The following is a 66,366-nucleotide window of genomic DNA, read 5'->3' on the forward strand; positions in this document are numbered from 1 at the left end:
GGCTTGTTGGTATAGAGGACGAAACAACTAGACATATTCGAGTAGGAGCATGTGCGTTGTTATGGGCAATTTGGAACTGCAAAAATGATTTGGCTTTTAACAGAACAACAACTATTCATTTTTTGCAGGTTATATTCCGGGCTACTGCGCTAATCCGTATGTGGTCCTTACTCACTCCGACGGAGGCCAGGGAGTGTTTGGTTACTGGATCTATCCGGTGGGAGATGGTAGCGCGGGATATCTTCAACCGCTTTGGATGGCGGTCATGTAATAGGATAGGCGATTAGTTTACCTATCTATCTATCTTATGCCAGCCGGTTGTGGGTTTTGGGCCTTTTTTGTTTTTCTAGCTCTTTGTGAGCCAGCCTACTTTTTTGCAGCAGATTGCAAGACCTTGTTGAACTACTTTATTTATTTATAAATATGGCCGTATGCATCACTTTGATGCACAGGCCGGGGAGTCCCCCCTTTTTGAAAAAAGGCAGTAAGTATTTACGGGTACGCTGATATCCCTTTCCAGCCAAAGTTCACTACGGGACCTTGTTGTCTACTGGACTTGTTACATGGGACGGCGGAATCGCTCCTCACCCTTACCAATCTGTTCATTTTGTTGGGTCTGAGGGGAGCCTTGAGGAACTTGGACAAAGCAAAAGAAAAGCAGTCCTGAAGCTCCTCGGGACATCAAGGAGAAGAGTTCAGTATAGGTATGCAATGGGCAAATCTGGTCCCCGAAATGCCCGCAGACACGCCCGGGTGCATCCGCGGCACTGACTGATCACGCCTCAAATAATGCAATCCACATCCGGATACCTTAAATTAAAAACCTCAAATGCAACGGAGCTCGTCCGGTAGCCGTGGCCATGTCCGGCGGCCGGCTACGCTCCCCATAGTGTTGGTTCGATCGCCGTCAAGGTAGAGTAGCGCATGGGACACGAGCCGGCTCACGGGACTCAAGGCGTCACCGTCTCCCATGCCCTACTCTTCCTCGTCAGAGTCCGGAACCCATTGGGTGCCGGTGGACGTCAAATCTGAAAGGATCGATATGGTTGACTAGAGGGGGGGTGAATATGCAACTAACAATTTTTAAGCTTTTCTTTACCAAATTAAACTTTGCAACAAAATAGGTTGTCTAGATGTGCAACTAGGTGAGCAACCTATATGATGCAATAACAACTAGCACACAAGCAAGCAAGGATGTAACAACAAGTAGGCTTGCAAAAGTGGAGCCGGTGGAGACGAGGATGTGTTACCGAAGTTCCTTCCTTTCAAGGGGAAGTACGTCTCCGTTGGAGCGGTGTGGAGGCACAATGCTCCCCAAGAAGCCACTAGGGCCACTGTAATCTCCTCACGCCCTCACACAATGCGAGATGCCGTGATTCCACTATTGGAGCCCTTGAAGGCGGCAACCGGACCTTTACAAACAAGGTTGGGGCAATCTCCACAACAATTGGAGGCTCCCAACGAAACCACGAAGCTTCACCACAATGGAATATGGCCTCGAGGTGACCTCAACCGTCTAGGGTGCTCAAGCACCAAGAGTAACAAAATCCACACTAGAAAGTATGGGGGAAGTAAATATCCTTTGGTGGAAGTGTAGATCTAGGTCTCCTCCTTCAAACCCTAGCACATCAACAAGTTTGAGTGGCTAGAGAGAGAGATCGGGCAAGAGAGCTTGAGAGCATCAATGGTGGAGTGAGAGAGGTAAGAGATAGGCGTGGTAGGTGGAGGAACCACCTTATATAGCAACCCACTAAAATCCAACCGTTACTGTGTTTTCAGTACTGCAGCGGTACAACCGCTCCTTGTCCCTGTACAACCGGGACTCACGATGCAACTGCAGAACCCTACCAGGCGGTACAACTGGACCATCGGGCGGTAGTACCGGTCATTAGCAAATAACCGGACCAACCGCCCAGCTACCGCACAACTACCGCACCTAAACAGAACGGAGTCACCCTTGAGGGCGGTAGTTGGGCGGTGCAGGGCCGGTGCAACCGCCTGGTCTTGATCGCTTGAGCGGCTAAGGAACGAGCGGAAGAACCGCTCGAACCTCCGGTTGTACCGGTTGAAAAGGATCAACCGGACCAACCGGGCCACCACCGCCCAGCCACCGCATCAGGACAGAAGCCTGACCGGTACATCGGCGGTACATGGCCGGAACAACCGCTGCTGGACTATGCAGAGTCAGATGGCGGTACCACCGCCCGGAGGCAGCGGTACCACCGCTCGACAGCAGCAGAGTAGCGTCAAGATCCAGCGGTACAACCGCTCGGACGAGCGGTACAACCGCTGGGAACACACAGCAAGGATTAGATGAGGAGGGAGGCACTCTCTCGACTAGAAAAGGAGGAAAGTGTTGGAAATATGCCCTAGAGGCAATAATAAATTGATTATTATTATATTTCCTTGTTCATGATAATCGTTTATTATCCATGCTAGAATTGTATTGATAGGAAACTCAGATACATGTGTGGATACATAGACAACACCATGTCCCTAGTAAGCCTCTAGTTGACTAGCTCGTTAATCAATAGATGGTTACGGTTTCCTGACCATGGACATTGGATGTTGTTGATAACGGGATCACATCATTAGGAGAATGATGTGATGGACAAGACCCAATCCTAAGCCTAGCACAAGATCATGTAGTTCGTATGCTAAAGCTTTTCTAATGTCAAGTATCATTTCCTTAGACCATGAGATTGTGCAACTCCCGGATACCGTAGGAGTGCTTTGGGTGTGCCAAACGTCACAACGTAACTGGGTGGTTATAAAGGTACACTACGGGTATCTCTGAAAGTGTCTGTTGGGTTGGCACGAATCGAGATTGGGATTTTGTCACTCCGTGTAAACGGAGAGGTATCTCTGGGCCCACTCGGTAGGACATCATCATAATGTGCACAATGTGACCAAGGGGTTGATCACGGGATGATGTGTTACGGAACGAGTAAAGAGACTTGCCGGTAACGAGATTGAACAAGGTATCGGTATACTGACGATCGAATCTCGGGCAAGTACCATACCGCTAGACAAAGGGAATTGTATACGGGATTGATTGAGTCCTTGACATCGTGGTTCATCCGATGAGATCATCGTGGAACATGTGGGAGCCAACATGGGTATCCAGATCCCGCTGTTGGTTATTGACCGGAGAACATCTCGGTCATGTCTGCATGTCTCCCGAACCCGTAGGGTCTACACACTTAAGGTTCGATGACGCTAGGGTTATAAAGGAAGCTTGTATGTGGTTACCGAATGTTGTTCGGAGTCCCGGATGAGATCCCGGACGTCACGAGGAGTTCCGGAATGGTCCGGAGGTAAAGATTTATATATAGGAAGTCCTGTTTCGGCCATCGGGACAAGTTTGGGGGTCATCGGTATTGTACCGGGACCACCGGAAGGGTCCCGGGGGCCCACCGGGTGGGGCCACCTGCCCCGGGGGCCACATGGGCTGTAGGGGGTGCGCCTTGGCCTACATGGGCCAAGGGCACCAGCCCCTAGAGGCCCATGCGCCAAGATATAGGAAAAAGGGGAGAGTCCTAAAGGGGGAAGGCACCTCCGAGGTGCCTTGGGGAGGATGGACTCCTCCCCCCCTCTTAGCCGCACCCCTTCCTTGGAGGAGGGGGCAAGGCTGCGCCTCCCCTCTCTCCCCTGCCCCTATATATAGTGGAGGGGAGGGAGGGCATCTAGACCTGAGCCCTTGGCGCCTCCCTCCCTCCCGTGACACCTCCTCCTCTCCCGTAGGTGCTTGGCGAAGCCCTGCAGGATTGCCACGCTCCTCCATCACCACCACGCCGTTGTGCTGCTGCTGGATGGAGTCTTCCTCAACCTCTCCCTCTCTCCTTGCTGGATCAAGGCGTGGGAGACATCGTCGAGCTGTACGTGTGTTGAACGCGGAGGTGCCGTCCGTTCGGCACTAGGATCATCAGTGATCTGAATCATGACGAGTACGACTCCATCAACCCCGTTCACTTGAACGCTTCCGCTTAGCGATCTACAAGGGTATGTAGATGCACTCTCCTTTCTACTCGTTGCTGGTCTCTCCATAGATAGATCTTGGTGATACGTAGGAAAATTTTTGAATTTCTGCTACGTTCCCCAACAGTGGCATCATGAGCTAGGTCTATTGCGTAGATTCTTTGCACGAGTAGAACACAAAGTAGTTGTGGGCGTCGATATTGTTCAATATGCTTGCCGTTACTAGTCTTATCTTGATTCGGCGGCATCGTGGGATGAAGCGGCCCGGACCAACCTTACACGTACGCTTACGTGAGACCGGTTCCACCGACAAACATGCACTAGTTGCATAAGGTGGCTGGCGGGTGTCTGTCTCTCCCACTTTAGTCGGATCGGATTCGATGAAAAGGGTCCTTATGAAGGGTAAATAGCAATTGGCATATCACGTTGTGGTTCATGCGTAGGTAAGAAATGTTCTTGCTAGAAACCCATAGCAGCCACGTAAAACATGCAAACAACAATTAGAGGACGTCTAACTTGTTTTTGCAGGGTATGCTATGTGATGTGATATGGCGAAAAAAAAGGATGTGATGAATGATATATGTGATGTATGAGATTGATCATGTTCTTGTACGACTTGCATGTCGATGAGTATGACAACCGGCAGGAGCCATAGGAGTTGTCTTTATTTATTTGTGACCTGCGTGTCAACTTAAACGTCATGTAATTACTTTACTTTATTGCTAACCGTTAGCCATAGTAGTAGAAGTAATAGTTGGCGAGGCAACTTCATGAAGACACGATGATGGAGATCATGATGATGGAGATCATGGTGTCATGCCGGTGACGATGATGATCATGGAGCCCCGAAGATGGAGATCAAAAGGAGCAAAGTGATGATGGCCATATCATGTCACTATTTGATTACATGTGATGTTTATCATGTTTATACATCTTATTTGCTTAGAACGACGGTAGTAAATAAGATGATCCCTTACAACAATTTCAAGAAGTGTTCTCCCCTAACTGTGCACCGTTGCGACAGTTCGCTGTTTCAAAACATCACGTGATGATCGGGTGTTTTATTCAGACGTTCAAATACAACGGGTGTTGACGAGCCTAGCATGTACAGACATGGCCTCGGAACACACGCGAAACACTTAGGGTTAACTTGACGAGCCTAGCATGTACAGACATGGCCTCGGAACACGGAGACCGAAAGGTCGAACATGAGTCGTATAGAAGATACGATCAACATGAAGATGTTCACCGATGATGACTAGTCCATCTCACGTGATGATCGGACACGGCCTAGTTTGACTCGGATCATGTAATCACTTAGATGACTAGAGGGATGTCTATCTGAGTGGGAGTTCATAAGATGAACTTAATTATCCTGAACATAGTCAAAAGGTTTTTGCAAATTATGTCGTAGCTCACGCTATAGTTCTACTGTTTAGATATGTTCCTAGAGAAAAATTAGTTGAAAGTTGATAGTAGCAATTATGCGGACTAGGTCCGTAAACTGAGGATTGTCCTCATTGCTTCATAGAAGGCTTATGTCCTTAATGCACCGCTCAGTGTGCTGAACCTCGAACGTTGTCTGTGTTGTTGCGAACATCTGACATACATGTTTTGATAACTACGTGATAGTTCAGTTAAACGGTTTAGAGTTGAGGCACCAAAGACGTTTTTGAAACATCGCGAAACATATGAGATGTTTTGAGGGCTGAAATTGGGATTTCAGGCTCGTGCCCATGTCAAGAGGTATAAGACCTCCGATGACTTTCTTAACCTGCGAACTAAGGAGAAAAGCTCAATTGTTGTGCTTGTGCTCAGATTGTCTGAGTACAACAATCGCTTGAATCGAGTGGGAGTTGATCTTCCAGATAAGACAATGATGGTTCTCCGAAGTCATTACCACCAAGCTGTTAGAGCTTCGTGATGAACTATAACATATCAGGGATAGATATGATGATCCTTGAGGTATTCGCGATGTTTGACACCGCGAAAGTAGAAATCAAGAAGGAGCATCAATTGTTGATGGTTGGTGAAACCACTAGTTTCAAGAAGGGCAAGGGCAAGAAGGGATACTTCATGAAACGGCAAATCAGCTGCTGCTCTAGTGAAGAAACCCAAGGTAAAACCCAAACCCGAGACTAAGTGCTTCTGTAATAAGGGGAACAACCACTAGAGCAGAATTACCCTAGATACTTGGTAGATAAGAAGGCTGGCAAGGTGGATAGAAGTATATTGCATATACATTGTGTTAATGTGTACTTTGCTAGTACTCCTAGTAGCACCAGGGTATTAGATACCGGTTCGGTTGCTAAGTGTTAGCAACTCGAAACAAAAGGCTACGGAATAAACGGAGACTAGCTAAAGGTGAGCTGACGATATGTGTTGGAAGTTTTTCCAAGCTTGATATGATCAAGCATCGCACGCTCCCTCTACCAAAGAGATTGGTGTTAAACCTAAATAATTGTTATTTGGTGTTTGCGTTGAGCATAGACATGATTGGATTACGTCTATCGCAATACGGTTATTCATTTAAGGAGAATAATGGTTACTCTGTTTATTTGAATAATACCTTCAATGGTCTTACACCTAAAATGAATGGTTTATTAAATCTCGATCGTAGTGATACACATGTTCATGCCAAAAGATAGTAATGATAGTACCACCTACTTATGGCACTGCCACGTAAGTCATATCGGTATAAAACGCATGAAGAAGCTCCATATTGATGGATCTTTGGGCTCACTCGTTTTTGAAAAGTTTGAGACATGCGAACCATGTCTATTGGTGTATATGCATGAAGAAACTCCATGCAAATGGACCGTTTTGACTCACTTGATTTTGAATCACTTGGGACATGCAAATCATACCACATGGGCAAGATGACTGAAAAGCCTCGTTTTCAGTAAGATGGAACAAGATAGCAACTTGTTGGAAGTAATATATTTTGATGTGTACATTCCAATGAGTGCTGAGGCATGTAGTGGATATTGTTATGTTCTTACTTCACAGATAATTTGAGTGGATGTTGAGTATATTTACTTGATGAATCACGAGTCTGAATTATTGAAAGGTTCAAGTAATTTCAGTGTGAAGTTGAAAGATCGTCGTGACAAGAGGATAAAAGATCTATGATATGATCATAGAGATGAATATCTGAATCACGAGTTTGGCATAGAATTAAGACATTGTGGAAATTGTTTCACAACTGATACAGCCTGGAACACCATAGTGGGATGGTGTGTCCGAACATCATAGTTGCACCCTATTGGATATGGTGCGTACCTTGATGTCTCTTATCAAATTACCACTATCGATCATGGGTTAGGCATTAGAGACAACCACATTCACTTTAAATAGGGCACCACGTAATTCCGATGAGATGAGTTATGGTTTAGAGAAACCTAAGTAGTCGTTTCTTAAAGGTTTGGGGCTGCGACGCTTATGTGAAAAAGTTTCAGGATTAAGCTCGAACCCAAAGCGGATAAAATGCATCTTCATAGGACACCCAAAACAGTTGGGTATACCTCCTAATTCAGATCCGAAAGCAATAGGGATTGTTTCTTGAATCGGATCCTTTTTCGAGGAAAGGTTTCTCTCGAAAAGTTGAGTGGGAAGATGGTGGAGACTTGATGAGGTTATTGAACCGTCACTTCAACAAGTGTGTAGCAGGGCACAGGAAGTTGTTCCTGTGGTGCGTACACCAACTGAAGTGGAAGCTTATGATAGTGATCATGAAACTTCGGATCGAGTCACTACCAAACCTCGTGGGATGACAAGAATGCGTACTACTTCAGAGTGGTACGTAATCCTGTCTTGGAAGTCATGTTGCTAGACAACAATGAACCTACAAGCTATGGAGAAGCGATGGTGGGCCCGGATTCCGATAAATGGCTCAAGGCCATAAAACCCGAGAGAGGATCCATGTATGAAAGCAAAGTGTAGACTTTGGAAGAACTACTTGATGGTCGTAAGGCTGTTAGGTACATATGGATTTTGAAAGGAAGACAGACAATGATGGTAAGTGTCACCATTGAGAAAGCTCGACTTGTCGTTAAGATGTTTTTCGACAAGTTCAAGGAGTTGACTACGATGAGACTTTCTCACTCGTAGAAGTGCTAAGAGTCTGTTGGAATTATATTAGCAATTACTGCATTATTTATGAAATCTTGCAGATAGGATGTCAAAACATTGTTTCCTCGACGATTCTTGAGGAAAGGTTGTATGTGATACAACCGGAAGGTTTTGTCCATCCTGAAATATGCTAATAAGTATGCAAAGCTCCAGCAATCCTTCTGAGGACTGGAGTGAGCATCTCGGAGTTGGAATGTATGCTTTGATGATGATCAAAGATTTTGGGTGTATACAAAGTTTATGAGAAACTTGTATTTCCAAAGAAGTGAGTGGGAGCACTATAGAATTTCTGATGAGTATATGTTGTTGACATATTAATGATCAGAAATGACGTAGAATTTCTGGAAAGCATATAGGGTTATTTTGAAAGTGTTTTCAATGGAAAGCCTGGATTAAGCTACTTGAACATTGAGCATCAAGATCTATAAGGATAGATCAAAATGCTTAATAATACTTTCAAATGAGCACATACCTTGACATGATCTTGAAGGTGTTCAAGATGGACCAGTCAAAGAAGGAGTTCTTGCCTGATTTGTAAGGTACGAAGTTAAGACTTAAAGCTCGACCACGGCAGAATAGAGAGAAAGGACGAAGGTCGTCCCCTATGCTTAAGACGTAGGCTCTTCAGTATGCTATGCTGTGTACCGCACCTGAAGTGTGCCTTGCCATGAGTCAGTCAAGGGGTACAAGAGTGATCCAAGAATGGCTCACAGGACAGCGGTCAAAGTTATCCTTAGTAACTAGTGGACTAAGGAATTTTCTCGATTATGGAGGTGGTAAAAGAGTTCGTCGTAAAGGTTACGACGATGCAAGCTTGACACCTATCCGGATAGCTCTGAGTAGAGAGACCGGATACATATAATGGAGCAATAATTTAGAATAGCTCCAAGTAGAACAGTTGTTTGGAATAGCTCCAAATAGAGCGTGGTAGCTGCATCTAGGAGATGACATAGAGATTTGTAAAGCACACACGGATCTGAAAGGTTCAGACCCGTTGACTAAAACCTCTCTCACAAGCAACATGATCAAACATAAAACTCATTGAGTGTTAATCACATAGTGATGTGAACTAGACTACTGACTCTAGTAAACTCTTGGGTATTAGTCACATGGCGATGTGACCTGTGAGTATTAATCACATGGCGATGTGAACTAGATTATTGACTCTAGTGCAAGTGGGAGACTGTTGGAAATATGCCCTAGAGGCAATAATAAATTGATTATTATTATATTTCCTTGTTCATGATAATCGTTTATTATCCATGCTAGAATTGTATTGATAGGAAACTCAGATACATGTGTGGATACATAGACAACACCATGTCCCTAGTAAGCCTCTAGTTGACTAGCTCGTTAATCAATAGATGGTTACGGTTTCCTGACCATGGACATTGGATGTCGTTGATAACGGGATCACATCATTAGGAGAATGATGTGATGGACAAGACCCAATCCTAAGCCTAGCACAAGATCATGTAGTTCGGATGCTAAAGCTTTTCTAATGTCAAGTATCATTTCCTTAGACCATGAGATTGTGCAACTCCCGGATACCGTAGGAGTGCTTTGGGTGTGCCAAACGTCACAACGTAACTGGGTGGCTATAAAGGTACACTACGGGTATCTCTGAAAGTGTCTGTTGGGTTGGCACGAATCGAGATTGGGATTTTGTCACTCCGTGTAAACGTAGAGGTATCTCTGGGCCCACTCGGTAGGACATCATCATAATGTGCACAATGTGACCAAGGGGTTGATCACGGGATGATGTGTTACGGAACGAGTAAAGAGACTTGCCGGTAACGAGATTGAACAAGGTATCGGTATACCGACGATCGAATCTCGGGCAAGTACCATACCGCTAGACAAAGGGAATTGTATACGGGATTGATTGAGTCCTTGACATTGTGGTTCATCCGATGAGATCATCGTGGAACATGTGGGAGCCAACATGGGTATCCAGATCCTGCTGTTGGTTATTGACCGGAGAACATCTCGGTCATGTCTGCATGTCTCCCGAACCCGTAGGGTCTACACACTTAAGGTTCGATGACGCTAGGGTTATAAAGGAAGCTTGTATGTGGTTACTGAATGTTGTTCGGAGTCCCGGATGAGATCCCGGACGTCACGAGGAGTTCCGGAATGGTCCGGAGGTAAAGATTTATATATAGGAAGTCCTGTTTCGGCCATCGGGACAAGTTTCGGGGTCATCGGTATTGTACCGGGACCACCGGAAGGGTCCCGGGGGCCCACCGGGTGGGGCCACCTGCCCCGGGGGGCCACATGGGCTGTAGGGGGTGCGCCTTGGCCTACATGGGCCAAGGGCACCAGCCCCTAGAGGCCCATGCGCCAAGATATAGGAAAAAGGGGAGAGTCCTAAAGGGGGAAGGCACCTCCGAGGTGCCTTGGGGAGGATGGACTCCTCCCCCCCTCTTAGCCCCACCCCTTCCTTGGAGGAGGGGGCAAGGCTGCGCCTCCCCTCTCTCCCCTGCCCCTATATATAGTGGAGGGGAGGGAGGGCATCCAGACCTGAGCCCTTGGCGCCTCCCTCCCTCCCGTGACACCTCCTCCTCTCCCGTAGGTGCTTGGCGAAGCCCTGCAGGATTGCCACGCTCCTCCATCACCACCACGCCGTTGTGCTGCTGCTGGATGGAGTCTTCCTCAACCTCTCCCTCTCTCCTTGCTGGATCAAGGCGTGGGAGACATCGTCGAGCTGTACGTGTGTTGAACGTAGAGGTGCCATCCGTTCGGCACTAGGATCATCGGTGATCTGAATCATGACGAGTACGACTCCATCAACCCCGTTCACTTGAACGCTTCCGCTTAGCGATCTACAAGGGTATGTAGATGCACTCTCCTTTCTACTCGTTGCTGGTCTCTCCATAGATAGATCTTGGTGATACGTAGGAAAATTTTTGAATTTCTGCTACGTTCCCCAACAGAAAGGATGTGAACGAGAATGGACTCCCCTATTCTATCCACAGAGGATTCCCTCTAGAGTGTAGGGGATCCCTACGACCAAAGAGATAAAAGCGTAGAGGATCCCGTCTTCAAATGATTCCTTCGAGAGAGAACCACTAACCGATGAAAGCCTAATCATTGAGAACCTGAAATAATTAGCATAGGATTAGACCAACAAATGGTTGTCATCATCATCCAAAACATAAGATAGGGAAATGCCCTTACAATCTCCCCCTTTTTGGTGGATGATGACAACGACACGATATAAGATAGAAGACTATAGAATCTAGACGGAGCTCTCCCTCGATGTGAGCCCAGGACGAGACTCCCCCTAGATTCTATAGGCTCGTCATATAAAGCATATAACATGAAGGTAGCCAACACAAAGAAACAAGAGCAATACTACCAATTAAGACCAACAAGCATAACGAAGAGATGGCAGAAGTGGCACAAAAACCACACAAAACAAACGATAACGACCAAAGTTCAACTGGAGACAACAGACAAGTTCAAAACGAGACACACACTACGCAACCACCCATGCAACTCCCGAGTCCTATCACACTCTCTCCCCCTTTGGCATCAGGACACCAAAAAGGAAGAGAGCGAAGCTATCGCCCCAGGCTCAGTCGTCCTCCTCTGACTCCTCGGTAGCATCAAGGTCTTCATCATTGTCAGAATCTTCACCATCATCAGAAACTTCATCATCGTCCTGATCTGAGTCCTCCATGATATCATCAGTAGCAGTAACGATGGTGGAGGGCTGAGGAGGGGCTTCATCATCAGTCCAGGTGCTGTGGGAGGATATCCAACGCTCCTCCGGTGTGATGCACTTCTCAGAGCCACTCTGAACTGACATGCTTAGGTGCCTCATCAAAGCAATTTGGCGACGTCGCGCAAGCTTCTCATTGACATGTGCCTCATACATCCTCTTCTGGATGTCAGACTGAAGGCAGAAGGTCTTCTTTACTTTGGCAGCGAGCTTGTCCACCCACGAGGGCTTGGCCCCTGGTTCCAACTCAAAATCCTCATCATCAGAAGTGGCATAGACATCCTCAGGAGCATTAGCCGGGAAACGTGGCTCGGCGTGCTTCTTCTTCTTAAGGAGCTTGACTTCATGATTGGTAAGATTGTCAGGAGAGGTGAGGAGCTCTCCAGGACGGCGAACTCCCCACACTGAGTTCAGAAAGCACATGACAAATGGAGCATAAATGGGGACCTTCCTGTAGATGACCATGTTGTACATCTCGTGCCACTGCCAGTTGGACACATCAAACGTCTCCCCAGATCTAACCTTGGTCTTCATAGCAACCATCAAGTCAACAAGATAGCCATGGATTTCATCTTGATTCCCCACTTTGGGCAGAAGCACATTGCGAAAAACATGATGCATGATGTCATAGACCTTCACCAAATCCTTAGATTCACCAATAATACCACGGCCCCGAATGTACAGAGGGGCAAGCTTCTCCTTGGGCATGGGGTCAGGATGATCATGGGGGCGAATGCCACCCCTTCCTTCCAGACCGGTATCATCGTACCCAATAGCATTGCAGAAGGTCCTCCAGGGAACTTGAAAGAGCTCATCATGACACATGAAAGTGAGGGTGCGCGCGTCATCTTCTCCAAAGTGAACGGTGGCATAGAACTGATGGATGAGTTGAACATCAAAGTCACAGTTGACGGACATGAGCTTGACAAGATCAAACTCCTCACAAAGAGCCAAAGCCTCACCAAAATACTCCAGGTTGTTCCGCCAATGATCAAGATCGATGGTCCACTGCTTGGCATATCTGTTCTTGTTGTGCTCAAAGAGTTCATGAACAATTCGTACTTGCATCTCATTCCGAAACTGAACAGTGGTCCAACGAGGAGCTACGGGAACCACATAAGGATTCTTTGAGCGGAAGGCTTCCCAATCCTTGGCTTTCCAACGGTGGAGTGGCATTATCACACGTTGTTTGACAGCGGCAGACTTTTCACGGCGAGTGGGCTTGGTGGGGATCACAACTTCCTCTTCAGAGTCAGCCGGGCGCGGAGCCCGTCGAACCCTCTTCTTGGTCTTGCGAGGAGCAGGGCGAGAACTGGAGCCACCTGAACACAAACACGAAGGGGACACACGAAACCAACAGGAATGAGAGGAAAGCACACGAAAAATGCAACACAAAGAAACCAGAACGGTGTTGTGGTTCATATCTACCGGTTGAACCGGATCCCCCACCGGTAGAACTGCCCCACCGGTTGTACCGCCCGTCTGGGCGGTAGAACCGCTGACAATGGCACTACCAGGGTAGTTAGATCTGTTCAAGACGTGCAAATCACTCAAGCAATATTCGGAGTTCTATGTACTGCACAGACACAAGAAGAACGACGGTCTCTCCCACCCAAAGAACAACCACAACACTAGGAGGATAAGGTAATGCCCTAGAACAAGAAGAAAACCTAGAACAAAGAACGAAGAACAAGGACATTACCACCATCCATGGGAGAAGACCGGAAGGCTTCCACGGAGAGAATCCGCGGAGAACCCTCGGGACCGAAGCGCGGGGCGCACTCCAGGACGAGGCAGAGGTGACCGGCGGCTAGGGAAAGGAGGAGGAGACTGGGGACAAAGGAAAAAAAATAAAACCCTTCGCCCCATCGGATATAAATAGGCCCGTAGCCGCGCGGCGGTAGAACCGCTCCTAGGACCGGTTGTACCGCAAGTCAGGTGACCGGAAGTACCGCCCGGAGACAACCGGTAGAACCGGACGGAGAAGCCCCAGAGAAAAATGGGCGGTACAACCGCCCAAGCACCGAAGGCAACCCAACTGGGGCAGCACAACCAGGTATCAGCGGTAGAACCGCCCGTGACACCGGTTGTACCGCCCGACCACCAAAGCCCAGACCAAAAAAAAAATACAAACGGGACAACACAAAAGAAAAGGAAACACGAAGGGAAAACAAAAGCAACCACACACAAGCTGAGCGAGCTCAGTCCTCTCTCTTAAGAGAGGGCGATGGCCGAAGCCACCTATGTTTGAGTCAAGTGGTATGGCACCGCGAAGAATTATCCTTGGGCCCATGACCAACACTCGTCTTTAAAGCACAAATGCCATCAAAAATGGCTAATGTGAAAGAGGTGATCAATTTATGCATGATGGGGGGAGGGAGAGTTCATTGATAGAACAACACTCCCCCTATGTCTATGCCTACACCTAAACTAGACGACACGTTGAATGTGGTGGGGGTGTACGGGTTCAAGTCACATTGCTCAAATCAATGATATTTAGCTCATGCCTTAACTCGCGAAATCTTGCTTCATCCAAGGGCTTCGTGAAAATATCTGCAAGGTTATCATGAGTGTTGACATACTTGAGCTCGATCTCTCCTCGCCTAATGTGATCCTGGATGAAGTGATACCGAATCTCAATGTGCTTCGTCTTGAAGTGTTGTACCGGGTTGAGAGAAATCTTGATGGCACTTTCATTATCACACCAAAGAGGCACTTTGTCACAAATGACACCATACTCCTTTAAAGTTTGCCTCATCCATAGGAGTTGAGCACAGCAACTACCAGCCGCCACATACTCCGCTTCGGTGGACGAGAGGGACACACAACTTTGCTTCTTGGAAGACCAACTTACCAAAGAGCAACCAAGAAATTGGCACCCTCCGGAAGTGGACTTCCTATCCACTTTGTCCCCCGCCCAATCGGAATCTGTGAAACATTCAAGCTTGAAATTTGCTCCTCTTGGGTACCATAAGCCAAAGTTTGGGATATGAGCTAAATATCGAAAGATTCGCTTGACCGCCACATAGTGACTTTCCTTTGGTGCGGCTTGAAACCGTGCACACATCCCCACACTCAACATGATATCCGGTCTAGATGCACAAAGGTAAAGCAAGGAGCCAATCATGGAGCGATATACCTTTTGATCCACCGCTTTACCATTGGGATCGATGTCAAGTTGGCACTTGGTAGGCATTGGAGTAGAAGCCGGTTTGACATCACTTAGCTTGAATCTTTTAAGCATGTCTTGAGTGTATTTGGCTTGGTTGATGAAGGTTCCTTCTCTTCGTTGTTTGATGTCAAAACCAAGGAAGAACTTCAACTCTCCCATCGAAGACATCTTGAACTTGGAGGTCATGAGAGCGGCAAATTCCTCATTGAAAGCTTTGTTAGGAGAACCAAAGATAATATCATCAACATATAGTTGGCATACAAACAACTCCCCTTTGACCTTCTTAGTAAAAAGAGTGGGATCGATTTGTCCTACTTCAAATCCACGATCTTGTAGCAACTCGGTAAGGTGGTCATACCACGCACGTGGGGCTTGTTTAAGGCCATAGAGTGCCTTATCGAGTTGATACACATGATCCGGGAAGTAGGGGTCCTCGAACTCGGGGGGTTGCTTGACATAGACCAACTCATTAATGGGACCATTAAGAAAAGCACTTTTCACATCCATTTGTTGCAACTTAAAGTTGTGATGGGAAGCATATGCAATCAACAAACGAATGGATTCAAGACGAGCAACGGGAGCAAAGGTTTCACCGTAGTCGATACCCTCGACTTGGGAGTAGCCTTGTGCTACCAATCTTGCCTTGTTGCGAATGATGTTCCCATGAGCATCTTGCTTGTTCTTGAAGATCCACTTTGTTCCAATGACGTTGTGGTTCCCCGATGGCCTTGGCACCAATCTCCAAACTTTGTTGTACTCGAAGTTGCTGAGTTCTTCATGTTGGGGAACGTAGTAATTTCCAAAAAATTCCTACGTACATGCAAGATCATGGTGATGGCATAGCAACGAGAGGGGAGAGTGTCCGTCCATGTACCCTCGTAGACCGTAAGCGGAAGCGTTATGACAACGCGGTTGATGTAGTCGTACGTCTTCACGATCCGACCGATCCAAGCACCGAACGTACGGCACCTCCGAGTTCAGCACGTTCAGCTCGATGACGATCCCCGGGCTCCGATCCAGCAAAGCTTCGGGGATGAGTTCCGTCAGCACGACGGCGTGGTGACGATGATGATGCAATACCGGCACAGGGCTTCGCCTAAACTCCGCGACAATATGGCCGAGGTGGAATATGGTGGAGGGGGGCACCGCACACGGCTAAGGAACGATCCGTAGATCAACTTGTGTGTCATGGGGTGCCCCCCTGCCCCCGTATATAAAGGAGGGAGGGGGAGGTGCGGCCGGCCCCCTTGGGGTGCGCCTGGAGGAGTCCTCCTCCCACCGGGAGTAGGACTCCCCCCTCTTGCCTTGGTGGAGAAGGAAAGGGGGGAGGGGAAAGAGGAAAGGGGGGCGCCGCCCCCCCCCCTTCCTTGTCCTATTCGGACTAGGGGGGGAGGGGCCACGCGGCCTGCCCTGGCCGGCCCTCCTCTTCTCCCTCATGGCCCACTAAGGCCCATTAACCCCCGGGAGGGTTCCGGTAACCCCCCGGTGTTCCGGTAAAATCCCGATTTCACCCGGAACCTTTCCGATGTCCAAACATAGGCTTCCAATATATCAATCTTTATGTCTCGACCATTTCGAGACTCCTCGTCATGTCCGTGATCACATCCGGGACTCCGAACAAACTTCGGTACATCAAAACTTATAAACTCATAATAAAACTGTCATCGTAACGTTAAGCGTGCGGACCCTACGGGTTCGAGAACTATATAGACATGACCTAGAACCATTCTCGGTCAATAACCAATAGCGGGACCTGGATGCCCATATTGGTTCCTACATATTCTACGAAGATCTTTATCGGTCAAACCGCATAACAATATACATTGTTCCCTTTGTCATCGGTATGTTACTTGCCCGAGATTTGATCGTCGGTATCCAATACCTAGTTCAATCTCGTTACCGGCAAGTCTCTTTACTCGTTCCGTAATGCATCATCCCGTAACCAACTCATTTGGTCACATTGCTTGCAAGGCTTATAATGATGTGCATTACCGAGAGGGCCCAGAGATACCTCTCCGACAATCGGAGTGACAAAACCTAATCTCGAAATACGCCAACTCAACATGTACCTTCGGAGACACCTGTAGTACTCCTTTATAATCACCCAGTTACGTTGTGACGTTTGGTAGTACCCAAAGTGTTCCTCCGGTAAACGGGAGTTGCATACTTCTCATAGTTACAGGAACATGTATAAGTCATTAAGAAAGCAATAGTAGTATACTAAACGATCAAGTGCTAGGCTAACGGAATGGGTCATGTCAATCACATCATTCTTCTAATGATGTGATCCCATTAATCAAATGACAACACATGTCTATGGTTAGGAAACATAACCATCTTTGATTAATGAGCTAGTCAAGTAGAGGCATACTAGTGACTATATGTTTGTCTATGTATTCACACATGTATCATGTTTCCGGTTAATACAATTCTAGCATGAATAATAAACATTTATCATGATATGAGGAAATAAGTAATAACTTTATTATTGCCTCTAGGACGTATTTCGTTCAGTCTCCCACTTGCACTAGAGTCAATAATCTAGATTACATAGTAATGATTCTAACACCCATGGAGTCTTGGTGTTGATCATGTTTTGCTCGTGAGAGAGGCTTAGTCAACGGGTCTGCAACATTCAGATCCGTATGTATTTTGCAAATCTCTATGTCTCCCACTTGGACTTGGTCCCGAATGGAATTGAAGCGTCTCTTGATGTGCTTGGTCCTCTTGTGAAATATGGATTCCTTTGCCAAAGCAATTGCACCAGTATTGTCACAGAAGATCTTCATTGGTCCCGATGCACTAGGTATGACACCTAGATCGGTAATGAACTCCTTCATCCAGACTCCCTCATTTGCTGCTTCAGAAGCAGCTATGTACTCCGCTTCACATGTAGATCCCGCCACGACGCTTTGTTTAGAACTGCACCAACTTACAGCTCCACCGTTTAATAAAAACACGTATCCGGTTTGCGATTTAGAATCGTCCGGATCAGTGTCAAAGCTTGCATCAACGTAACCATTTACGACTAGCTCTTTGTCACCTCCATATACGAGAAACATATCCTTAGGCCTTTTCAGGTATTTCAGGATGTTCTTGACCGCTGTCCAGTGATCCACTCCTGGATTACTTTGGTACCTTCCTGCCAAGCTTATTGCTAAGCAAACGTCAGGTCTAGTACACAGCATTGCATACATGATAGAGCCTATGGCTGAAGCATAGGGAACATCTTTTATTTTCTCTCTATCTTCTGCTGTGGTCGGGCATTGAGTTTGACTCAACTTCACACCTTGTAGCACAGGCAAGAAACCTTTCTTTGCCTAATCCATTTTGAACTTTTTCAAAATTTTGTCAAGGTATGTGCTTTGTGAAAGTCCTATTAAGCGTCTTGATCTATCTCTATAGATCTTGATGCCCAATATGTAAGCAGCTTCACCGAGGTCTTTCATTGAAAAACTTTTATTCAAGTATCCCTTTATGCTATCCAGAAATTCTATATCATTTCCAATTAATAATATGTCATCTACATATAAAATCAGAAATGCTACAGAGCTCCCACTCACTTTCTTGTAAATACAGGCTTCTCCAAAAGTCTGTATAAAACCATATGCTTTGATCACACTATCAAAACGTTTATTCCAACTCCGAGATGCTTGCACCAGTCCATAAATGGATCGCTGGAGCTTGCACACTTTGTTAGCACCTTTTGGATCAACAAAACCTTCTGGTTGCATCATATACAACTCTTCTTCCAGAAATCCATTCAAGAATGCAGTTTTGACATCCATTTGCCAAATTTCATAATCATGAAATGCAGCAATAGCTAACATGATTCAGACAGACTTAAGCATCGCTACGGGTGAGAAAGTCTCATCGTAGTCAACCCCTTGAACTTGTCGAAAAACCTTTCGCAACAAGTCGAGCTTTATAGACAGTTATATTACCATCAGCGTTAGTCTTCTTCTTAAAGATCCATTTATTCTCAATGGCTTGCCGATCATCGGGCAAGTCAACCAAAGTCCATACTTTGTTTTCGTACATGGATCCCATCTCAGATTTCATAGCCTCTAGCCATTTTGCGGAATCTGGGCTCATCATCGCTTCCTCATAGTTCGTAGGTTCATCATGGTCAAGTAACATGACTTCTAGAATAGGATTACCGTACCACTCTGGTGCGGATCTTACTCTGGTAGACCTACGAGGTTCAGTAGAAACTTGATCTGAAGTTTCATGATCAATATCATCAGCTTCCTCACTAGTTGGTGTAGTTGTCACAGGAACCGGTTCTTGTGATGAACTACTTTCCAACAAGGGAGTAGATACAGTTATCTCATCAAGTTCTACTTTCCTCCCACTCACTTCTTTCGAGAGAAACTCCTTCTCTAGAAAGGATCCGATTTTAGCAACGAAAATCTTGCCCTCAGATCTGTGATAGAAGGTGTACCCAATAGTCTCTTTTGGGTATCCTATGAAGACACATTTCTCCGATTTGGGTTCGAGCTTATCTGGTTGAAGTTTCTTCACATAAGCATCGCAGTCCCAAACTTTAAGAAACGACAACTTTGGTTTCTTGCCAAACCACAGTTCATAAGGTGTTGTCTCAACGGATTTTGATGGTGCCCTATTTAACGTGAATGCGGCCGTCTCTAAAGCATAACCCCAAAACGATAGCGGTAAATCAGTAAGAGACATCATAGATCGCACCATATCTAGTAAAGTACGATTACGACGTTCGGACACACCATTTTGTTGTGGTGTTCCGGGTGGCGTGAGTTGCGAAACTATTCCGCATTGTTTCAAGTGTAGACCAAACTCGTAACTCAAATATTCTCCTCCAAGATCAGATCGTAGAAATTTTATTTTCTTGTTACGATGATTTTCCACTTCACTCTGAAATTCTTTGAACTTTTCAAATGTTTCAGACTTGTGTTTCATTAAGTAGATATACCCATATCTGCTCAAATCATCTGTGAAGGTGAGAAAATAACGATACCCGCCGCGAGCCTCAACATTCATTGGACCACAAACATCAGTATGTATGATCTCCAACAAATCAGTTGCTCGCTCCATAGTTCCGGAGAACGGCGTTTTAGTCATCTTGCCCATGAGGCACGGTTCGCAAGTACCAAGTGATTCATAATCAAGTGATTCCAAAAGCCCATTAGTATGGAGTTTCTTCATGCGCTTTACACCGATATGACCTAAACGGCAGTGCCACAAATAAGTTGCATTATCGTTATCGACTCTGCATCTTTTGGTTTCAACACTATGAATATGTGTATCACTACTATCGAGATTCAATAAAAATAGACCACTCTTCAAGGGTGCATGACCATAAAAGATATTACTCATATAAATAGAACAACCATTATTCTCTGATTTAAATGAATAACCGTCTCGCATCAAACAAGATCCAGATATAATGTTCATGCTCAACGCTGGCACCAAATAACAATTATTTAGGTCTAAAACTAATCCCGATGGTAGATGTAGAGGTAGCGTGCCGACCGCGATCACATCGACTTTGGAACCATTTCCCACGCGCATCGTCACCTCGTCCTTAGCCAATCTTCGCTTAATTCGTAGTCCCTGTTTCGAGTTGCAAATATTAGCAACAGAACCAGTATCAAATGCCCAGGTGCTACTGCGAGCATTAGTAAGGTACACATCAATAACATGTATATCACATATACCTTTGTTCACTTTGCCATCCTTCTTATCCGCCAAATACTTGGGGCAGTTCCACTTCCAGTGTCCAGTCTGCTTGCAGTAGAAGCACTCAGTTTCAGGCTTAGGTCCAGACATGGGTTTCTTCTCTTGAGTAGCAACTTGCTTGCTGTTCTTTTTAAAGTTCCCCTTCTTCTTCCCTTTGCCCTTTTTCTTGAAACTGGTGGTCTTGTTAACCATCAACACTTGATGCTCCTTTTTGATTTCTACCTCCGCAGCTTTTAGCATTGCGAAGAGCTCGGGAATAGTTTTGTTCATCCCTTGCATATTATAGTTCATCACGGAGCTCTTGTAGCTTGGTGGCAGTGATTGGAGAATTCTGTCAATGACACTATCATCAGGAAGATTAACTCCCAGTTGAATCAAGTGATTATTATACCCAGACATTTTGAGTATGTGTTCACTGACAGAACTATTCTCCTCCATCTTGCAGCTATAGAACTTATTAGAGACTTCATATCTCTCAATCCAGGCATTTGCTTGAAATATTAACTTCAACTCCTGAAACATCTCATATGCTCCATGACGTTCAAAACGTCGTTGAAGACCCGGTTCTAAGCCGTAAAGCATGGCACACTCAACTATCGAGTAGTCATCAGCTTTGCTCTGCCAGATGTTCTTAACGTCGTCAGTTGCATCAGCAGCAGGCCTGGCACCCAGCGGTGCTTCCAGGACGTAAATTTTCTGTGCAGCAATGAGGATAATCCTCAGGTTACGGACCCAGTCCGTGTAATTGCTACCATCACCTTTCAACTTTGCTTTCTCAAGGAACGCATTAAAATTTAACGGAACAACAGCACGAGCCATCTATCTACAAACAAACATAGACAAGCAAAATACTATCAGGTACTAAGTTCATGATAAATTTAAGTTCAATTAATCATATTACTTAAGAACTCCCACTTAGACAGACATCTCTCTAGTCATCTAAGTGATCACGTGATCCAAATCAACTAAACCATGTCCGATCATCACGTGAGATGGAGTAGTTTCAATGGTGAACATCACTATGTTGATCATATATACTATATGATTCACGTTTGACCTTTCGGTCTCCGTGTTCCGAGGCCATATCTGTATATGCTAGGCTCGTCAAGTATGACCTGAGTATTCTGCGTGTGCAACTATTTTGCACCCGTTGTATTTGAACGTAGAGCCTATCACACCCGATCATCACGTGGTGTCTCAGCACGAAGAACTTTCGCAACAGTGCATACTCAGGGAGAACACTTCTTGATTATTAAGTGAGAGATCATCTTAAAATGCTACCGTTAATCAAAGCAAGATAAGATGCATAAAGGATAAACATCACATGCAATCAATAAAAGTGATATGATATGGCCATCATCATCTTGTGCTTGTGATCTCCATCTTCAAAGCACCGTCGTGATCACCATCGTCACCGGCGCGACACCTTGATCTCCATCGTAGCATCGTTATCGTTACGCCATCTATTGCTTCTACGACTATCGCTACCGCTTAGTGATAAAGTAAAGCAATTACAGGGCGTTTGCATTTCATACAATAAAGCGACAACCATATGGCTCCTGCCAGTTGCCGATAACTTCGGTTACAAAACATGATCATCTCATAGAATAAAATATAGCATCACATCTTGACCATATCACATCACAACATGCCCTACAAAAACAAGTTAGACGTCCTCTACTTTGTTGTTGCAATTTTTACGTGGCTGCTACGGGCTTAGCAAGAACCGTTCTTACCTACGCATCAAAACCACAATGATAGTTTGTCAAGTTGGTGCTGTTTTAACCTTCGCAAGGACCGGGTGTAGCCACACTCGGTTCAACTAAAGTGAGAGAGACAGACACCCGCCGGTCACCTTTAAGCAACGAGTGCTCGTAGCGGTGAAACCAATCTCGCGTAAGCGTACGCGTAATGTCGGTCCGGGCCGCTTCATCTCACAATGCCGCTGAACCAAAGTATGACATGCTAGTAAGCAGTATGACTTATATCGCCCACAACTCACTTGTGTTCTACTCGTGCATATAACATCAACGCATAAAACCTAGGCTCGGATGCCACCGTTGGGGAACATAGTAATTTCAAAAAAATTCCTACGTACACGCAAGATCATGGTGATGGCATAGAAACGAGAGGGGAGAGTGTCCGTCCACGTACCCTCGTAGACCGTAAGCGGAAGCGTTATGACAACGCGACAACGCGGTTGATGTAGTCGTACGTCTTCACGATCCGACCGATCCAAGCACCAAACGTACGGCACCTCCGAGTTCAGCACACGTTCACCTCGATGACGATCCCCGGTCTCCGATCCAGCAAAGCTTCGGGGATGAGTTCCGTCAGTACGATGGCGTGGTGACGATGATGATGCTCTACCGGCGCAGGGCTTCGCCTAAACTCCGCGATGATATGGCCGAGGTGGAATATGGTGGAGGGGGGCACCGCACACGGCTAAGGAACGATCTGTAGATCAACTTGTGTGTCATGGGGTGCCCCCCTGCCCCCGTATATAAAGGAGGGAGGGGGAGGTGCGGCCGGCCCCCTTGGGGTGCGCCTGGAGGAGTCTTACTCCCACCGGGAGTAGGACTCCCCCTCTTGCCTTGGTGGAGAAGGAAAGGGGGGAGGGGAAAGAGGAAAGGGGGGCGCCGCCCCCCCCCCCTTCCTTGTCCTATTCGGACTAGGGGGGAGGGGGCGCGCGGCCTGCCCTGGCCAGCCCTCCTCTTCTCCCTCATGGCCCACTAAGGCCCATTAACCCCGGGAGGGTTCTGGTAACCCCCCGGTGTTCCGGTAAAATCCCGATTTCACCCGGAACCTTTCCGATGTCCAAACATAGGCTTCCAATATATCAATCTTTATGTCTCGACCATTTCGAGACTCCTAGTCATGTCCGTGATCACATCCGGGACTCCGAACAAACTTCGGTACATCAAAACTTATAAACTCATAATAAAACTGTCATCGTAACGTTAAGCGTGCGGACCCTACGGGTTCGAGAACTATATAGACATGACCTAGAACCATTCTCGGTCAATAACCAATAGCGGGACCTGGATGCCCATATTGGTTCCTACATATTCTACGAAGATCTTTATCGGTCAAACCGCATAACAATATACGTTGTTCCCTTTGTCATCGGTATGTTACTTGCCCGAGATTTGATCGTCGGTATCCAATACCTAGTTCAATCTCGTTACCGGCAAGTCTCTTTACTCATTCCGTAATGCATCATCCCGTAACCAACTCATTTGGTCACATTGCTTGCAAGGCTTATAATGATGTGCATTACTGAGAGGGCCCAAAGATACCTCTCCGACAATCGGAGTGACAAAACCTAATCTCGAAATACGCCAACTCAACATGTACCTTCGGAGACACCTGTAGTACTCCTTTATAATCACCCAGTTACGTTGTGACCTTTGGTAGTACCCAAAGTGTTCCTCTGGTAAACGGGAGTTGCATATTTCTCATAGTTATAGGAACATGTATAAGTCATGAAGAAAGCAATAGCAGTATACTAAACGATCAAGTGCTAGGCTAACGGAATGGGTCATGTCAATCACATCATTCTTCTAATGATGTGATCCTATTAATCAAATGACAACACATGTCTATGGTTAGGAAACATAACCATCTTTGATTAATGAGCTAGTTAAGTAGAGGCATACTAGTGACTATATGTTTGTCTATGTATTCACACATGTATCATGTTTCCGGTTAATACAATTCTAGCATGAATAATAAACATTTATCATGATATGAGGAAATAAATAATAACTTTATTATTGCCTCTAGGGCATATTTCCTTCACTTCATGCATGGCATTGAGCCAATCCGAGTCTTCGAGCGCCTCATAGACCTTTTGGGGTTCAACACAAGAGACAAACGTGTGATGTTCACAATAGTTTGCTAATTGTCTACGAGTGCTTACCCCCTTTCTTAGGCTTCCAAATAAATTTTCCATGAGATGGCCTTGAGTGGTGAGCTTGGAAGCAATCTTCGCGGCACGGCGCTCTAATTCCTCCTCGGATGTGGAGGGAGGGTTGACTTGATCATCTTGAGCGCCGTCTTGAGCTTGTTCTTGATCTTGAGCTTGAGTTTGAGCTCGAGTTTGCTCTTGATCTTGAACTTGCTCGAGGGGGAGAACTTGACCTTGGGCATCATTTAGAGGTTCACCACCATCTTGAGGTTGATCTTGCCCTTGGTCTTGTTCACAAGGTTGAGGGCCTTCACTTTGTTTTTCGGAAGCGTGTGGGTCTTGATGAGGTGATGGCTCTACTTGAGTAGAGCATTGTCCTTCTCCTTCGATCACAAGGGGTTCCTCAATGGGTAGGATTTGACCAATACCCATTCTTCTTATGGCTTGGGTAGGAACTTCATCACCTACATCACAAGTACCACTTTGCTCCACTTGGGAGCCGTTATTTTCGTCAAACTCCACGTTACACGTTTCCTCAATGAGTCCGTTGGACTTGTTGAGAACATGGTAAGCATGAGAGTTTGTAGCATAACCAACAAATATGCCCTCATGAGCTCTAGCTTCAAATTTAGACAAATGAACACCTTTCTTGAGAATGAAACACTTACACCCGAACACCCGGAAGTACTTGAGATTGGGCTTGTTCCCGGTGAGTATCTCATACGGAGTCTTGTTCAAGCCTTTGCGGAGATAGAGCCGATTGGATGCATGACAAGCTGTGTTGATGGCTTCGGCCCAGAAGTTGTATGGAGACTTGAACTCCGCCATCATGGTCCTTGCCGCATCCATCAACGTCCGGTTCTTCCTCTCCGCAACACCATTTTGTTGAGGGGTATATGGTGCGGAATATTGGTGCTTGATCCCTTCATCACTAAGAAACTCATCCAAGGTGTAGTTCTTGAACTCGGTGCCGTTGTCACTTCTTATTGTCAAGATCTTTGCATTGTGTTGACGTTGAGCTTCATTTGCAAAGTCGATGACGGTTTGTTGAGTCTCACTCTTCCTTTTGAAGAAGTATACCCAAGTGTATCTTGAATAATCATCCACAATCACCAAGCAATACTTTCTCCCTCCAAGACTATCAAAAGATGGAGGCCCGAAGAGATCCATGTGAAGGAGCTCCAAGGGTCTCTTCGAGTAGATGATGGTTGAAGGAGGGTGAGCCTTTTCATGAAGCTTTCCTTCGATACAAGCACTGCAAGCATGATCTTTGGCAAAACTAACATTTGTTAGTCCACGAACATGGTCCCCCTTGAGAAGACTTTGCAAAGATCTCATATTGGCGTGGGCTAAATGGCGATGCCAAAGCCATCCCACATCAACTTTAGCCATTAGGCATGTCGTGGTCTTAGTGGGTTGCTCCGAGAAGTTAACCACATAGAGACCGTTCTCGACATGCCCAACAAAGGCTACTTTAAGAGTCTTGCTCCACAAGAGGGCCACGGTATCAATATCAAAGAAGGTGGCAAACCCCATGAGTGCGAGTTGACGAACGGAAAGTAAATTGAATGCAAGGGACTCAACAAGCATGACTTTCTCGATCGTTAGATCATGAGAAATGACAACCTTGCCAAGACCCAATACCTTAGAATGTGAGGCATCACCCCATTCGACATTTGTGGGCATAGATGGGATATTGTGCACGTCCACCACCAAGTCGTTGCTCCTGGTCATATGATTTGTTGCTCCACTGTCGAGCAACCATGATCCCCCACCGGAAGCAAACACCTACAAGAGATCAATGCTTGGTTTTAGGTACCCATTGAGTAATGGGTCCTTTGATGTTAGTAACAAGGGTCTTAGGAACCCAAATAGACCATTCAATGTACTCATAAGGAGAACCAACAAATTTAGCATAAACATGTCCATCACTAGCACGGCACAACACATAAGAGGGGTTAAAGTCGTCGTCTTTGTTGGGAGAGATGGCATTGTGCTCTTTGGCTTCACCGCTCTTCCCATTGTTCTTCTTCTCCTTAGGAGCACCTTCTCCCTCCTTCACAAAGGTTTGCGTGAGCGGAGGAGGTCGGTTGGTCTTGCTCTTCTTCTCCTTGTTCTTCTTCTTGTTCTTGGACTTGGGTGCAAACCCAACTCCCTCCTTTCCCACAACTTCCTTTTGATTGCTCAAAAGGTCATTTAGGTTCCTCTCGCCTTGTATGCATGACACAAGACCTTTCTCGAGTTGTTCCTTCAACTTGGCATTTTCCTCCACAAGATGCACATGCTCACAACATGGGTTAGTAGCATTTGCATTATCAATTAAGACCATGTGAGGAAATGTGGCCTTTTCCTTAGTTAGCTTAACTTGGAGTTGAGCATGAGACTCCTTGAGGGTGTCATGAGCACTTTTCAAGACCTTGTGGGCCTTGTCAAGTGCATCAAACTCCTCCGTGAGTCTAACATGATCAACCCCAAGTTTAGCCTTCTCGGAAGCTAGAACAGAGACACAACAAGAGCATGATCAAGATCTTTCTTTAGTTTAGCGTGACCATCGTTGTGTGACTCCTCAAGAGCCAAATGATGCTCACGCTCTTCCTCAAGAGCATTAGAGAGATCCGATATCTCATCGGCATAGTCACGACTATGACTTTCCATCTTAGTGATGGTTTCTTCATGAGCCTCGATCATGTCATTGGCTTCACCAAGTTGTTCCAAGAGAGCAACGAAATGCTTCTTGGATTTGCCCTTGAGCTTACTCATGAAGGACTCAAATTCATTGATCTCCTCATTAGACCCCTTACCATTATCAAAGTCATCCGTTGAAGGAGGGTTAGGAATAATGGTGGTTTTGATGTTGGGGGTTACCTTGTTGGTAGCCATGAGGCACTTGGCGGTGATGTTCTCGTTAGGTGCATCGAATAGAGACGCCCGAGGAGTTGAGACAATGGCAACGGATGCCATGGCCATTGTTTCACCATCTTCTTCATCATCGTCATCCTCATGGTATTCTTCTTGAACCACCAACCCGCAAGAAGGAGTCTTCTTGGTGAAGTTGTTCTTGTTGGGGAAGGACTTGGCTTTGTCTTTTCGAATGAACTTGCCACCATTGTCTTCCCGCTTCTCGTATGGACAATCCGCAACGAAATGACTGACATTGCCACAGTTGAAACAAGTTCTAACTCGTTGCTTCCCTTTGAGGCCACTTGAGTTGTTCTTGTTGAAGTTGGGTCTTGTAGTCTTCTTACTCCAAAACTGTCTTGAGGCAAGAGCCATGTGCTCATGATAATCATACTTTGTGTCCTCGGGGTTTCTCTCCTCATCTTCCTCTTCTTCTTCTTCTTCCACACTAACCTTGGCCTTCAAGGCAAGATTGGGCTTCTTTGCCCTTTGGGAACGGAGCACCGCATTGTCGGTGGTCTTATCCAAGATGTTCATTGCAATGAACTCATCCAACACTTCACCAGAGGTCATGGAGTGGAAGTCCGGTCTTTGGCGGATGACGGAGGACATGACCTTGTTGTAGGGCATCATGGCCTTGAGGAACTTGCGCTTGATCTAATTGTCATCCGTGTCTTTACACCCATGATCTCGGAGTGCGACCGCAAGTTTGGTCACTCTTCGAAAGAGCTCACGAGGTTCTTCATCCTCTTTCATTGCAAACTCATCAGCTTCATTTTGCACCACTTCATAGTTGGATCGTTGAATGCTAGCACTTCCTCTATACATACGCTCGACACACTTCCATGCTTCTTTAGCCATGACATGAGGTCGAAGATGAGGGAGATCTTCGGGAAGGATAGCATCTTGGATGATGAAGAGAGCACTCTCATTGAATTGGTTGTCCACTTCTTCTCGAGGGGTGAAGTTGCTTGGATCATGAGGATAGAAACCTTCTTCAATAATTCTCCAAAGGTTAGTATTCACATGTTTTAAATGACGTTTGAAGCGATAGACCCAAGAATCAAAGTCTTCATTTTTCACATATTTAGGAGGAGGACCGGCATGATTCAAATGCGTGGAGGGGGTCGGTCCTTTATACACCGGGGGTTCCACATGGGCATAGATGCCGGTGCCATTTCTACCACTAGTAGACGGACTCTTTTCACTATTAGCTTCCCCCTTGTCGGGGTTAGCATCCGTCACCTTGTTAGTGGGATCACCCACTTTCATCGGCAAGGTAGATAGTTTGAGTCCCTCTAGGAATTCAGTAAACATGCTTTTAACCTCGGCCGTCATGGAGGTTTTCAATGTGTCTAAAGCCACATTGAATTCCTCATGAGAGACTGAGGTTCCCCCTTCGGCCGAAGACGAGATGGGATTCACACCGGAGTGTTCCTCCGCACCGTCGTTGACGTCAACCATACTCTTCGGACGGCAAAGTCCTTAATAAAGAGACGAGGCTCTGATACCAATTGAAAGGATCGATATGGTTGACTAGAGGGGGGGTGAATAGGCAACTAACAATTTTTAAGCTTTTCTTTACCAAATTAAACTTTGCAACAAAATAGGTTGTCTAGATGTGCAACTAGGTGAGCAACCTATATGATGCAATAACAACTAGCACACAAGCAAGCAAGGATGTAACAACAAGTAGGCTTGCAAAATTAAAGGCACGAAATCACCAAGAGTGGAGCCGGTGGAGACGAGGATGTGTTACCGAAGTTCCTTCCTTTTAAGGGGAAGTATGTCTCCATTGGAGCGGTGTGGAGGCACAATGCTCCCCAAGAAGCCACTAGGGCCACCGTAATCTCCTCACGCCCTCACACAATGCGAGATGCCGTGATTCCACTATTGGAGCCCTTGAAGGCGGCAACCGGACCTTTACAAACAAGGTTGGGGCAATCTCCACAACAATTGGAGGCTCCCAACGAAACCACGAAGCTTCACCACAATGGAATATGGCCTCGAGGTGACCTCAACCGTCTAGGGTGCTCAAGCACCAAGAGTAACAAAATCCACACTAGAAAGTATGGGGGAAGTAAATATCCTTTGGTTGAAGTGTAGATCTAGGTCTCCTCCTTCAAACCCTAGCACATCAACAAGTTTGAGTGGCTAGAGAGAGAGATCGGGCAAGAGAGCTTGAGAGCATCAATAGTCGAGTGAGAGAGGTAAGAGATAGGCGTGGTAGGTGGAGGAACCACCTTATATAGCAACCCACTAAAATCCAACCGTTACTGTGTTTTCAGTACTGCAGCGGTACAACCGCTCCTTGTCCCGGTACAACCGGGACTCATGATGCAACTGCAGAACCCTACCAGGCGGTACAACCGGGCCATCGGGCGGTAGTACCGGTCATTAGCAAATAACCGGACCAACCGCCCAGCTACCGCACAACTACCGCACCTAAACAGAACGGAGTCACCCTTGAGGGCGGTAGTTGGGCGGTGCAGGGCCGGTGCAACCGCCTGGTCTTGATCGCTTGAGCGGCTAAGGAACGAGCGGAAGAACCGCTCGAACCTCCGGTTGTACCGATTGAAAAGGATCAACCGGACCAACCGGGCCACCACCGCCCAGCCACCGCATCAGGACAGAAGCCTGACCGGTACATGGGCGGTACATGGCCGGAACAACAGCGGCTGGACTATGCAGAGTCAGATGGCGGTACCACCGCCCGGAGGCAGCGGTACCACCGCTTGACAGCAGCAGAGTAGCATCAAGATCCAGCGGTACAACTGCTCAGACGAGCGGTACAACCGCTGGGAACACACAGCAAGGATTAGATGAGGAGGGAGGCACTCTCTCGACTAGAAAAGGAGGAAAGGATGTGAACGAGAATGGACTCCCCTATTCTATCCACAAAGGATTCCCTCTAGAGTGTACGGGATCCCTACGACCAAAGAGATAAAAGCATAGAGGATTCCGTCTTCAAATGATTCCTTCGAGAGAGAACCACTAACCGATGAAAGCCTAATCATTGAGAACCTGAAATAATTAACACAGGATTGGACCAACAAATGGTTGTCATCATCATCCAAAACATAAGATAGGGAAATGCCCTTACAAAATCGATGATGGATCCGTCTGAGACGAGCCGGCGACATCCACCACGACGCGGTTGCAGCGCCTGGAGTGGTGCACCATACGAGGCACCGGAGAATGCAACTCAGCATCACAGACGTCCACCGCCTTGAGCGTTGCCGCCGCCTCCCGCACCCGCTGCCTCGCACGACGGACACGCCACGCCATGGTTGTGTCGGATGACGCCCACGGTGCGCCCATGACCTCGGCGTGCCAACAGAGAGGTTGTGCGTCTGCCACCGCGTTCGGACGCCAGACAAACCGCATCGCCTTCGGTGAGGCAGCGACGGTTGCCCTAGTGCCAGATCCATGCGCCACTTGGGCGGACGCAATGGATTCCCAATGGAAGGAGTCCGAGCGCTGCCATGCATGGGCCTCCTCTCGGGAGCGGTGGAGTGCAAGCCAGACGGTCATCTCCTCCACGGGGCCGCGTGGGATGAGCTCGGGGTCGACGGATCTGGAGATGAAGGACTCAGATCCGCTGTCTACCATGCCGAAGAAGGCCGGAGGCGCTGGAGACGAGCTTGGGTGGCGGAGTGAAGTGACTAGGGTTTGGTCCGGCGAGCGAATGGGGAGGAATATATGTGGGGTCGGATGGGCCAACGTAGGTCGGGTCCGACGTGGCGGGCGTGCGTATCCGCCTCATATTTTGGTTGGATATGAGGGATGTCGGTTAGCCCGGGCATTTGAGACCCATTTAAGGTGCCCGGCTGGGTTGAAATTTCTTGATTGGTTAGTGACCGGGCAGACCGCTCGGCCATTTGAGGAGGGTTTGGGATGCTCGGTTGTAGATGCTCTAAATCCCTGCGAACCTCTTCTTGGTGCATGTAGTGATGACATTTGCTGTAGTGAGTTTACATTTCTATTTCTCGACTAGCTTATAAAGGCCCTGCTGCTACGGTAATAAACTGCACAGATTGGTTTTGTGCATGTGCTGATCCATAATATATTGAAGTTGTGGAGCTCCTGTAGTTCAGAGTTTTTGTTAATAAATTTGGGGATCTTGGCCAATGTATAAGCACTACCAGTGATGGTACTATATATAGATATAGCTTCCATTGTGATAAATGATCACTGAGTCTGAATCTAAATATTAGTGCGAATACAGTACGATAGTGGCCGCTGCACCTGCATATGCAAATTTCAAAATTGGTCCAGATCTGAATAAACCTTATGTTCAAGTTTTTAAACAGCAAGTTAAGATGCACCAAGATGATCTACACGATATTCTAGTCAAGTTACATATAAAGTTCATTTAATTCGGAGCTACGGCCTAGAAGATATGAGCAAAACAAGTTAAACATGGCATTGATGCAAAATGCATTCAAACATCAGGCAAACACACTCAAACAAGAATTCAACATGACATAATGAAACTACATGCAATTCTAAGCAAGTTTCATATAGAGCATGCTCAAAACGGAGCAACGATGCAACACCTACACTCCAAACAAGTTATAACAACAATCTGCCCAAAACAGCAGGTTCTGAACCTCTGTTCAGAAAATCTCGGACAGGTTCACGTATAGCTTGTCCAACTCCATGTCAGCCCCGAGGCCGCCGCCGGCAGCATAGCCGTAGCCACCGGTAAGCTGGCACCAGGAGTTCGCCGGCGAGGAGGGGGACAAAGGCGGGGTAACGGGCTCTGCCGACCACTGAATCACTTCCGACGCCGCAGGCGGCGAGTTCTGTTGTTCCTGGCCGAAGGAAGCAGGCGGCTGCTGATCTGTGCCGGCCAGGAGCGCGGTGGCTCGGCGCAGGTGTGCGCGCTGTGGTACACGACGTCAAAGAGCAGCGGGTTGGCGGCAGCGTGTTGCATCTGCTTGGTGACCTGGCAGCCCTGCATGTGCCGATGCGTGCACCGGAAGTAGGCCCGCGGGTACGTGGCGCCGAGGATGTTCTTCTGGCCATACTTCCACCAGCTGAGCCCATCGTCGAGCAGGCCCAGGTCCTGCATCAATGCCACCCAGACCTACGCCCTCGCCGCCGCCACCTTCCTGCCACTCCTCAGCCGGTCGTTCACCTGCGCCCTACGACCGGCATTGCCTCCGCGTGGGCTACTGCTGGCGAGGCGCACAGTCGACGAACGCGGCCAGCTCGATGCAGAGCTCCCTAGTGGTGCCCGGCATGCCCTGATCGTCGTCGACACACGCCTCTAGCTCCCTCGCCATGGCCACCAACCCGTCCAGCTCCGTCCCAGCCTCTAGCTCCCTCGCCATGGCCACCAACCCGTCCAGCTCCGTCCCAGCATCACCACTATGTCCTCCATGCCCGACACACCAAGTCTAGTCAGTCGATCAATGCTAGCATTGTCGCTGAAGGAGATATCAAATGAATTTGAGAAACGACAGGGGGTAAGTGCAAAAAGTCCAGGCTGGCTCCACATGGTAGCGTGTGATTGGCCCAGGACTAAACTTGCATACCTTGGACAAGTTGTAAAACTGATTAATGCACTTTTTCAAGTTGTGGGACTAAATTATCACATCTAAAACAAGTTCTAGGACGTCCGGTGCTATTACCTCTTAGATTAGTTGTGGCAAAGTTGATCACAAACCAAACAGGCCCGAAATAGCCTAAATTTAGGCAATAATATGTACTAGAACCGACAGGATTTTACTATGATATATACTCCCTCCGTTCTCAAATATAAGTCTTTCTAGATATTCCAACAAATGACTATATACAGAGCAAAATGAATAAATCTGCACTCTAAATCATGTCTACATACATCCATATGTCATATTCCATTTGAAATGTCTAAAAAGACTTATATTTAGGAACGTAGGGAGTATTTTGCAGCCGGCACCGTTTGCAATACCCAGTTCGTCATCACACGTCAAAGGACAAGAAAACTCTGTTGTGATTAAATACAGATACAGATGCGGAAAGTGATATGACACTAGAGATAAAACGCCATATTAAATTGGCATTGCTATCAATGTATCTGATCAGCTGTCGGGTAGTCTCATGTTAAGTACTTCAGGCGGTGGCCTAAGAGTGCAAACCATTTCCCTGGTTTTCCCAAAATAGACCTGCAGTCAAGGCAATACATCGTCGTTTGAGATAGAAAAAGATCTCACCAGATAAAAAAAAAGATAAATATGTGATGAAGCTGATACCTGGTCCAGTGAATTTCTCAGCTTGCCCTCCATCTCTTCTATCATTTTCCCCATGTTAACCAGATGCCCATCTGCCACAGCGAGAGTCATGCTCATCTGAAAACACCAACACACAGACAGCTTAGCAATCAGTTTCTAATCAACGAAAATCAAATTCCTGCCTAGCTAGCTAAAACAGATAGCCTAGGCCATCCATCCAGCACAGTTAAGCCTCAATATCCCCAAACCAAAACCAGTGGCGCCATTTAGAACCTAGAATTGCTGATAGGCATACTAGTTTACTGCTAGATTGTAATGTTGACAGACAATTGATCTACTACAAGTACAGTTTATGTTGATGACAGAATCGAATCTATTCTGTTAATACACACATCAACAGTTGTGGAAAGCAGCGATGCAAGACATGCTTATATCTCACATAGCACCTTCCGTTGATATGAAGAGGGAGGAATGGGTAACCTGCCGCCTAATTGATCCGGACAAGTTGAAAGTTCCCGATTGCTTGTTATCTGTTGTCAATGACAGCATAACAGTGCTGTTCAAGCAGTAATGTGCTGCTCCTTCCTCTTCAGGACCAACCTATTGCAGTACATGGACATTCATTTGTCAAATCATGAGGTAACATAAGACAACAACAAAATAATTGACAACTTCATGGACAGTGTATCTTGAGCCACCTGGATAACATGAATAGCATCCCACGAACCTATTTGCATATAACCTCTTTTCCCTTGTCCATCTGGAACCACAAAATGAAATAATGATAATGAAAGACTGTGGTTAGCTAATAAGATGAGATCAAGCATTCGAACAGACCTTTCTTTATTAAGAAGCATCCAATGAAACTCTCGTCTTCATCCTCCCAAATGTACACAGATGAGATCCCACCTTCATAGTACCTAATTGCCAACAGAAGGTCGAATTACATGCTTTAGCTTTACCTTCACCTACTACATATATTTACACCTGTATACCAGATAGTGTAATCTTCTACTACAAGTGGAACATTCCGCCATGCTGCATGTGCTTAGTACATTACTGCATAAAAAGGTCAAGTAAATAAAATATGAATCTTACTGATCACGGTAGACAGAGAAAACCTCATTTGCCTCGACTTCAAGATTCCTCATCTCTTCTGAGGGAACTGTCCCATCTTCTAAAGGAGGCTCATATATGTTTGACCAAGGTGATCTGAAAGGCAACTCAATATCAACAAATGAGAAACAAATTTGAATTAAGAACAGGAATCACATCCACTAATTCAACTTTTTGCACTATTTTCTCGATGCATTTACTTATTAGATCATTTGGTTTGTTTGCAAGGCTAACGCTTGATAATTTACAGTCATTGCCAGTGGAACTGAACAAAGTTTCATTGGAATATACTGTCGCAATATATCAATGTAAGCAAGATTATATCAGGCAGTGCAACAAAAGAAGATAATTGTAGCAAATATACTGTACTGATATACTCCCTCCGGTCTTTTTTAGTCCGCATATAAGTTTTGTCCAAAGTCAAAGTATCTCTACTTTGACCAAACCTATACAAAAAAATATCAACATTCACAATGCCAAATCAATATTTTTAGATTCATTATAAAATGTAGTTTCACAGTATATATATTTTCTATTGTAGATATTGATATTTCTTAGTATAAATTTGGTCAAACTTTGCAAAGTTTCACTTGACAGAAATCTAATACGCGGAGTAAAAAGGACCAGAGGGAGTATCAATGTAAGCAAGATTATATCAGGCAGTGCAACAAAAGAAGACAATTGTAGTGATGTACGGTGTGAAATACCAACCACCTAATCCTAGGTCCCTCCAAGGCATCCTTTCACTTTTTCCTTTCTCGTTTTGATTCATTTATCATGTATTCTTACACAATTCATCTGCACTAACATTATTTTCTTGCTCTCTTATGCAGCCAAATCACCAAAAATATCAGCTCTTCATTTTATTATCAACGCAGCATAGCTTCATTCATGGCCGTTGGATCTAGCGGTATAGTGCAGCCTTCTTCAGTATCTCCCAACCATTCCATTCTAGTCCTCATCCAACTGAACCTTTCACATTTCCGCTGCCTTCTCAGCTTCTCCTTCTTCCTCTTTTATCTCAACCTAAATGATTAGAACCCATCTGTAGCCAAAAATCAACCCATACTCGTTGCTTTTCTCGCTAACTAATGCTCCAAACCACATGGATGAGCAATCACGTGTGTTTGTGCTTTGAATTCTCCCATTCACTCAAAATCTCCTAATCAATCTTCACCATGGGTCCCCCTTCCTCTGTTTCTACAGCAGCAACTGCTGCCTCCTCCACATTCTTTTGTTTCTATGGCTCCAGTACGAGAGAGACTCGTTCACCATGTTCCCCTCCACTGCAGCCACACAGCCATATGGACAGCATCATAAAGGCCAGCCTCTATTTCATGAACTTCTCTTCCTTTCTATATTTTTCCCATTTTCCCAATGTTTGTTTCCTTCCCTTCTATGTCTGTATCTCACAGAATCTCAGTTTGCTTTACTTTTAGTGGCGACACATTACTGCAACCTACAGATGGGCCAAGGGTGAAAGACTGTGCAGATAACGTACAGTGTGTATTCTACGAGATATGATATTCTTCTTCCCTTTTTCTCGTCTGCTTTTTCTGTTTCTGTTCTGTTGTTCACTTGTTGTCCTGCTTTCTCAATGTTGCAGAAGATTTAATAATACAAAAGTACCAATGATACAGTGTGGGGCCTATGCATAAATTCATTCATTGATCTGACAAAAGATTATGTTATTTGGGGTACTGTTAATATGAAAATAGTGAATACACCGGCCAAAAAAAAAGTAGTGAATACGTTTCTATAGCATTTCAATGCAATAAACCACCTTATGGAGTATGCATGTGTTGTGTTTGATACAACGTCTTCCTCACTTCCTTAAAAAGCTTGCATTGCTCAATTTGGTCTCTTTGCAGAAAGCAGTTAATAGATCTGATAGGGCGATGTATCATGCCGTGGTATGATTTATGAGCATGCGATCAGTGTTGAATACCATCATAGCTTGTCATCTCAATGAAGTGCTACATGCAGTTGTTGTGTTTGGCTAGAATGTCTCCACTTGCCATATGCCATCTTACAGGATTTTTTTTACCATTCTAATTTTTTATATTTGTTTGATGATTCATGAGTTCTTTTCCCGTCCATCCAGAAAATGCTTGTGCATTGGGAAATGTGATGTGGGCAGCCGCTTTCACCTACAACAGTGTGGTTGTGGAGACCAAACAGTTTTGCAAATTTTAGATTATGTTACCTGATGACTAACTTTTAGATACTTTGTATGTTGTGTCTACTATCTTCTGCAAAGACTAATGCTATCATCTTACCAGCCTTTAACATTATATAGTCTAGAAATTCCCGCAGCAATATGTGGTGTGTTACCTAGTTCATAGGATGATTTCGTCCCGCAATGCATATGATTATAGAGAGCATAAGTAAAATGGAAATCAGGGAGGTATCAAGGGTTTGCTGACCGATAGGAATCAGCGTCGCGGTTATACTCGCAAAGAATGTATTCCTTATTGTTCTCCTTATCCATGCAAACCTGCAATGTTTACAACGTTCAGAGGAAAAGAAGGGAAAAAAGAATGAGAAACAAGAAATGGAATGAAATCGATTGCTTATATGTTAGAACATTGAAATAAAGCAGCGCCTAAAACAACCTTTAGCGAGGTTGGTTAGAGCCACTCGAGTAACATATCCAGTGGTGCAAGTTCGATTCAAGCACCTAAACGTACTGTAGAATGCAATAGTCATTCTACTCGACTTTATCCAATGACGCAAAAGAGGGGCGTGCCATAAACCTAAAGGAGGTGGATTTCTTGCCTAAATTTAACACGGAAAAGGAAACAATGGCAGCATGCCCGCTGAGAAATTACAGGGGAATGTTTTCGACGCAGTTTAACACCTATCCGAATCAGTGAGCAAGAAGTGGTGTAAACGCGGAGCAAGAAACGGCGGTTGCCTACCTGGAGCGGGAGATCGACCTGGGAGAGGAGGTCGAGGGAGTGGTCGGGGAGGAGGGAGAGCAGCGCGTTGAGCGCCGTCTCGGTGCTCCCCGGCGGCATCCGCCGCATCAGATCCATCGCCGCCTCCATGTAGCCTCCCCACCCTCTTCTTGGATCCAACCCCTCTCTGCTTCTTACTCTCCGTTTTCTTGTGCTCGTCCTTTTTCTTTTGAAGGATCCTGAAAAAAAAAATCTACGAGACCAGGTCTCACAGATTAGCAGATAAGACCCATCCTGATGGATGACACGTAGCATTCATAAATCACAAAGCATCCATCACACCCTTTATTTGAAATTGGGGGGAGGGAGAGATTAAATGCTTTGTGATTTGTGAATGCCACATTGTTATCCATCAGTGCGGGTCTCACATGATTTATATGAGACCTGGTCTCATATAATTTTTTTTTCGATTTTTCTTGTGATCCTCCTTTCCCCTTTCATTTCCCTTTTTTTTTATTAGAAACCTCATGGCCGAAAATGCCCAATGAAGACCGAGCTCCGTGAAAGCCTTAATTTAAAAATTTTCAAAATTCTTTTTATTTTTGTTCACAAAGTTCTGAAAAAGGTACGTATATACCTAGAGGCATAATGTAGGTGTATGTAAATTTTCAGATCAAAATATGTCAGAATGAGAGCTACAAAAAAAAACAATTGTAGAGTTTTTCAGCATATGTATTATTTATCCTCATAGTCCATGATTTTTGTTTTGCTATGTAGCTCACAATTAAAGGTATTTCATCGTGAAATTTTACTCACATACACATTACATCCTTATGTACATGTGTAATTTTTTCAGAATTTTTTAAAACTGAAAAGTTTAAATTTTGAAATTTTCAAAATTAAGGCCATCGTGGAGCTCGGTCTTCAAAATGTCCTACTTGAGAGGTGGTCTGATTTATAAAGAAACTAGGAAATTGCCCATGCGTTGCTACGGGGCCAAATAATTTTCAATACAAAAATAGTAGATGAAAAATACAGCAATGAGCCCATCGCAGTTGTCGTTGGGTCGTCGGCGTCTACGACTTGTCTTTTTCGACTAAGTCAGGGAGAGAAAGAATACGAATCGTGTTTTTAAAAGAAAAAAACTTTCCAAAACCCAGGCACTCTAAGTGATCCAGGCATATGCATGATCAACTAATCCTACCATGCATGTGAGCCTATTTACAATCAAATGTGTACAGAAAATAATCTAAACTTACTTATAAAATAATAAAGATGTAGGGCGCCATGCATGATACATAAATCATGGAATTGATGTGTAATGTAATTAAGTTAATCACGTGAGTTCATTAAGATGGAGTTGATTTAGTGCGGTAAAAGGTAAGCAAATTAATGTGATTAAGCGACGTGTTGTAAATGTCTGGACATCTGGTGACTGTCTGTGCACATATTTGGGTTTTGGCCCTTGTATCCCTCTCTCGCCCCGGCGTAGACTAAAAATACCCCTTCCCTTGGACAAATTTGGATTTGCAAAGTACATATGAAGAATTAGAGAGAGCTTTGCTCATATCTACCCATCTCCTTCGGAGATCAAGACCTTCTTTGGAGAAGAATCCCTAGTGGATCATCAAGACCTCCTCCCGTGGAGAAAAATCCCCTTCATAGGATTCTCAAGCCCCCATCTCCTCTTTAGATTTGAAATGAACCTTACTCTTGTTCCTATTTCCCCTAGTTGGATTTGTACTCATGTGGTTCTCTTGTGTTTGCTTATCTAGTGGATGTGTGCTTGGACTTGTCTTTGAGTATTTGCCCTTGTGATTTGTGTGTTCATCTTGATTACCCCTCCAGTCGTGAAAGATTAGGCCACCTAGGGTTCTACCCAAGATCACTGCTCCATCCCGACGACGCAGCCGCACCACACCCTGTGATGGCAGTGACGTCGGCGGCTAGGCGGAGTGCCCTATGGCGGTCGAGTGGTAGTGGACAGTGCGTAGAGACGGGGAGCGACAGTGTCCTAGACTAGGGTGCTAACCACGCCGGCGCCATCATAAGTGGGTCGGGCCGAGGACCCCTGGATCGTCGATGATTGGGCCAAGACTGCCATCCCCCAAGACGTACTCAAGATGGAATCCTTCAAAGACTAGCACATACTCCAAGACACATTCGAATCTTCTGCATGTTTATCCCTAGATGTAACCAACCTCGTGTAAACCCTAGGTACCCCAGTCCCTATATAAGCCGAGGGGTTTAGAGCGTAGGGTAGAGAATTAGACATTCACATAAGATCTCAAGGTAGATCATCCTATACTTTGTACTCCAACATAATCAATACAACAAAGGCAGGGCGTAGGGTTTTACCTCTTCAAGAGGGGCCGAACCTGGGTTAACATTATCTCTAAGATCACCAGCTCGGGCCCCCCTACCCAAGATCTGTCGGATTAAACTCCGACATTGGTGGCCCATGCAGGTCCTGTTGTGTGGTCAAGACAACTCGATGGCCCATCTTCGGATTGATGAAAAATTTGTTGTGGGAAGACCTTCTTCCCGAGTCAGCTCTTTGTCTTCAGCAGGGTTACGCTCTATACTGATGCGAGTGGCCACCTCGACCAGATCGAGAACTTTGCTCTGGGCCAGACCATCAGGTTTGGAAACATGGACTATGCTACAGATGCATGAGGCAAACTTGCGTTCTTGGGCTGGGTGTCAGATCAGACCGAGGACCCCATCAACACCGACGCTGATTTGCTGGTCTCAGACTTAATCTTGGATCAGGACCATGGCGCAAAGCACTCATCAGATCCAGCTTCAAGCTCAGAACTGAACACTACCAAGCCAGCCTGGGCGTCAAGTCTAGACGGCGAAATCGCCGAGGCCAAGTCAGATGGAACCTCGGCCAAACTCCTTCTAAGCCCAGCTTTATGTCAATATATGGGCGAGGCCAACAAGGCATTCCTGAACAAGATGTTAGATCAGATTCAGAGCCCCGCTATCTCGGAGATTTGATAAGATCAACTCTTCCTTCTCTACAATACTATTTTGAAAAACTTTTTCAGGATCACTCCATGAACATTTGAAGATCCATTTATTCACCTTCTGAAGGTTTCATCAAGTCCAAAACTTGTTCTTTGTATATGGACTTCACTTTGGATTTCAATGATTTAAGTAACATCTCTCTAACCGGGCGCCATCACCGCTTCCTTATAGTGCGTAGGTTTCATCTGCTTCTAAGATGAAATATTAGATTCGATAGCCTTATCTGACCTTTGCATTTTTTTACAATCTTAACTAAAAGCTTCTACATCTAATGTAGCAATTTCTTTGCTCATTTTTACACACAAAATATTCTAGCACATTTCTAGATAGTCTTGTTATATCTTAACCCGGAGATTAATAATCTCAATAAGCTATATCATCCTCCTACTTGCTCCTTTAACAAGAAAACCTTTTCTCGAAAAATATTCATCTATGACAAACATTTCTTCCTTTGAATTTAGTGAGGGGAACACACAAAACCTACAATGAAGCCTTGGTCTAAATATTCTATAACTCTTTATAGTTTTTATCACACCCCTTTTAGATGGTGCATCTATTTAGTGAATACTATGTTGCTTCATTTATAAATCCCCCCAAAAAAATAATAAGATGTAACACCCACGATGCGGCTATATCTCCCACGTGTCGAAGCACGACTTAGAGGCATAACCGTATTGTGTGTGACGCCCGGATAATCATGCTATAGTAATCTCATGTTAATGATGGCACGTCACCTCTGTCACTGTAATTAATCTCGGGTTAATTCAAAACCGTTTCAAATTTAAATCCTAAATAAGTCAAACGACAAAAGTTTTCAAATATTTAAATAAAAATGTTTGGGCTATGTTAATTATTGCATCGGTAATTATGGTGAAGTAAACACAATTTTATAAAATGCCTAAATACTTTTAAATGAATTAAACCACAAAAGAAGTAATGAAAGAAAATACAAAGGTTAAAAGAAAACAGAAAACAAAACTAAAAAAAAGACAAGAGACAAAAGAAAAGACCCCTCTCCCTGGGCCGAATGGCCCAGCTAGCTACAGGCTGGCCCGCCCGGACCGGCCCACCCCACCTCACCTACTAACCCCCAGGGGACACCGAACCCTAACCCACTCCTCCCACTCCCCATGTCTCTCCTTTCCTCGTCCCGATCTGGATCAGGGACGAGCGCCCCCTCCCCCAATCGATGAGCGCCCCCTTCCCACCCCTCTGCCGCACGCCCCCGAGGGCGCCGCCGCCCTGCCCCTACCTCGCTAACGCTGCCTCCCCACCGGACCAGGGCCACCGGACCGCCTCTCCGCCGGAACGATCCGCCTCGACCTCGTCTCCTCCCCACTGCGTGACGTCCCCATCCTCCTCGCCGGACTCCATCGTCGTCGTCCTCTCCGTCGTCGCCTCGTCCCCGCCATCGCCGACCGCCTCCTCGGCCCCTCCCCGAGCCGACTTAAGCACAACTACAGGGCCCCGGTGAGGCCTCGTCCGCCCTCGCTCCGTTCCCCTTTGCTCCGGTCGCCGTAGGCCGCCCCACCGACGTGCTGCGCTCACCCCTCCGTAGCCGCGTCCGTGCCCACGCACCGGCCATCCCGTGCGTGCCCCGGGGTCCCCAGCCCGTGCTCCCCGCGCAACACACCCCCTGCTCCTGACTGCGCCAACACGCGCAGAAGGGCTCGCCCCCGTGCGCCCCACCGGCTCGCCCGGTGCTGCTTGGCCCCAGGCCGCTCCCCGCCGGCGCCCCCGCGGTGCCCCACCGTCGGCGCCTGGGTCCGCCCCATCGGGCGCCCGTAACTGCCCGCACACTTACGGGGCTCCGCCCCAGCAACCACGCCCGAACCCGATAGGCCCCTATGGGCCTATGACAGATGGGGCCCACGCCCAGAACATATTAAAAAATATAAAAATAAAAAATAGAAATAATTAATTTAAGAAATAATTAACTTACTTAATTGTGATTGATTAAGTTAACCAACTAATTAAACTAATTACACATTAGTTACCTAATTAACCTGATCTGTTAATAAGTTAATTTAGTAGTCAATGACAGTGGGACCCACTGGTCAGGTTGACCAGTCAACTCTGTTGACTGCTGACATCAGCATGACATCATGCTGATGTCATAAATCCATTTTCGAATTAAATTAAATAATTAATTAAATTCCTGAAATTAATAAAATCTTTAGAAAATCATATCTTTTAATCCGTAACTCGGATTAAATTATTTTCAACATGAAAGTTGCTCAGAACAACAAGACGAACCCGGATGCGCAACCCGTTCGTCCGCCACACACCCCTAACATATCAAACTTGCAACTTTCCCCCTCCGGCTCCTCTGCCCGAAAACATGGAACACCGGGGATACATTCCCGGATGTTTCCCCCCTTCATCGGTATCACCTCATACCGCGTTAGAACACGTCTAGCTCTGCTTGTTGTCCTGTTATGCACTTGCTTGCTAAGTATTCATTGTTTCTTCCCCCCTCTTCTTCCGCTAGACACCGAGACCGATGCCGCTGCTGCCCAGTACGACTACGTCACCGACGACCCCTCTCTCTTGCCAGAGCAACCAGGCAAGCCCCCCCCCCTTGATCACCAGATATCGCCTATTCTTCTCTATACTGCTTGCATTAGAGTAGTGTAGCATGTTACTGTTCGGTTACTCCTATTCTGTTGCATAGCCTGACATTGTTGCTACATCTATTGATACCTTACCTGCAATCCTAAATAGTTAGTATAGGATGCTAGTTTATCATCATTGGCCCTACATTCTTGTCAGTCTGCCTTGCTATACTATTGGGCCGTGATCACTCGGGAGGTGATCACGGGTATATACTATATATACATACATACTATACAGATGGTGACTAAAGACGGGTCAGCTCGATGAGTACCCGCAAGTGATTCTGATGAGGGGGCTAAAAGGACAGGTGGCTCCATCCCGGTAGAGGTGGGCCTGGGTTCCCGACGGCCCCCGACTGTTACTTTGTGGCGGAGCGACAGGGCAGGTTGAGACCACCTAGGAGAGAGGTGGGCCTGGCCCTGGTCGGCATTTGCGGATACTTAACACGCTTAACGAGATCTTGGTATTTGATCTGAGTCTGGCCATTTGGTCTATATGCACTAACCATCTACGTGGGAGTAGTTATGGGTATCCCGACGTCGTGGTATCAGCCGAAGCACTTCAGACGTCAGCGACGGAGCGACGCGCACCGGATTGGACTGGAACGCCTGCTAGGCTAGGTCTGCTTCCGGCCGCCCTCGCAACGTGCAGGTGTGCTATGGGCGATAGGCCCAGACCCCTGTGCGCTTAGGTTTAGACCGGCGTGCTGGCCTCTCTGTTGTGCCTAGGTGGGGCTGCGACGTGTTGATCTTCCGCGGCCGGGCATGACCCAGGAAAGTGTGTCCGACCAAATGGGATCAAGCGTGTTGGGTTATGTGGTGCACCCCTGCAGGGAAGTTAATCTATTCGAATAGCCGTGATCTTCGGTAACAGGACGACTTGGAGTTGTACCTTGACCTTATGACAACTAGAACCAGATACTTAATAAAACACACCCTTCCAAGTTCCACAGACAACCCGGTGATCGCTTTTCCACAGGGCGACGAGGGGAGGATCGCCGGGTAGGATTATGCTATGCGATGCTACTGGAGATGCTACTTGGAGATGCTACTTGGAGGACTTCAATCTACTCTCTTCTACAGGCTGCAAGACGGAGGCTGCCAGAAGCGTAGTCTTCGACAGGATTAGCTATCCCCCTCTTATTCTGGCATTCTACAGTTCAGTCCACCGATATGGCCCTTTACACATATACCCATGCATATGTAGCGTAGCTCCTTGCTTGCGAGTACTTTGGATGAGTACTCACAGTTGCTTTTCTCCCCATTTCCCCCCTTCCCTTCTACCTGGTTGTCGCAACCAGATGCTGGAGTCCAGGAGTCAGACGCCACCGTCGATGATGACTACTACACTAGAGGTGCCTACTACTACGTGCAGCCCGCTGACGACGACCAGGAGTAGTTAGGAGGATCCCAGGCAGGAGGCCTGCGCCTCTTTCGATCTGTATCCCAGTTTGTGCTAGCCTTCTTAAGGCAAACTTGTTTAACTTATGTCTGTACTCAGATATTGTTGCTTCCGCTGACTCGTCTATGATCGAGCACTTGTATTCGAGCCCTCGAGGCCCCTGGCTTGTATTATGATGCTTGTACGACTTATTTATGTTTTAGAGTTGTGTTGTGATATCTTCCCGTGAGTCTCTGATCTTGATCGTACACGTTTGCGTGCATGATTAGTGTACGATTGAATCGGGGGCGTCACAAGTTGGTATCAGAGCCGACTGCCTGTAGGAATCCCCCTTTCCAACTCCTTGGCCGAAGTTGAGTCTAGTCATTGAAAAACTTTTTCTAACTTGGCTGTGCGGCCCATGGGCTCACGTTGCCATTTGGGTGGTATTAGGATCTTTTACTCCTCGTCTATACTCTAGGACTCTGAACTCTCTTCTACTCGGGTTAAACGATTTTACTAACTCTGACTCTAGGTTCTCGTAACTACTTCCACCCGGAGAACCCCTTATTACACGTGATCGCCAGCTGCACCAGAAGATTTCGGAGATACTCTCCCATATTCTCTCGAGACTTTGTGCCCACCGCTTTTGTTATTCCCGACCATCGATAAACCCATATGGATAACTACATACACTTATTGTCCATAGCTTCACTTCCAATTGTTCTTATTATTACAAGATACCCTGAGATACTTCGGATATTCCGAAAATACTTTGTGCCTACTGCCTTGCAGTTACTAGCCCCATAACTACCCCTACGGGTAAATTCTCGCACTTACCAAGTATCAGCTCATCCCCAGTTGTTCTGGTGTTTCACAAAAGTCTTCGAAATGCTATTCGATCCTCCAAAAAAAAATCCTTAGCAGCTTATTGCTCTACAAATACTTGTCTGCTTACATTATGGATGCTCCCATATCACTAGCAATATTCACTAGTATCTTTTGACACCGTCATTTTGATCCTATTGCTTCAACATGTGTGCGAATGCACATAATCATCGATCAACCCTTCTAAATTATCTTTTCGACTCAGACATCATTTTGAACATGAGCTGTTCTCGACCAAACTATTTGTCGTCAATTGTGCCTCTGGTCTATCCAACTTATCCATCCTTGATCAGAGCGTCTGCTTCTGATCCTTTGTTTTGGAAATCATAATTCCTTTGTTATCTAACCATCGAATTATTCAGATGTTCTATAATATGATGCCCGTGCATTCTTTCTTCCTCTAATTGAGTACCGATACTCACACCAGCTCCGTTGTGGATCGCCCGATCCATTGTTGGATTTCATCCGACACCGTCCTTCATATTCAAATAACCTTGTGAGTCTTTCCACGGATATATAAAACCTTGGGTAAATTGTATCCTCTGTTTTCTCAACCATGCTCTGTTTTCGAGCTGGTGATATTTACTATTGAAGCTTGTGGTATATGTTTCCATGATACCCTGACGGGTTGAACCTATGCCTTCCTTAATATGTGTGAACTCAGAAGTTTTCATGAGTCATACTCATCTGGTATTTCACCAGGTAAAACTTTCAACACTAATGCCTTTATCAAAGCGAGAAGTGAATGGAAGGTTATACATTGAAGAAGTGGGAGTCGACCTTGAACCTTGCGTTCATGCCCATGGACCCGATGTGAAACTTATCATCGAAGCTTCTTGTAATGATAATAATCCCCTTGTTATAGGTTCGTCCTGTATCTATGTTTGGTCTTTTACGATCGTCATTTCGACCATATGTTCTTCTTTGATCCCATTTCTCGCGCAAGTTGAGCACTTGTCTTCTATGGATCAATACCCCGGTCCAACCTGTACTTTGATCTGTCATCGAGTTATACCCCCTGGTATCTCAAGATTATCTTGGAACTGCATAGCTTCCTATGAGTTCTTCATCAAGTACTACATTCTCACTGATTACAATTTTTCATGGGCTCTGAGTTATTAATCACTCAAAGACACCGATAACTGATCTGAGTCCGCACTACGGTTCAACAACTCTTAGTAAACTTCTTTAAGTACGAGTTTGTACCCGATCACGCCATTCCTAGCCTGTTTGGCTATATCATTGTCTTGATAATTTTAACTGTGCTACCTGGTCCTTATTCCCGGAGCACAACTTTTGACGATGAGCCAAGCTTATGTCGATCTTCCTCCACTTATCATTTCGCCTTGAACATCAAGCTTGATTCCGAGTGTGTGTCGTATCCGTGGTTCTAATGACCCTTAGCTTCACCATTACTTTTTCGTGATGTCGTCGCTGATTGATTACATCTTTATGAAATCTCTCAACAAATGTGTCGTGATCATCATCAACCTTATGAGCTCTTCTAGGATATCAATTGAATTCATGATGAGAAATACCATCCTTGCCCTCGATGAATTTTATTATCATCGACCACTTTATTGCCTTCCCACCAACACAACTTGTTTGTGTTTTGTGTTATACCTTGAGTTCCTTGCTATCCAGCAATTGCTCTTCTTCACCTTGGAGTATTACCATCTTTTATGTCAAGAATGTAGTGAGAATTTCACCACCTCTTGAGAATTCTTGGTATAGTGATACTTCTCACCATCACCATTCTTTCATGGTCCTCGTGTTAATTCCAACCGGGGTACCCACAAGTGAACGGTGCTGTTTGAATTCTGCCCTTCTAGCAATCCTATTGCTTTGAAGTTAATGGTCGGCCGTTCATTCTTGGACTATTGATTATTGAATCACCATTCTGACATTGGTCGTGCAACCCAACCCATATTTCGGGCGCACCTTTCAACCAATGTTTAACTGAGTATGTTTTCCTCGAGCATACCTCTTTATATCATTTGATCTGACAAATGTTATCTCCTTGTTCACATAAGTGTGGAAATCCATCTTTTGAAAATCTCAATGAATTGTCGCTGAGTCAATCAGGCACCTCCTCACCTCTCCTTGAATTAATGATGAACTCTTGTTTCAAAACTCGCTTCCATAGTTCATTGCCCGAGAATCTTATAATGTCATTTCATCAATTGCGTTGCACCTTTTCTTCTCAGGCATCCTGAGTCTGAGGTATCCTGACACCAATCGAATCTGAACCTCAGTCAGATATGATGGTTGGAACATATTTCCAAGAATTATAACATTGGTCTTTTATGACCCTGTAAGGTGATGTCATTCCTAGCACACATGGATGAAGGACCTAGTGTTATAGTTTCCTTTTTAACAAGGTTAACCATTTTTCCATGAGGAAATTGAATGCCTTGTTTAATAAGTTTATCCTGATGGGTCCTTTGTGTATCCAAAGTCCAACCTTTGCTTGAAAACCATGTCAATGCTATCTCGAAGCATGTCTGTGGTACTCCGATTTTCAACAAGAACATTTGAAGCCCAATGCTAAATGTTTCTTGCTCAATTATCCAAACAACGTTGCCTGGGTATTGTCCTGAAATTTCTCTCCCCTTACCTAAAGTGTTTTCTACTTTATATCCTATCATGGATATCTTGCTCTGTTTGTCCTTGGGAAGGAAATACCCCGAAATATGTGTCTTAACACATTTTCCTTTCCATTGTTCTGTTTAATCTGATAATCATATTTTCCTTTCCATTGTTTGATTTAACCTTTCTTGTGATCTATATGACCTAAGCAGTAATATTCTCCTGCTTATGTAAACACCCCGTGGTACCGCTCTGTCAGTAAGACCCTGATACTATTGTTGATGACATTTCGGTAGCCACCGATGGACGAGAACCTTGCCTATTGGCCCGCCTCGTTCAAGGAGCAGGAAAATGGTTCTCTTCGTCCCTCGCCCTTGGTATCGATGTTGTTGCCGACATAACTGATAGGCTACCCTCTGACACGCCTTAATATCGTGACCGTGCAAGATGTCGGCCCCCTTCCTACTTTCAACCATATGGTGGGCCCATAACCCACAGTTCCACAGGATAGAAACCTGACTCTCCTGCACCCCCTAATCCCAAGGTTGCTCCTCGCGTGTGGCCTCGTATGTAATTCACGAGCCATCTTCCGAGGGATCATCAAATCTGTTGCCGGACACAATACTTATTCCCGATTGCTTTGAGCCCCTTTCACGCCCTGTTTCAGGCATCGAACGGTTGCCTGCTCGCTCGAAACATCCCATGAAACCTCATTACCTTCCTCTTGATATTTTCTTAAGCTTTAATTCGAGAGTTACTTTCTGCCACCTTCCCCGATGATAACGACCAGATAGTCAACCTTGTAGAGGTTCGTCCTCCCGGAATACCCCTTATTCTTTCGTAAGTACGATGGAACCCCTGAAGAAAGGATACCGACTTTATCTTGATGACTTGAAGCAGAAAAATGAAGACATCAATATAATGGATCGACCACTCCGAGAAGAGCAATCAAGACCGGGAAGATTCGTTAGAATTTCGTAACCAGACCTTTCCCCCGTTTTCCACCTCTTAAATCTCGGGACGAGATTTCTTAAAGTGGAGGAGAATTGTGACGCCCGGATAATCATCCTATAGTAATCTCACGTTAATGATGGCACGTCACCTCTGTCACTGTAATTAATCTCGGGTTAATTCAAAACCGTTTCAAATTTAAATCCTAAATAAGTCAAACGACAAAAGTTTTCAAATATTAAAATAAAAATGTTCGGGCTATGTCAATTATTGCATCGGTAATTATGGTGAAGTAAACACAATTTTATAAAATGCCTAAATACTTTTAAATGAATTAAACCAGAAAAGAAGTAATGAAAGAAAATACAAAGGTTAAAAGAAAACAGAAAACAAAACTAAAAAAAAGAAGACAAGAGACAAAAGAAAAGAACCCCTCTCCCTGGGCCGAATGGCCCAGCTAGCTACAGGCTGGCCCGGCCGGACCGGCCCACCCCAACTCACCTACTAACCCCCAGGGCACACCGAACCCTAACCCACTCCTCCCACTCCCCACGTCTCTCCTTTCCTCGTCCCGATCTGGATCAGGGACGAGCGCCCCCTCCCCCAATCGACGAGCGCCCCCTTCCCACCCCTCTGCCGCACGCCCCCGAGGGCACCGCCGCCCTGCCCCTACCTCGCTAACGCCGCCTCCCCATAGGACCAGGGCCACCGGACCGCCTCTCCGCCAGAATGATCCGCCTCGACCTCGTCTCCTCCCCACCGCGTGACGTCCCCATCCTCCTCGCCGGACTCCATCGTCGTCGTCCTCTCCGTCGTCGCCTCGTCCCCGCCATCGCCGACCGCCTCCCTGGCCCCTCCCCGAGCCGACTTAAGCACAACTACAGGGCCTCGGTGAGGCCTCGTCCGCCCTCGCTCCGTTCCACTTTGCTCCGATCGCCGTAGGCCGCCCCACCGCCGTGCTGCGCTCACCCCTCCGTAGCCGCGTCCGTGCCCACGCACCGGCCATCCCGTGCGTGCCCCGGGGTCCCCAGCTGCTCCCCGCGCGACACACCCCCTGCTCCTGACTGCGCCAACACGCGCAGAAGGGCTCGCCCTCGTGCGCCCCGCCGGCTCGCCCGGTGCTGCTTGGCCCCAGGCCGCTCCCCGCCGGCGCCCCCGCGGTGCCCCACCGTCGGCGCCTGGGTCCGCCCCATCGGGCGCCCGTAACCGCCCGCACACTTACGGGGCTCCGCCCCAGCAACCACGCCCGAACCCGATAGGCCCCTATGGGCCTATGACAGATGGGGCCCACGCCCAGAACGTATTAAAAAATATATAAAAATAAAAATAGAAATAATTAATTTAATAATTAATTAACTTAATTAATTGTGATTAATTAAGTTAACCAACTAATTAAACTCATTACACATTAGTTACCTAATTAACCTGATCTGTTAATAAGTTAATTTAGTAGTCAATGACAGTGGGACCCACTGGTCAGGTTGACCAGTCAACTCTGTTGACTGTTGACATCAGCATGACATCATGCTGATGTCATAAATCCATTTTCAAATTAAATTAAATAATTAATTAAATTCCTGAAATTAATAAAATCTTTAGAAAATCATATCTTTTAATCCGTAACTCGGATTAAATTATTTTCAACATGAAAGTTGCTCAGAACAACAAGACGAACCCGGATACGCAACCTGTTCGTCCGCCACACACCCCTAACATATCAAACTCGCAACTTTCCCCCTCCGGCTCCTCTGCCCGAAAACACGGAACACCGGGGATACATTCCCGGATGTTTCCCCCCTTCACTGGTATCACCTCATACCGCGTTAGAACACGTCTAGCTCTGCTTGTTGTCCTGTTATGCACTTGCTTGCTAAGTATTTATTGTTTCTTCCCCCCTCTTCTTCCGCTAGACACCGAGACCGATGCCGCTGCTGCCCAGTATGACTACGTCACCGACGACCCCTCTCTCTTGCCAGAGCAACCAGGCAAGCCCCCCCCTTGATCACCAGATATCGCCTATTCTTCTCTATACTGCTTGCATTAGAGTAGTGTAGCATGTTACTGTTCGGTTACTCCTATTCTGTTGCATAGCCTGACATTGTTGCTACATCTGTTGATACCTTACCTGCAATCCTAAATAGATAGTATAGGATGCTAGTTTATCATCATTGGCCCTACATTCTTGTCAGTCTGCCTTGCTATACTATTGGGCCGTGATCACTCGGGAGGTGATCACGGGTATATACTATATATACATACATACTATACAGATGGTGACTAAAGACGGGTTAGCTCGATGAGTACCCGCAAGTGATTCTGATGAGGGGGCTGAAAGGACAGGTGGCTCCATCCCGGTAGAGGTGGGCCTGGGTTCCCGACGGCCCCCGACTGTTACTTTGTGGCGGAGTGACAGGGCAGGTTGAGACCACCTAGGAGAGAGGTGGGCCTGGCCCTGGTCGGCGTTTGCGGATACTTAACACGCTTAACGAGATCTTGGTATTTGATCTGAGTCTGGCCATTTGGTCTATACGCACTAACCATCTACGTGGGAGTAGTTATGGGTATCCCGACGTCATGGTATCAACCGAAGCACTTCAGATGTCAGCGACGGAGCGGCGCGCACCGGATTGGACTGGAATGCCTGCTAGGCTAGGTCTGCTTCCGGCCGCCCTTGCAACGTGCAGGTGTGCTATGGGCGATGGGCCCAGACCCCTGTGCGCTTAGGTTTAGACCGGCGTGCTGGCCTCTCTGTTGTGCCTAGGTGGGGCTGCGACGTGTTGATCTTCCGCGGCCGGGCATGACCCAGGAAAGTGTGTCCGACCAAATGGGATCAAGCGTGTTGGGTTATGTGGTGCACCCCTGCAGGGAAGTTAATCTATTCGAATAGCCGTGATCTTCGGTAACACGACGACTTGGAGTTGTACCTTGACCTTATGACAACTAGAACCAGATACTTAATAAAACACACCCTTCCAAGTTCCACAGACAACCCGGTGATCGCTTTTCCACAGGGCGACGAGGGGAGGATCGCCGGGTAGGATTATGCTATGCGATGCTACTGGAGATGCTACTTGGAGATGCTACTTGGAGGACTTCAATCTAGTCTCTTCTACAGGCTGTACTCAGATATTGTTGCTTCCGCTGACTCGTCTATGATCGAGCACTTGTATTCGAGCCCTTGAGGCCCCTGGCTTGTATTATGATGCTTGTATGACTTATTTATGTTTTAGAGTTGTGTTGTGATATCTTCCCGTGAGTCCCTGATCTTGATCGTACATGTTTGCGTGCATGATTAGTGTACAATTGAATCGGATCTGGTGTCAAGTTATCTACAACCGGACGTTAACAAATTCCCGTCTGCCACATAACCGCGGGCATGGCTTTCGAAAGATAATACCCTGCAGGGGTGTCCCAACTTAGCCCATCACAAGTTCTCACGGTCAATGAAGGATATTCCTTCTCCCAGGAAGACCCGATCAGTCTTGGAATCCCGGTTTACAAGACATTTCAACGATAGTAAAACAAGACCAGCAAGACCACCCGACTGTGCCGACAAATCCCGATAGGAGCTGCACATATCTTGTTCTCATGGCACACCGGATAAGCGAAGCGTACAGGTACCGACGTAATCCAAGTTGCCAAGGAATGGTCCCGCACGGTGCTCTAGTTTGGACCAACACTCGGAGGAGCACTGGCCCGGGGGGTAAAATAAAGATCACCCTTGAGTCTGCAGAACCCAAGGGAAAAAGGCTTAGGTGGCAAATGTTAAAACCAATGTTGGGCCTTGCTGGAGGAGTTTTATTCAAAGCGAACTGTCAAGGGGGTCCCATAAATCACCCAACCGTGTAAGGAACGTAAAATCAAGGAACATAACACCGGTATGACGGAAACTAGGGCGGCAAGAGTGGAACAAAACACCAGGCATAAGGCCGAGCCTTCCACCCTTTACCAAGTATATAGGTGCATTAATTAAATAAGAGATATTGTGATGTCCCAACATAATCCTGTCCATCATGGAGCAATCTTCAACTTCACCTGCAACTAACAATGCTATAAGAGGGACTGAGCAAAGCGGTAACATAGCCAAGCAATGGTTTGCTAGGAAGGGTAAAAAGGTTAGAGGCTGACATGGCAATATGGGAGGCATGGTAAACAAGTGATAGGTAGCGCAGCATAGCGATAGAACGAAGCAACTAGCAAGCAAAGATAGAAGTGATATCGAGGGTAATGGTCATCTTGCCTGAAATCCCGCTAGTAAGAAGAATGAGACCATGAAGAAGACAAACGGATGTAGACGAACCGATCCTCACAATCGCCACGTAACCGGAACTATCAAGGAGAAGCGCAACCGGAAAGAAGCAAACATCATGGTAAACAACCATCACATAAGCATGGCATGATGCGCAATCAAGTATGATGCATGTCCGATTTAATGAGGCATGGCATGGCAATATGCACAAACAACACTACAAGTTAAGTGGAGCATCAATATGCAACGAGTTGCATATTGACGAAACACCACGTCAATTATTTAGTTCTATCTTGTTTAAGCTACCAAACAATATTAAATGTTGTTAAACATGGCAAGAGGTGAAGCATAATTAAACTAACTATTTAGGCAAGTTTAAGTGAGGCCGGAAACAAGAAACAACAATTCCGGTAAATCCCCACATGTTATTTAGCAATTTAACGCAAACACAATTTAAGCATTTAAAAGTTGTTATCATGATGCGGATGACATATGCAAGTTTTATGCAATTTTTATGAAAATGCTGACATCTAATATGATAGGGAGCATTTGGTCACCATGGCGGAACAAAAGGGGTGCCACGGCAATGATAACAAAAATGGTGCCACGGCAACATTCCGGTAATCTGATAACTCATTGAGATACCGGTGCAAAAGAGCAAGTGTGCAGATGTGTGGAACATGCAAAAGATGGTGGGGTGATCCCGGTTACCGGGTTCCCCACGGGTCGACGGCATGGAAAACGAGGAGGAACTTGCAATGACAATTCGATCACGGTGCAAAACTCGAGCATCTCATACAACCAAGCATGCATTCGTTCCACGGTTGATCGTCTCGGGATTATACCTTCGAAGCGTGCATTTTCGGGGCGGAACAAGTTCAACGAAGGAGGTAGCGGCACACGGGCCATAGTGGAAGTAGTTGTACACATTTCGGTAGTGGAAGTAGACGTTCATGGGTCGTATGGGAACTTGACGAAACCCAAGGCGCCGGTTGTGGAAGTAGTGGAACTTGGTGCATCCAAGCTCTTCGGCGTAGTGGTACACATTCCGTAGACGAACATGGGTGTCGTAGTACTTGGCGTTATTGTGGCCTCCAGGTACTTGCTAAAATCCACATCGGATGTAGTCGTACAGATTTGAAGACGAACTTGGCGCCGAAGTCGAACTTGCGGGTCTTGATGAATCTGAAGGGGCATCGAGGGACTTGCCAAGGCCCTACCTCGGGAGGTCACCAGAGGTGCGTAGAGGCGGCAGAGACGGTGTTGCGCGGATGCGGGCACAGAATGGGTGATGGGGTGGCGAGGTGACTAGAGGCGCGAGGAGGGGGATCCTGGTCGCGACAAGAGAAGGCAGCGGGGCGACTTCCTTGTCGGAGAGAGCTGGTGCAGGCGAACCATGGCGAGGCCGAAGGTGGGTCTCGGGCATGAGGTGAAGAAGACAGCAGGGACGCGATCTCCGGCGAGAAGGCGAAGCAGAGGAGGCTGGGACACGCGCCGGAGTTGATGAGCTCCTGGTCGAGCAGAGAGCTCGGGCGAGGCAGCGGCACCATGGACGAAGGGAGCAGGAACTCGGGGAGGAGGCCGAGCGCTGGTGAGGGGCCTCGCTGGGCTACACGGCCGTGGCAGGGGGGCCATGAGAACCTGCGGAAGGAGGAGGGCACGAGCCTCGGGCGTCTTCGAGCATGCAGGCGGGCGACAAGGCAAGGGACCGAGAGGAGCGTGGTGGCTGTATGATGGAGGAGGGCGCAAGGCGCGCGTGGCCATGGGGATTGGGATCCCTCTCCTGTGTGTGCGAGGAGGGAGACGAGTGAAGGGGGAAAGGGGATCGAGCCAAGGCTCTTCCTGGCGGCGCAAGCGAGGGGAACGAGGGAGAGAGCGAGGGATCGAGAGGAGAGGAGGCGAGCGCTAGGTTAGAGGGCAGCGACTGGGCCATGATGCAAATGGGCCGGCCTGGTTGCTGGGCTGCAAGGCTGCTGGGCTTCTTCTCTCCCTCTCTACTCTTTTCATTAACAGAGAACTGGAAGAAAGGAAAAGAGAGAAGAGAAGGTTTAGAGGAAGAATTTGGGCATGCGGATAATTTTCCCGGACCCACAAGAATGTGTTTGTTCCGAGAAAATAGAAAAGGCCAAGGTTGAAAGATGTAAATTCAAACTCATTTGAATTAAATTCAAATGATTTGAATAGGAAGTGAGGGTTGGGAAGGTCCAAAAATGTTTCGGATTTTTGGTGGAGCTCCAGAATATGATGAAAGAAATTATGGGCAAGGTTGGAGACCAAGAATTGAGATAACAACGGCATGGGATATTTTGCAAGTGGGTTATGGTTAATTCCAAATAAATGGAATAATTTTATTATAGCTCCCTAATAATATTGAGAGGCTTTAATATGTTATAAAGAGAAATCACAAGTGAATTCCCTCGATTTAAATGGATCGAAAAATCCATACAATTTATTTAAAAGAGTTATAAAATTAATGATATGATGGCATGATGACATGATGCAATGCAAGAGATGACATGATGAAATGCAACAAACAAAAAATAAAACACACGGCGAAACTCGGAATAGCTAGGAGTCTTCTAGAGCGTCGGTCTCGGGGCGTTACATAAGAGAAGATCAATAATAAGTCTTCCACAATTATTCAATTGCTTGCTAAACTTATGACTTAGATATACTTCTTCATGAAAGAAGAATCCTTTTATCTTCTATCATAATGATATTATATCTTCATCCTGAATTTCTTTGAACCACTTGAAATATTTCAGTCCTTATGTTTTATTAAGTAAATCATATTTACTCATAACATTGATGAAGTATAAATATTCACCGCGCCCTGTTATATCCATCAGACTTTATACATCTCAATGTATTCAGTCAATTCAAAATATTTTATACTTTTTATGAAGATCAATCATCCGATATAACCAAGCAGTGCCACACACAAGTGGTTTATCAGTCTTCTCAAGGCATTTAGCTTTTAATGTTATAGGTCACAACCTTCAAGATTCATCATGAATAATCACAAAGTAGAGGTTTAATCAAAACCATATTCTCATAACAATACGAACAACTATTGTTTAAATTTATAAGAATATTCATTGCATAACCCATAGGATAAGGCATTACATAATTCCGAAGCAAAATAACTATTATTTCAGCTCCAAGATAAATCTTGAAGATAAATTGAAGACATGACTTGGACGGTCTCCGAGCAGCGATCCCATCAACATTCCCGACTTGTATCACGACTTCACTTCTTCTCTCCTTGTGAGCTCTCTATAGTCCCTGCATCAATTTGCAAAGTGAGAGCAACCGATCAGTATCAAATACTCATGACATACAGTTACAAGAATAAGATTAACTTTGTATAATGATTATACCTTTACCGGAAGAACTGTTCTTCTTATCCGCCAAATACTTCTTGTAGTTATGCTTCTAGTGTCCCTTTTGATTTCAGTGAAACATTTTGTCTCTTTAGAGGTTGTTCTTCTTCTAAGACTCGATCTTACCGGCTTCAGTAGATTTCTTCTTCTGGGACTTGCCTTTCTTCTTGAAACTGGTGGTCTTGTTAACCATCAACATTGTCTTGTTCTTCTGCATTCTAACTTCTGCACTTTTGAGCATAGCAAACAACTTGTTTGCACTTTTCTCCATCCCGCTCATGTTCTAATTCATGATAAAGCCATCGTAAGATGGGGGAGTGAAGCAAGCACAATATATGTACCGAGTGTTGGTGGAACTCCAAATTCCAGAGAAGCTAGTCTATCAACATAGCCAGCAAGCTTTACTCTATGCTCACTCATTGAGGAACCCTCTTTCATCTTGCATTCAATCAAGGCCTTAGTTAATTCAAAACGCTCCGTCCTTGCCTACTTCTTGTATGGAACTTCCAGTGACCCAATTATAAATTGAGTCATAGATCATTCAAAACGCTTTTGTAGTTTAGGATCCATGCAAGTTAACATGAGGCACTAAACTGAATCATAGTCATCACTACGAGCAGCGTAAGTAGCAACTTCTTTTGGTGTTGCATCCTTTCTAAGAGCATCACCCAGGGGCTGATCCAGCACATACTCCTTCTTAGCACTTCTGAGAACAAATCTTAGGTTCTAGATCCAATCCGCATAGTTTCCAACATTAGCAGCCAACTTTTCTTTCTCTAACGTAGGGGCTAAGTTGAACATATTGCGAGCCATTGATCTACAAGGATAATTTAGACATTTATTCATAATTAATGTTGCACCAGTGTTTAAACAAATTTTAATATAAAGTGCACTCCCACTCAAATCAATATCTCATAATTGAAAGTGAGTGATTCAAGATCCAAATCTAGTTCTCAGCCATTGATGTGGACATCACTAATGATGAGAATTCTAAGTGGTGAGCAGACTTTTGTTGATCATAACTCCATATGACTCTTGTTCATCTTTCGATGCTTTGTGCTCCATGCTCAGAACGATTCTACTAGAACTTCAAGACAACCGTGTGTTTTCTGCTAACATGGTCTGACCAGTTTCGTCTTACACCTCATGTCTCGTTTGTACTCATGTGGACATGGCGCACTCCGGAATGCTACGTGCTATAGATGGTTGCAACACTGGGAAGAGCACCTTTTAACTTGATATTTACTGTGAGAAATCACCCTAATAATTGACTACTATGCAACCAAAGGGTGCAAACAACAAAGGGATAAACATCTCAGGCAGTTCATAAAAGCATGATATCGTATAGCCCTGGGCGTTGGGAATCTCCGTGATCATCTTCAATCTCCAGTTGAAGCATCGTGACGGCCAATATTTCGTTGCCGTGGCAATCATTTCAAAAACATTTCCATGGTGGAAATTTCAGAAAACGTTGTCGTGGCAACCATTTTAGAAAACGTTGTCATGGCACCATATTCAGAAATTTTGTTGTGGCACGAAATTATAGCTCCTCATCCCGCGCCAAGTATACATTCTCCATGTCGGGGTCCTCCATGTACGGTTGCCATCATCACATGTAACCTGTAGGCTATCTCTATGATATTTACATTAACGTGGCAATCTCATGGCTCTAGCCATCATGCCATGACACGCATGCCACTTAATATTACAACATATAACCATCTCATACATTAATTCATTATCATGATGAAGGCTATACCACACCATATGCATACCCTACAAAACCAAGTTAGACGTCCTCTAATCGGTTTTAGAAAAAAATGCGATTAACCAGTTTTAACAAGTAATACAATTTAGGCGATGATTCTTGAGGCTAGATTAAGTTTCGGGGGTGTGTGAAACAAGAGATTTAATTAAAATCTCAAGCCCACACTAAACTTCATCAAATACGCGTGACTGATACGTCTCCAAGGTATCTATAATTTATGAAGTATTCATGCTATTATATTATCCATCGTAGATGTTTTATATGCAGTTATATGTTATTTTATATGATTTTTGGGACTAACCTATTAACCTAGAGCCTAGTGCCAGTTTCTGTTTTCTCCTTGTTTTTGAGTTTTATAGAAAAGGAATACCAAACGGAGTCCAATTGACGTGCCAATTTTTGATGAATTTTTATGGAACAAAAGAAGCCCCTAGAGTGAAAGAGTTGGGCCAGAAGAGTCCTGGGCTGCCCACAAGGGTGGGGGGGCGCCCCCCTACCTCATGGATAGCCCGGAGATCCCCCTAACTTGAAATCAATGCCAACCTCTCCTATAAATACAGAAACCTTCGGGAAATAACCTAGATCGGAAGTTTCGCCGCCGCAAGCCTCTGTAGCCATGAGAAATCAATCTAGGCCATCTTTGCCACCCTGCCGGAGGGGGCCATCATCACCGGAGGCCATGGAGGAGGATGTTGGAGGGGACATCATCGCTATGAAGGCCGAGGACCAGAGGGAGAACCTCTCCCCATCTAAGGGGGAGGCCATGGAGGAGGAAGCACAAGGGGGAGGACCTCTCCTCCTCTCTCTCAGTGGTGCCAGAGTGCCATCGGGAGGGGAATCATCACTGTGGTGATCGTCTTCATCAACATCACCATCATCATCACCATCCTCATCTCTTTTACGCGATCCACTCTCCCGCACCCTGCTGTAGTCCCTACTTGAACATGGTGCTTTATGCCACATATTATGATCCAATGATGTGTTTCCATCCTATGATATTTTGAGTAGATATCTTTTGTCTTTGGGTTGATTGATGATCTAGATTGGTACGAGTTGTATGTTTTATTTTGGTGCTGTCCTATTGTGCCCTCCGTGTCATGCAAGCGTGAGGGATTCCCGCTGTAGGGTGTTGCAATACGTTCATGATTCACTTATAGTGGGTTGCTTGAGTGACAGAAGCATAAACGCGAGTAAGGGGGTTGTGGCGTATGGGATAAAGGGGACTTGATGCTTTAATGCTATGGTTGGATTTTACCTTAATGATCTTTAGTAGTTGCGGATGCTTGCTAGAGTTTCAATCATAAGTGCATATGATCCAAGAAGAGAAAGTATGTTAGCTTATGCCTCTCCCTCATATGAAACTGCAATGATGACTACCGGTCTTGTTAACAATTGCCTAGGATAATTCCGCACACTGACCCATCACTATTCCACACTCACTATTTATAATATTTAGTAATATATTCTAACCTTATGATAACAACACCTACTTTTATATTTTAGCTCTCCGATAGCATGCAAAGTTATCCTCTTCATACCCACAACGTAGTTTTATTTCTCGTTTCTAGTTGGAAGCAAATGTTCGGTGTACGTAGAGTCGTATCAGTGGCAGATAGGACTTGAGAGAATATTGATCTTACCTTTAGCTCCTTGTGGGTTCGACACTCCATACTTATCACTTCCACCTTTGGGAATTGCTACGATGATTCCCTGCACTTGGGGATTATCAAGCTCTTTTTTGGCACCGTTGCCGGGGAACAATAGCATGGGGTTGATATTCTCGTGTGTGCTTGTTTGTTTTCTTCACTAAGTAGATTTTTTTCCTTTTTGTTTCTGTTTAGTTGTGGGTGAAACATACAAAAAAAATTAAAGAATGAAAATGCAAAAAAATTACTTGCCTCTCATGCCTAAAGAAGTTTTTCCAAAAGAGAAGTGATTGGAAAGTTATGCATTGAAGAAGTGAGGGTCAACCTTGAGCACTTGTGTTCATGCTCACAGAAACAATGTAGAATTTTTCATGGAAGTTTCTCTATAAATAATTATCCCCTTGTATATATGCATTGTATTATAAAAGTAATGTGCCAAGCCTTGGTTTTACAATGATTAGATTGCTTGTTTACTATGTGCAGAACAAAAACAGAAACTTTGGCTTTAGCGCGTGATTTTACATTTTTTTAATGGAAGGTCAAATGGGTCTGAAACTTTTTGCACATTACTTCTGTACAAAATTTTCAAATTTTCATACTTATTTCATAATTTTTGGAGTTACAGAAGTTTACTAAACTTCTAGATTACTACAGACTGTCCTGTTTTTGATAGATTCTGTTTTTTCGTATGTTGTTTGCTTATTTTGATGAATCTATGGCTAGTATCGGGGGGTATGAACCATAAGAAGTTGGAATACAGTAGGTTTAACACCAATATAAATAAATAATGAGTTCATTACAATGCCTTAAAGTGGTAGTTTACTTTATTACACTAACGGATCTCACAAAGTTTTTGTTAAAGTTTTGTGTGGATGAAGTGTTCGAAGATCGAGGAGCTATCAATATGATAAGAATAAAGAGAGGCAAGAGTTCAAGCTTGGGGATTCCCAAGGCACCCCAAGTAAATATTTCAAAGGATACTCAAGCATCTAAGCTTGGGGATGCCCCGGTTGGCATCCCATCTTTCTTCTTCAACAAATATCGGTATACCTCGGTTTTGGTTTTGTTCACATGATTTGTGTCCTTTGTGTTTTTTCCCTTTAAGAACCATGATATTATGAGCTAGCCCTTCATTGATTTATAGAATACTTCATGTGCTTCACTTATATCTTTTATGTATGATCTTATAGAATTGCTCTTTGTGCTTCACTTAAATCTTTTGAGTATGGTTTTATAGAATGCTTCGTGTGCTTCACTTACATATTTTGAGCTTGGATATTGGTTAGTCTATATTAATTGAAGAATGCTCCATGAACTTCACTTATATCTTTTGGAGTATGAATAATACTATCATCTAAAGTGGGTTTGGAAGAGTGTCAACTTTAGGAATTAGTGATCCCTCTATTCCGAATGAGAAGAATTTTGCTTATGTGGAGAGTAGAAAAAATTATATGCTTGTATATCATGAAAAGAATGCTTTATGTGATGGTTATATTGTTGAATTCATTCATGATGCTACTGAAAATTATTATGAGGGAGTAATTTATGCTTGTAGGAGTTGCAATAATACCAAGTTTCCTCTCTATGTGCTTAAAGTTTTGAAGTTATACTTGTTTTGCCTTCCTATGCTAGTTGATTCTTGTTCCTATAAATTATGTTCTCACAAAATCCCTAGGCATAGGAAGTGGGTTAGACTTAAATGTGCTAGTCATATTATTCATGATGCTCTCTCTATGTTTCAATTCTTTTCTTTTATGTGAGCATCATTGAAATCATCATGCCTAGCTAAAAGGCATTAAAGAAAAGCGCTTGTTAGGAGACAACCCAATATCTACCCTTGCTGTCTTTGTGTGTTTACATGATTAATCTACTGTAGTAATCATGTTTTATAGCTTTTGTTTCAATAAAGTGCCAAGTAAGACCTTTGGGAAGACATGGGTGAAGTCTTTGCAATCTTGCTGTAAAAGCAGAAACTTTGCGCTCGCGAGAATAGATGCCATTTTTTACTGGAGAGTGCTTTTAGGTTGATTATTTTTGAAGATGATTAATAGACTAATTTCTCACGTCCACCAATTTATTTCATAATTTTTGGAGTAGCAGAAGTATGGTTGCTGTTCAGATCATTAAAGACTGTTCTGTTTCTAACATATTCTGTTTTCATTGCATAGTTTGCTTGTTTTCTAGTTTATATGACTTATATTTCTCAATATAAATTGTAGAAATGATATGGTACAGTAGGCATTGTGTGAGAACAATTATGAAACTTGTCTTTGACAGTACCAAAGTGAATGGTTTACTCTTTATCATACTAACCTATCTCACGAAGTTCCGTTAAGTTTTATGTGATTGAAGTTTTAAAGCTTTGGGTGAGATATCGATATGAGGAAAATAAGGAGTGGAAAGACCCTAAGCTTGGGGATGCCCAAGGCACCCCAAGGTAATATTCAAGGAAGACTCAAGCGCCTAAGCTTGGGGATGCCCAAGGCACCCCAAGGTAATATTCAAGGAAGACTCAAGCGCCTAAGATTGGGGATGCCCCGGAAGGCATCCCCTCTTTTGTCTTCAAAACTATTGGTATACTTTACTCGGATCTATATTTTTATTCGTCACATGATATGTGTTTTGCTTGGAGCGTGTTTTCAATTTTACTTGCTGTTTGAATAAAATCAGTGGATCTGAAATCTTGAATGAAAAAGAATCCTCCCATGGCTAGTTAATTATTTGACTACTCAGTGTTCTTCACTTATATCTTTTTGGTGTAGTTTGTCATTTACTCACGTGCTTCACGTATATCCTATGATTAAATGGTTGAATGAATTGAATATCGTAAATCTGAATTTATATATGTTTCATATGCTTATACCATGGGGAGTAATGATTTCACACAGAATAAGTATAGGTAGTAAACCTATTGAAAGTTAGCAAACGCAGAATTGGTCACTTGAACAATTCATGAAAGAATATTGAAGGAAGATAGATTTCACATATAAATATACTATCTTGGATATCTTTTGTAATTGTGAGCACTCATTAAAATATGACATGCTAAAAGGTTGATGTTGGACAAGGAAGACAACTTAATGGGATGTGTTTTCCTATAGCATGTCATATTTTAATGAGTGCTCACAATCATAAAAGATGTCCAAGATAGTATATTTATATGTGAGAACCTCTCTTTCTTTATTACTTCCTATTAATTGCAACGATGACCAAAACTATGTTTGTCAACTCTCAACAACTTTTATTCATCATACTCTTTGTATGTGAAGTCATTACTCTCCATAAGATCATGATCTCTTTTATTTTTTTATACTTTCTTTTTCTTTTATTCCCTCAAGATCATAGCAAGATAGCAAAGCCCTTGACTCAAGACTAATCTTTATTATATATAGCTCATGGACTCGATTACATAGAAGGATCATAAAGCAAAAAATCACAACTAGATCATACCAAAACTTTATTCTCCTAGATCAAGATATTACTAAAAGGAACGAACTAAGAAAAGCGGTAAAGATAGGAGTGTGATGGTGATACGATACCGGGGCACCTCCCCCAAGCTTGGCAGTTGCCAAGGGGAGTGCCCATACCCATGTGATTATGTATCCTTCTTCGGAGGTGGTGATGATGGAGTTGTTGATGATGAAGGCGTGTCCCTTAATTTGCGCTTGAGGATGGAATTTTGCTCCCTTAGATCATCGATCTCCTGCTCAAGGCTTAATATCCGTTTGCATACTTCCTGTTTGTTCTCCTGCAAGAGACGAAAAGGGATAAATCTGATCTTAGGTTTCTTTGCTCTATCAGGGAGGCTTGACTTTTTAAACTCCACATGCATGTCCCCAGTTTGAGGTAATGGGACTTCATCTTCATCTGAGCTCGTCTCCTCCTTTCCCTTAGGCTCGTAATCTTCTTCTTCCTCAGTGGTCCAACCATAATGCTCCAAGTCCCAGTAGACCTTAGGGTCTGCAAGGTAATCAGCCACATAGCTTTCTCCCTCCGAATCCTGGGACGACATATTGCTCTAATCTGCGGCAGAAACAACTCAAAACGAAAACAGAGGATATTTGTGTGATACGAGGGTCAAAACCTCTGGGAGATTATATAATGAATTTTTATAGACCACAAGAAGTATCGTGCAAGAAAAAGGAGTCCAGAGAGCACACGAGGTGCCCACGAGGCAGGGGCCGCGCCCTCCACCCTCGTGGACGCCTCGTGTCCTTCCCGGACTACTTCTTATTTTCCTATTTTCTTAAATATTCCAAACGGAGAGAAATTGCCATTAGAACTGTTTTTGAGTCGGTTTACTTGCCGTACCACATACCTATTCCTTTTCGGACTCTGAAGCATTCTGGAAAGTGTCCCTTATGTATTCCTCCGGGGTTACGGTTTCAATAAAATTAGTTTTAACATTTATTGGATTACGTGAGATATAATGTTTGATTCTTTGCCCGTTCACCACCTTTGGATTTGTGCCTTCAAAGTTGTTGACTTTTATGGCACCGGAACGATAGACCTCCTCGATAACATAAGGACCTTCCCATTTAGAGAGGAGTTTTCCTGCAAAAAATCTTAAACGAGAGTTGAAAAGCAACACACAATCACCTACATTAAACTCATGCTTTTGTATCCTTTTGTCATGCCATCTTTTAACTTTTCTTTAAACAGTTTGGCATTCTCATAGGCCTGAGTTCTCCATTCATCAAGTGAGCTAATGTCAAATAACCTCTTCTTACCGGCAAGTTTGAAATCATAATTGAGCTCTTTAATGGCCCAATATGCCTTATGTTCTAGTTCGAGAGGTAAGTGACATGCTTTTCCATAAACCATTTTATATGGAGACATACCCATAGGATTTTTATATGCAGTTCTATAAGCCCATAATGCATCATCAAGTTTCTTGGACCAATTCTTTCTAGATCTATTAACAGTCTTTTGCAAAATTAATTTGAGCTCTCTATTACTCAGTTCTACTTGGCCACTAGACTTTGGATGATCTGGATATGCAATTCTATGTTTAACATCATACTTAGCAAGCATTTTACGAAAAGCACCATGAATAAAATGTGAACCACCATCAGTCATTAGGTATCTAGGGAATCCAAACCTCGGAAAAATAACTTCTTTAAGCATCTTAATAGAGGTGTTATGATCAGCACTACTAGTTGGAATAACTTCTACCCACTTAGTAACATAATCAACAACAACCAAAATATGTGTATACCCATTAGAGGAAGGAAACAGTCCCATATAATCAAAGCCCCAAACATCAAATGGTTCAATAACAAGAGAATAATTCATAGGCATTTCTTGACGTCTACTAATATTACCAATTCTTTGACATTCATCGCAAGACAAGACAAACTTACGGGCATCCTTGAAGAGAGTAGGCCAATAAAAACCGAAATGCAATACCTTATGTGCAGTTCTATCTCCAGCGTGGTGTCCTCCATAAGCCTGGGAGTGACACTTGCATAGGATCTGTTCCTGTTCATGCTCAGGTACCCAACGTCTGATAACACCATCTACTCCTTCTTTATAAAGGTGTGGGTCATCCCAGAAGTAATGTCTTAAATCATAGAAAACCTTTTTCTTTTGCTGGTATCACTACAAAAAAAAGACACACCCGTGACATTTTGGGCCGAACGAATTTTTTTCTGTCATACATATGACACTTCTATGACGATAATTGTGACAAAACCCGGTATCATCATAGATGTGGTCGGCTCCTAGTTCTATGACAAAAAATCATGACAGAAAATGGGCTTTTCGTCCTGGGTGGGCCGGATACGCAGCTGCATGACATTCTTTGGGCTGTCCATGATGGAAAAAACCGTGGTAGAAGCTAGGGGGAGGAAAATTTCGGGGAGTTGCCGATTCGGTGGGAGGTCGGGGGCCGAGCGATGCTCGTTTCTCTCGTACGTACGCGCATGTGTGTGCGAGGCGTTGGCTCTAACTGAAGCCGAGCGAGGTGTTGGGCTCTAACTGAACCCGAGCGATTGCACTGCTGGCTACGCGTTACTGAACCCGAGCGATCGATCGATGGCTGTTAACTGAACCCGATGGAGCGATTCCTTCGCTACTGCTGCTAACTGAAGCCGATC

General features: G+C 45.2%; 1 protein-coding gene and 1 pseudogene across 2 annotated transcripts; both read right to left on the reverse strand.

The window, feature by feature from the left end:
* Positions 1-32,150: 32,150 nt before the first annotated feature.
* LOC119292678 lies at positions 32,151-32,870 on the reverse strand (annotated as a pseudogene).
* A 462-nt stretch (positions 32,871-33,332) lies between these two features.
* Positions 33,333-37,982, reverse strand: LOC119296189 (probable F-actin-capping protein subunit beta). Of its 2 annotated transcripts, none has more exons than XR_005145007.1 (8): positions 37,787-37,982; positions 37,292-37,362; positions 34,848-34,961; positions 34,587-34,669; positions 34,448-34,509; positions 34,196-34,349; positions 33,771-33,866; positions 33,333-33,683 (listed from the first exon to the last, which is right to left on the reverse strand). XR_005145007.1 is itself a non-coding variant. In XM_037574572.1 (8 exons), the coding sequence occupies exons 1-8, from the start codon at positions 37,913-37,915 to the stop codon at positions 33,600-33,602; spliced, it is 759 nt and encodes a 252-aa protein (XP_037430469.1). In that variant the 5' UTR covers positions 37,916-37,979; the 3' UTR covers positions 33,333-33,599. The 2 variants fall into 2 exon arrangements, 1 of the variants encoding a protein (XP_037430469.1); XM_037574572.1 differs by having other exon boundaries at positions 34,230-34,349; positions 37,787-37,979.
* Between the last annotated feature and the right edge of the window lie 28,384 nt (positions 37,983-66,366).

The sequence above is a fragment of the Triticum dicoccoides genome, chromosome 4B (genome assembly GCF_002162155.2).
Source record: "Triticum dicoccoides isolate Atlit2015 ecotype Zavitan chromosome 4B, WEW_v2.0, whole genome shotgun sequence".
NCBI lineage: Eukaryota > Viridiplantae > Streptophyta > Magnoliopsida > Poales > Poaceae > Triticum > Triticum dicoccoides.

Excerpts from the sequence above, each read along its gene's own strand:
- LOC119296189 (XM_037574572.1), bottom strand. The coding sequence starts at position 37,915 with ATGGAGGCGGCGATGGATCTGATGCGGCGGATGCCGCCGGGGAGCACC. Across the intron at positions 34,962-37,291 it reads CGCGACGCTGATTCCTATCG|ATCACCTTGGTCAAACATAT; the intron begins GTCAGCAAACCC and ends GTTGCCTTTCAG. Across the intron at positions 34,670-34,847 it reads TTCTCTGTCTACCGTGATCA|GTACTATGAAGGTGGGATCT; the intron begins GTAAGATTCATA and ends GTTGGCAATTAG.